The sequence below is a fragment of the Gossypium arboreum genome, chromosome 12 (assembly GCF_025698485.1).
Source record: "Gossypium arboreum isolate Shixiya-1 chromosome 12, ASM2569848v2, whole genome shotgun sequence".
Lineage (NCBI taxonomy): Eukaryota > Viridiplantae > Streptophyta > Magnoliopsida > Malvales > Malvaceae > Gossypium > Gossypium arboreum.
The window spans coordinates 112,952,040-113,023,209 of NC_069081.1; the positions used below are offsets into that span (position 1 = coordinate 112,952,040).

A 71,170-nucleotide genomic window follows, 5' to 3' on the forward strand; every position below is an offset into this window, starting at 1 on the left:
CTTGAAACTTCTTAATCAAAGCTTTTAGCTTTTAAAACATAGGCATTTCACATCTATTAATTGGCTTATTTATGGTTGAAATTATCCAATTCAAGTACATAAAATGGAAAAACCTTTAAAAAAAAAGCACTTTAGATTTACTCTTATTATTAATAGTATGATATTTTTCCTTCAAGGTACATAGAAATAGTCCTCAAAGTTGGTCCTTGAAATTGGAAACTAAATTCAAAGTTAAAAAATATGGCTTTGAAAAATACAATTGTTCAATCAATTATTATACAAGAAAAATTATAAAAATTGTGAAATAATTAATTGAATTTTATTTTGTTGCATTGATAATAATTTTTTAATTTTATAAATTGATTAAGAGATTATTATGTGTTTTATTTATTTTTAATTTTAAATCCATAATAAGCAATACTTATCAATAATAATATGATTTAGTATCATATCATTTACTAAATTAATTAAAAATTAAAATTATGCTAGTTAGAGTGAATTTATTTTATACAAATACTAAGCTATTTATACAATTTTATTATATATTATATTACATTTTTAAAATTTGTTTTTCTATTATTTTAAGAGATAAATCTCAAAATTATGCACGAAATTTTATTTAATGTGCAATTGTATACATGAACTTCAGTTTGGTGTAATTATACACGTGAAACTCTAATTGTGGTTTAAATGTATATTTGAAACTTTAATTTTGATTTAATTATACACGTTTAAAGAAATAAATACATCAGTTTATTTTTATATTGAATAAATATAATTTTTATGTATGCAATATATAAACATAAAATGATGTTATATCAATAATTGTGTTAATAATTTACAAGAATTGAATCAAATCAAAATTTCATGTATAAAATTGCACAAAATCAAAGTTCATGTATACAATTACACATCAAACTATAGTTTATGTACAGTTTTGGAATTTATCCCTATTTTTAATGGTGTTTAGTTAATTTCTAACCCTAACTTCTTAAAAATATAAACAAAAAGGGTTATGTACCGAATTGGATAATTTCAACCATAAATAAAATAATTAATAGATTTGGAATGCCTCTATTTTAAAAGCTGGAAGTTTTTGCTAGGAAGTTTGGGGATCAAATTGATAAAATTTGTAAATGTGAAGGGTTAAATTTATTGAATTATTTAGCAATAGGATCAAATTGATAGAATAAGTAAGTATAGATGACTAAATGTGTTATTATAACAGTTAGAAAAATACTTTCTATTATCAATTTAACAGCGGGTGACCAAAACAGGAACAAATTCAGATATTAGTGCCTAAATTTAAAATTTTTAAAATTGAGTGACCAAAACAGGAATGCATGCATAGTTGGGTGACCATTTTGCCTAGTTCACTAAAATTTTAATCAGACCCCCAATTGTTTTTAAAAATGTTCTCATTAAACTCCTAAAAAATTTGAAAATTTTACTAAACTCCCCACAATTTAGTCCCAAGATTTGCCATTGACTTTTAATAAATATAATTTGAAGGATTATATGTTAAAAAAGCCCTTAAGAAAATGCAAGAAAATCAATTAATCAATTAAGCCCTCTGATAACATTTTTCATCATTGACCACGTTGACCATTAAAATAATTGGACCAACCAAATGGTAACATATGGCAACTTCGGTTTAATCTAATATTTTCCCATAAAATGATTAAAAAATCAGAAAAATATTAAAATATTAAAATGCTAAAAATATTAAAATTGATATAAACTTATTAAAATTATAAAAACTAATAAGTATTATAAAAATAAAAATCTAATAAATTGTAAAAAATTATAAATTAATAAAACTTATTTAAAATTAAAGAATGTGTTGGACTTCTTAAAAATAATAAAATTGATATAAACTTATAAAAATTAAAAAAATTCATAAAAATTTAAATTGGATTGGATAGCCCAAAATAGGCAAGGGTACCAGTCTAAGGAAAGCCATTAGACCGGCTGACTTGGGAACCAGGTGGTTGAACTGATTTTTTAAAAATATTTTTTATCAAATCAAAATTTCATTATCCAACTATTAGCATATATTATAATGAAATATTTTGACTAAAGTTTTCAAAATCAGACTGATAGTCAAACCGGTCATGTCATTGATTTGCTACTTCAACTGATCCGCCCAGTTCAATTAAATAAAACATTAAAAAATAGAAAAACATTAAAAAAAATCAATTCAACCAGCCCGTTCTCATGTCAATCGGTCTAATAACTTCCTTCGAACCAACACGCTTGCTAATTTGGGTCTAGTCGGTCCAACCAACTGATCAAATGTAGTTCAGTTTTTATGATTTTTTTTATAATTTTTATAAGCTTATATCAATTCTAATACTTTTAATATTTTTTTATTATTTCATATATTTTTAATATGTCTTTATAAAATTTTAAATATTTTTATTAATTTTATAATCTTTTATAGTTTACTAGATTTTTAATATTTTTATAATATTTATAAGTTTTGATGGTTTTAATAAGTTTATATCAATTTTAGTATTTGTAATATTTTTAATATTTGATTTTTTATTTTTATAATTTTTAATCTTTTTAGGAAAAATATTAAATTAAACCAAAAGTTACTACATATCACAATTTGATTGGTCCAAGAATGTATTTTAACGGTCAACGCCTTTAATGACGAAAATCGTTAACGGATGAGATTAATTAATTATTGTAATTAACGACAATAGCCTAACTGAATGTAAATTTAATACAAAGACTTAATTATTTTTATTTATATTTTCTTAAAAGCTTTTTTCGCAAATAAATCTAATTTTAATTATGATTTTTATTCAATATATGGCAAAACGTATAATTTAATTGTTTTTCATGTTTTATGAATACAAAAATATACATGCAAGTGCTACATTAATAATATAAAACATCATAAGTCTCAAAGCTCAAACTAGCTCCCCTCGGCACCACACTTGAGTCGCCCAACTAGTTTAACGAATTGAATAAACACAAAATGAAATTTTAAATTATAACAAGAAAAAAAACTTAGTGAATAAATAAAGGGTGAAATCGAATAAAAGAAAACTAATGAAAATGAAGATTAGAGAAGAATTAAGCATAAAGAAATATGACAAAATATGAAGTAAATAAATTAAGGAAAATGAGAAAAGCATGCAGAAATAAGAATAAAAATTATTATTCGGTACATTAGTGTTTTATGAGTAAATTGAAATTTTGTCACATATCCTTATGTTGTATTAAAAATAAATAAATAGAATATACGGAAAAATTTTAATCTTACTTGTGTACCAAATATTTATTGTAAAAAGTTTAGGAAATAAAAAGAAATAATAAAGATCAAAGAGAAAAGAAAAAAAAAGGTTTAATATGTAATTTGTCCCTTGAATTTGTCCAAAAGTACCTAGTTGATGCCTAATTTTTTTTAGACCTAGTTGATACTTGAACTTGTACTCTCATATAGTTTGGTACCTTCAAATTTATACTGATGTGATACGGATAGCCAATCACACTGTGACATGTGATAGGGCTCTCTTTGTGACACTGTGACAGATAAAAAAACAATTTTAAAAAATATATATATAAATTGATTAAAAAAGAGTATAATATTTTTCACATTAAGATGTGTTTTTAATAATTTTTATATTTTAATTTTTAAGTTATTATTATTTTGAAAAAATATACAATTAAAATTTATAAAATATAAAATGCATACAATTTTTTCAGGTTCATTCTTGATGTTATTTTTTATTTTTGTTAATTTATATATAAAAATATAAATAATTTGATTTTTATTAAAATATATAAAATTACTAAAAAAACACATTTGAAATGGATCTGGGCAAGTGGTTGTCCAGATTCAAATGAACCTAGCCAATAATTTGTTTAGGTTCATTCTTGATGTGAAAAAGAATTATACTTTTTAATTGATTTATATATTTTTAAAGATTTTTTTTATATCTGCTATGTGTCATGATGAAAGGTTTTTGCGTGTCATAGTGTGATAAACTATTGTTAGAGTTGTGTGACCCGAATCCCATCACTTGTTAAAGAAATAAAATATAGTGGCAAAATAAAGGGATTTGTTGGGGGGTTTAACCTTTTAAATAGATGTAGTTGAAACTCCTATTATATTATTCATTTTTCAACATTAGTAAATTTCTTCTCCTCTGCCCATATTTTTTTTCTCGAAATGATTTCCACGTAAAATCTATGTTTTTATTTTTTCTTTTCTTATTGTTTTGATGTCGTTTTATTGTCATTATCAACGTTTATTACAACAACTATCTATGCCACGTTAGAACAACCTAAAGTTGTTAGTGCGGAGATATTACGGTGTGACAAAATACAAGTTTAATTACCAATTAAGTTTAAAATTTAAATGCCAACTAAATACGTTTAAATAAATTCAGGGAACAGACTATGTATTAATCTAAAACAAAATGTATTTGTGAAGATCAAGTAATTAAAAGGAAAAGAAAGAAAAAACAAATAAAGGAGTGGAAAAGAGAAAAGTGAGCAAATAAAAATGATTTAGGAAAACAAAACTAACCAATAAAAAAAAGAATGAAGGAAAAAGAGGAAAGGAAAAAAAGTAGGAATGCAAATTATATAAAATAAATAATTATAAAAGAAAGAAGGATGGAGACTTTATTTTTTTTTCAGAAATAGAAAAGAATAAGTGAATATCAAGTAAATAAAAGGAAAAGGAATAAAGGAAAAGAAAGACTAAACTATTATTATCAAAGTGCAACAATTTAAGTTGAAGACTCTATGTATAAGTGGTAAATAAACCATCTTATTATAGATTTGAATTATATTTTTCTTTTAAAATACAATATTTAGAATTACTTATAGCCTCTCTCAACCCATAAATAAGAGGATCATGCGCTTTAGCGTACTCAAACCCATGTCCTCTTACATTAATAACAAATGCTCATGTCAATTAAGATTATAAAACCATCGTTAAATCTTAAATTTCACTTTTTATCTTTATACAATGTTGAAGTTTGAAAAATATTCAACCTTGAATTTTAATTTTAGTTTTTGCACTTTAATTTTTTTACATAATTCAGTTTTTTTCTAATTTTATAATATTTTGGTTAATCTAAATATCTTATTCGATTAAAATCTTGACTTGAATTTCTTAAAATTGTTAATACCGTTAAAATTCTCCATTAAATTCAAATCTATTATAATATATTTTTTTTGTTACATAGCTACTAAGTGAATATTTATTTGTTAATTTCAATATGTTACACCAATGAATTTAATAGAAAAATTTTAACAATTTAATCACTGAACTTAAATATTTAAATCCAAAAAAGAAAATAAAAATAAAAATAAAAATATGGATGGAGATTAAAATTTTTCTTTTTGAATAATCTCATTATAGGTTCTAATCATAAACACACTACAAAGAACTACCCATGGCTTCCTCCCAACCCATAAATAGGAGGATAATGTATTTTAGTGCACTTGAATTCATATCCTTCTATATTAGTAACAATAATGTGCTAATCAAATTAAGACTAAATTAGTAAATGGAGATTAATCTTTAAATGTAGAAAAGAAATAAAAATACTAATTAGGTCTCAAGTAAGCTAATCCAATGCAAAGCTTGGACAGTATCCATACTAGTAATTAGGGGTGTGCAAAAGTTTTACAAACCCAAAATGAATGGAACCGAAAATTTTCATTTTTTTCATTTTTGGGTTTAGTCGATTTCAAGGTTTAGTTTAATTGATTTATTCACTCAGTGTTCAATTTTGATATTTTAAATTGAATAAATCAAATAAAAAATTAATTATTAGACCTAAAACCCATTTACATACCTAAATTCAAAATAAAATAAACACTCAATATATATACCCAATACTCAGTAAAACCCCAACCCAACTGATTTATCAAACACTAAATATACATTTCATCTTTGGTTTCAAGTTCGAGAAAGTATGGGAGAATTTTAATTGATAAAATAATTTTAGTTAGACAAATTTGTTAAACATACTTCCAGGACTTTAGATTTCAGTTGAATTGATTTTGACAAAAAAAAAAATTGAAAAATAAAAAATTTTCAATTCAATTTAAACTTTTAATTCGGTTTAATTTAATAATTTTTATGATTAATTTGGTTTATTTAATTTTAATATATAAAATCCAAACTATTTAGCCGATTAAATTTTAAATCGATTGATATGGACATTATTATTAATGTAAGAAGATATAGATTCGAATACTTTGAAATATATTATTTTTTACTTATAAGTTGAGTTGTAAGCATTATAAATCTAAATCTTCCGAACCGAAATGCATACCCATATTAGAAACATTTAAAATATTATTTTCCTCAAAAATAAATCCTCACACCTATTCTCTGCCAAAATATAATAACCGTACAATAAAGTAACATTTAAAAGACAATAAAGTGATGTGCCCGCTAGGCAATCCAGGCCCATGGCACAAGCGACAACTACAACGAAATCTGAAAAAGCTCATTAGGAACCAACCTCTCACCTCCCGCAACAACGCAGTCTGGGAGAATCAAATATGAAGCAAATTTCACTGATATCATTAAATTGATATATATATATATATATAATACAAAAGAGAATAAAAATTACAACAACTAATCCTTATTTAATTAAGTAACAAGGCAAGCACAACACTTATACAATCTTCTTTAAACCGGAAGAATACAAGTAAAATTCAGAATGCACCTCATTCTTGCCTCACAAATGGCGAGGAGCTAACATCTGTGCTGTAAAATGAATCTTCTCCCCCATAGTAGTTTTCATCTTTCTCCTCTTCCCACTTGAGAACCTCCCTTATATACTTAAATGCTTCATCGATACTCACCCGGTGGTCCCTTGCCTTTGCTTGCCAGACAAATAGTTTCCGTCCAGTAAGGGATGCATACAGATCCTTGAACTTCATTGCCACGTAAAAATAGGCCTGTTGAGCCAGGGAGTGATGGTTATGGAGAGGCCTAACTGGACTGAAATCCATGAACCACTCGCATGCACTTAACAGCACCCGATTGACTTTGTCCTCGAACAGATCATACTTGTTTAGTATCAACACGAATGGGGTATCCTTAAAGCAAGGATGCCTTATCATTGTTTCAAATAGCTCCTTTGTCTGCAACATCTTATTTTGAAGTAGCGTTCCACTGCCACTGCTCTCTGGTGATATCGATATCTGATCATAATCACTAAGGGCCACGCAGAAGACTACAGATCGCACATCTTCAAACATTTCCACCCACTTGCATCCCTCATTCATCCCCTTTGCATTTACCCTTATAAGTTGATACCTGTAAAAAGTAAAATTAAAAAAAAATATATGATAAATTAGCTCACGATGCAAGGATGACCTAACATGACAATCTGTAAGATGCAGCACCCCATTGACAGAGTAGGAGGTAATTACATGATTTAGAAACAAATCCATAAATCTTAAACATATGATAATAACAGAATGGTTGGAATAATTACTTGGTCAGGGGCAGGGATGGAGCTTCCAAATTGTCAGTGTAAGTTTCAGACATTGGACTACGATCATCAAGAGAAAACTCTATGAATGCCAAACCATTCCCTTGAGTGATCCCTTCAGCATAAAGGATATCTCGATGAGATGGTTCATATTCATTGCTTGAAACCTCAACGGCCTGAAGGAATCAAAAAGTATATCAGATAGGTCAAAAGATTGCTGTGAATTTGAGATGAGTTGTTCTTTTTTTTTTCTCTTGGGATCTTCCTCGAGTTGAATAACTTGAAAATCAAATGGCCAAGAAAAATTTGGCAACAATTAAGCCAACATACTAAACATAAAACGTAAAATACAGGCAACAAAGTCAACAGAAAATAAAATGACACACCCTGCTTAAGAAGTACTCAGCAACATCTGGAAGAAAGTGGAGCTCGTCTTTTCTTTTATACGTTTGCTGTATAGCAGGATCTTTCCACAACTCCTCAACCAATGGAGCATACTCACGTGTTGCTGCAGGGAAAAAAGCATCCAAATCTCCGGTGGCTATAATGTCCAGAAGCCAATCAGAAAAATGCTTTAGCCTTGGGTTTATAGAATAGATGCACTGGTTAGTTTCACTAGAGTCGACCTCCCCACCTGAAACAAGATTGAAGTATAGTTTAGATGCTGGAAAAGTTGCGACGCTGTTAAATGATTTTTCTTGCTTTTGGCCAAGAGACCTATAAGCATCATCATGTACCAAACCTCTATACAACACTAGCAGAAAAGTAATGTCAGAAACTATTTTTTCCCTCCTCTTTCAGCCAATTATAAAACAGAAAAAAGCAATATGCATATTAAAAAGACATATATGCAATAAAACATGTCAACCAGGAATAATAAGTTCTACCGTAAAAGCTCAAACTATGTTTAAATAAGAAAGGTTTTGATGTTGTCAAGTGTTACCTGCTTCACTATTCTGGTCATCGGGACCTAGTTCTCTTATACGAGACATTGCTTCCTCCTCAAATCGCTCCCGCCCATCCAGTAATATGCTAAGGTATCTGTACATATTACTCTGGATCATCAACTTGAGATCCTGCAGTTCCTCTGTAGAAAACCCATTCCCATACAAAAATTTTGCCTGTTCAATATGCATACTGAACATTAGAAAAATGACATGGACTGCAATGAAAGACTGAAACAATCAGTTTTCTATGCTAACTTTGCTTGATAAATGCAGCTGTAGCCAATGCTAATAACTTAATTTGATCACTTGAGCACAAAGGCAATTTGCCCACATCTTAATCATCCGTACACCATAAGACCAATTGTTCCTAAACCAGAAAGCATGAAATAAAACGAAATGCAGCCCGGAACATTAAAAGCATTGTTGAACTATATGCAAAGCTACAAATTCAATGCTTTCATAAACTGCATATCCTTAAATACTCCTCATCTACTAATGGATTGGAATGGCAGAGATTCATGATGTTCATGCAAGATAGCCTAGCTAACTTCCATCTGGGCAATAAATCCCTGAAGTGATTGACTTTCATTTTCAATGCAAATACACATTTGGCATTGCAATACACAACATTATAGTTAGAGCAAAATAGACTATTAGCAACAAAGAGAAGGCCACACCTGCTTGAAGATGGTGCTTGTTCCAGAGCCTTGAAGCCCAAGTAGAAGAAGTTTCTGGGTTCTTTTCTGCTCGAGATAATTTGGAACAGTAGTATAATTGCTAACCTCCTCTCTTGCTCCTTGAGGTTGACCATGGAGCACAGGCAAAGAGAACAAGGTACAGATAAAACGAGTTGTTGCCTGTATAGCAAAAATCAAATCCAGATCACATCAGAATACCCATGACACAACTGCGGCTGTTCATATTTTACGTACCTTCTCCCAGATGTTTCCTCTAATGTTATTTTGACCTTCTTCCTCATAACGTCCATCATCATAAACCCAAAAATGAGTGTCACGTGGACACTGCACATTTGCCAACTGAAAGCATCAAATGGATACACCAATGATTGGTTAAAGAAGTGAGGATATACATTTAATATATTACTTCATTCCCATTTGCATTTTAATCAGTTGCTGAGGCTAAAACATTTATTAACATGTCTAACAGAAAAGGCGTAATAACAAAAAAGTTAGTTGTTAAAGTGTTTATTAAGAGGAATCTGTTACTTATAAACTGTAATGACAAAGATTTGACAATGGAAGTTACATGCCTAACTTTATGATATTTGAATAGCTGTATACTAGTCGGGACAATTAAAATGGGAAAATTACAATATATATAAATAGAAGGAATGTGAAGCTAAAGCTCTAACAACTTTCTTAGAACCTTGACATGTTAATTCTAATCAACAATATATTTTAACTTCTAACAGTGTTTGGTACATAACAATAGTTATATTTGCCAGGTAATTACAAAAATGAATGTAACAGATAGGTTGCTCTTTTACGTGAGAGGTATTGCAAGCACACCAAATAAAACACATGCCTAAACTATTTGACCCAACTCTAATAAAAGCAACAACAAGCACCAAACACTGCTTGTTCCATATCATGGCTGTGAAGAGTAGGCACTAACACCAAGGGATAAACAGACAAAGTACTTTGCTGAAAGCATGCTTAAAACACAATGGACGTAAAAGTGAATATCCGCTGCTCCTGAAGTGCTGACTCAAAGACTATCTTACAAAGTATATAGCAACAACCGGTGTATAATCGCCCTGCTGAGCATCCGAATGTCACACAAGCCCAAACCAGTAATCCCACTAATTCTAAAGCAAATGTCTCTATGGGAAGTAAAAAACGGTGAGAATACTTGGTACCAAAAGGAGCCTGAGATTGAGAATCCTAAGATCAGGGAATAAAACCGAAAAGAAATACCATGATTAAGAAAAACAAATAACAGATCCTGTATTAACTATAAGCTACCTTTAGCACCCTCAATTCAAGTTTTGTAATTTGCCGGCCATTGATATAAACTTCAGTATTGCCATTGCTTGCATCAGGATTAAGCTTCCCTGTGAAATTCAAGTTTGAACTAATGATCCGATCAGGTTTTTCTCCCTCCTGCCAATTCAATAAGAAGTCATGAACAAATCAGATCCCCAAATTATAGATGTTTCCCCTTCCTACTTGTTCAATTAGAAAAGCCAAGTGAAACATAAAACAGCATACTGCAATAGAACTTACCTTTCCCCAGAGACCAGATTCCTTATCATACCAATATCTACCAGGCTTCAACTTCCTTGGAGGTAAAGGGCACCCAAGTAATTCTGCCATCTCTTCTGGCTTCAATGGATACCCATTCACAATTAGCTGCTCTGGTCGGAGCTGGTTAGCAGAGCATTCTTTCTCTGCTTTCATAATCTGCTTCACTTCCAGAGGACTAAGTAATCGAGACAAGAGCCTAGAATGTTTGCCTAGTCTTAATCGCTTTGATTCATCGATTGGCTGGCCAATGCATGTCACACATTTCCGTCCTTCAGGCATTGAGCCCATTGCCCTAAGTACACAATTGCTGCAATATTTAGCGTCACAAACAAGGCAAGATTCCTTTGTTTCCCATTTTCTCTTACCACAACGATAACAAATTCTTCTTTTCTTCTTCTTTTCCTTTGAAACCCCAACAAATTCAGGGAAAACGGGCTTATCCATATCCACATCTTTCCCCTCTGACCTTTCAACGGTATTAAATGTGACAACTGGCACTCTCCTCAATTCATTAACAGCTTGTTTCGGAGGATTACTTGGAGGATTGCGAACTGAACCAGGAGAAGCTGAAGGAGAAGCTGAAGAAAAATCAGGGTTTTGCAACACAGATACTACTGACTCAGAGCTTGCCGAAACCCTTGGACTCTGTGCAGGCGGACTTGCAACATCAGCAATATAAGATACTGGCAAGGGGATTGGTTCAATAACTGGAGGGCCAGTATTAGCAACTGACCTTTGGGACTCTGAGAGTGACTCTGCAGCAGGTATGGCATGTGGATTGACATCAAGAGGCTCAACTCTAGGCAGTTCATAAGTGACCGGAGGACCCTGATATTCCATAGCTATAGAGTAATCAAGCTGTGAAGAATCTTCAGGGAGAGATGCACCAGGTGGAAGCATTTTCTTCACCAATTCTTTCCAACTCTCACTTTCCTTTTGCTCCATTTTTTTTTTCTAAAATAATACCAAAGAGCTATGTGCCACACCAGAGTCTCAAACAACTTGTCAAGTATCACCCATATCTATCAAACTCTTTAAAGTCCAGTTATAAACTTCAACATCCTCCCGGCTTTTGTCAGAATAACATAAGAGATAACTTGCAAAACCAGAATCACCCAAAATTACCTGGAAAGCAATCACCAGAACAGTGAATTTCTCGCCCCTTTTCGTTTTTGTTGCTTTCTTGCAATGAAACCAGAAATAGTTACAAAGCAGCCAGAATTTACACACAAATTGTCATCCCATGGGCAAGCCTTCAAGTTGGGAAGGACATATAGGAAAGATCAATAATTTGACCCAAATTAAATGCAATCAAATCAAATCAAATTGTTCATAAGCCGAGAATGGTAAATATGATAGGCCCAAATATCGCTATAATAAAGTCGAAAATAAAATAACTTGAACAATTGGTGGCGAGACAAAAGAAAATAAAGTCGAAATAAAGGTAAACTCATATTTTAGCCCAAGAGAAGACTTTTACCCTATAATATCCTAAACCCCATATAAGATTATTATGCACGGAAGTCAAATATTTAGAGAGATCCATGTTAGAAAATATAAAACCTTTTTAACTAAAAAAAAGTAAGATTGAATTTGCTTCTAGTCAAAACATTAACAATGGACATTCCAAGCTGAAAAGGAATGATTCGATACTGGAGGCCTAGCAAGACTTTTCAGCTAAAATAGCAAAACAAAAAATGAATCAGTCAACAGTGAAAAACTTTAGCAGTCATGTGTTAGCTGATAAAGCTAAGAGACAATAAATTAAAAATAAAAATAAAAAGGCGTCACACCCATTCCAACATTGAAAAAACTGAGGGTCCATCGAACAAATATAGTATACAGGAAAAAAAATCCAACAAAGAAAACAAACCCTAAGAACAGAAAAACCCAGACACGAACTGATTGAAATAAAGATTATGCAACATATAAAAAGGGATCAAAACAAAAGGAATATGATAAAATTCCCTTTTTTGAGCTAATCTTGCCACTTTGTAAAGTGATGGGAGATAAAAGAAAAGATGAAAAGAAAATAGAGAAGTCAAAGAAAGAAAAGATACCTGAAAGAAAAAGACAAAAATGGAAGTAAATCTCAGAGGCTTAAGCCTGATTTCAAAAATCTATGAGAACCAAACTAAAGTAGAAGAAGAAGAAGAAGAAGAAGAAAATTAGAAAGAAAAAAATAAGTAACAATAAATAGCTTTTTTGCTTTCTGAACTGCTTCGAATTGCTTCGTTTCTGTGCTTTGAAGAACTCGAAAAAGAACAGAGAAATCCCAGATGGAAAAATCAAATATGTAGAGAGAGAATGATGATACTGATATGGTGAAAACTACAGATTGATAGAGAGAGAAACATATGTGGGCCCATTTTCTTTTCTTTATACATGGTAGACTAGTGATATGAAGTGAGTCTTTGTGTTTTTCTTTTTAAGTTAAATAAATTAATTTTTTTATTTCTAATATGGAATTTTTAATCTTATTTATTGAATTACATCTTTTATAAAGAGAGAAAACGGAAATGAGGTAACTTTAATCTATTGAATTGTAGTATGAGGCTAATTTAGCTAAAAATGTCCGAAAAAATATATTTTTAAAAATAGTTTTTTTTTTAAATTAGAGGAATAGATAAACTTTGGCTAGAGAGTGAAAATTGTGAGAATTTCTTGCCTTGAATTTAGTCTCGGGTTTTGGATGAGATGAAGATTAAGGTTATCGTCTTTGATAGAGAAAAATAATAAGTTAATTATACCGGGAAGCCCATCAGCTTTTTCCTATGATTATGCTTTCAAACTTATGTATGGTATTTATAAGGCATCATCTCTAAGTATCTAAAAAACTTGAACTTATGACTTTATAACAACTGTCAACTGGTCTCCGAGTAATACTTCAACTTGTGACCACATGATGGCCATCAATCGAGATCTCTACTTAAACTTCAACTCGTGACTGCATAAACTATCATCACCCCGAAATTGAACTTTCATAGGATGGCTTTCTAAGGTAATGGTCTCATCTAGGCACAACATATGAAATATGTGTCTTGGAACTGTATTGCATCACTGGTGACTCAAAAATACCTTAAAACTAGCACACTCTCTACTTCATACAGAAATAAATATTTCCGATGAAAAAAATTGAGAGAGAGAAATTTTTAAAGGGGAGAGATGATGATCGAGAGAGATGATGGAGTAGGGGGCACAGCCATCTTTTTATAGGTTGGGGGATGAGACTGAAAGGAAAAAAAAACAAAAAACAAAAGGAGGGAGGGATAAGTAAAAAAAGTGTCTTCTAACACATGTTTTCATCGACTAATAATGTAGATATTAATTGAAGACAAGATGTGCTTGAAAACTTATTCGGAATTCCCGATGCAGGGCATCTGCCCAGGCTATGTACAATTGGAGAAAAGAAAGTGCATCCAACTAGACGTATTTTCACACGCTCCCTTCAAAATCGATCTATTTCTCTAATTTAAAAAAAAATCTATTTAAAAAAAAACAATATTTTTTTTACTAAATTAACCTCCAAATAATTGTTGACTTTAATTTTAAAATAATTTTTACAGCTAAAAAACCTTTTAATTTCTAAACCAATCTATATGGCAACAAATTATGTTATGTAACAACTTTCACCTTTCCCCTTATGAGTTAAATCTCACCAATGTCTACTCTATATATTTTTAAAACACAAACTGAATATTTTGAATACAACTTACAACTCAGATGTTGGTAAGAAAAAAAAAAAAAGTTTGTATGCAAATATTGAGATTGTGATTCACTGCTTTTTTATTATTCTTTTTTATTTTTGAGAATATCCATTCAATTAAATTATTCTTTACAATTGGTTACAATTATTTATTCCTTGGTGCAATTTTTCTAAAAATTAGTTTTTTTTTTTTTTTTTTTATGGTGAAAAATTCCTAATGAAGATAGTGAGATACAGGACAGGAGCGAGTGAGAGCTCGCGTGTTAGGTGATGTTCACGCTAAGATAATTAGCGCGTGTGATGAAATGATGGTGGAACCGCACGACCAGGATATATTTGTTTCTAGACTAGAGGAGTGTGAGAGATACTCCTCTATGTGTTTTGTTGGGCTTGAAAATTGTGGATCAGACATGGGCCATTGTAGGCCTTTATTATTTTCTATTGGTATATAAACCGTAAATAAAAAAATATTTGATGGACAGCTTATGAATAGATCGATTTTTATTCGTTTATTAAGTTAAACAAACAAACATGATTAAAATTTTAGGCTTATTTATTAAACAAATCAAACGTAATCAAAAATTGTTCAGTTCATTTATATTCATGAATAAGCTTATTTAATAAATAATTTGAAACTTGTTTATTGGTCCATTAGTATATATTAATAAAATTATTTTAGTTTGCATGTTCTTTATTTATAATATAATTATTGATATTTATATTTAACTATTTTGTATCTAAAATAATATATTTATATACATGTTTGTTTGTTTATTGTTCACAGATATTATTTATGAATATGTTTATTTAAGTTAAGCGAATATGTCTATGAACAATATACAAACAACACAAATAAAAATTTAAAATTTTTAACTAATTAAACCGAACATGATCAAACTTAAAAATAAATTATTTATAACTGTTGTATATTTTAACGTGGAATGCACGCTAGGTCTAATAAATAGATATTAATTACATAAAATTTACCTAATAAATGAATTAAGCATAGAGCTTGACATTTTCAATAAATTTATTTTAAAATTAAGAGAAATATGTTGATAATGAAGATGAAGATAATAATAATAAATTATTGATGATGCATACAAGTGGAGGCCGCATTCCACTTTTGAGTTCACCCGTGACATGTCATTTTCCTTGACTTTGGTTTCAGTCACCAATTCCGCCTACCCCATTTCCTCAATGATATGTATTCATATCTTCTTCTTCTTCTTCTTTTATCTTTTTGTCATTTTCTTTTTCATTTTTGATAATCTGCAACCTTTTGTTTCACTTAAATGCATTATGGTCAATTTCATAATAATAAAAATGTATTATGGTCAAAACCTTTTTGATTTAGTGAAAGATATTTATGTTGTGTGATTTAAACGTGCCTTTAATTCCTATGATCCTAGTAGCTTTCTCTGATTATTAATATATGCATCTCATACCAAAGCAATTAAATCAAATAATTGGTGTTTTTATAGTATATTTATGCTTGGATGTAGATCATGAATGTTACAGTTGCAATTATAGGATTTGAATGAATGATGATGGCAGAGTTTTGAGAAGCTTGAACTAAGCCTTGGAAGCAATCACTACAAATTTTGCTCAAGATGTGTGCTAAATATGTGGATAGCAGCACGCCCACAGTAGTTGATTTCACGCTAAAATGTCCATGGTTGTTCGTTCAAGCAAAACATGCAAGGTGAACTCTTAACCAATTGTGCAAAAGGGATAACCTTTTTTCTTATTCTATGGCACTAAAGGAACTTAAATGTACAAGAGCTGATTCTTCCAACGGGGAGGCTTTCTGTTTTTATTTGAAATCATTTCCCAATTAAATTATATCTCCAGAACACAGTATAATTTCTCTGGTAAATCATGTTTTCCACCAAATCTTTAAATGACATCCCGAACTCATCAAACGCAAAACAATTAATCAAAGCTCACTTGATGTTGACTGAAGAAACTGCGGAAATGATTTCCCGGCATCGTGGATCGCCACTTTCTAAGCAAACACCTTGAGGGTCTTCCCTAACTAACAAGGCCAGAACATTGTGCGAACTCCATGCATTTGTCACGTTCCTGCTAGAATCACCCAAGGTAACAGAAAAGACTGCATCAAATCCACCTGCTCCAGGAACCCCGGCCAACAAAACTCCTTCCATATTCATAGTAGCATCCAAAAGTTTAGTCTGTGATTCGGGTTCTATCTGCAATAATGTTCAAGCGATTTATAAAGGATGTAAAATGTAAAGGAAATGCCCTATATTAAAATGAAATACAAAATTTGATCATTATCAGCCTTTGCCTGCTGCAAACAAGTTTATTGGAACAACTCAATATAAACACAAAGATGGTCCATTTAGGATCTAGCAAGGTCAAGCGATCAATTATGCCTTGCAAGTCAACAGTTTTAACGTCTTAATAGAATCAGATAAAAAAGAGGATAAAATTATTCCATCTTTCACTATTTTTTCTACATCTTTAGCAGACATGAGAATGAAAAATTGGACATTTATAAGCATCAAATCAAAGGGATAATAACATACCGGAACACCTGCTGCCTCTCCCATTGTTCGCATGTGATTTCTGATCTCAAGCATAACCTCCCTTGCCTTTAGCAATACTTTGACAACTTCTGCTTTGATCAGCTCAGTCACTCCCTCCATCCACTGTCCAAGCAATTGGTTTTGGAGACATCATAAAAATCAGCATTTGGAAGGAAAGATAGCACAAAATAGACCAACAAGACTCGGGAAATTAACCAAACAATCTCACCAACTTTCTTAACAATTATGATAAAGAGAGCCTTCTTTGATTATTGATCCAACCATCTACCAAATATACAAGCCAAGAAATTGAAACCAAAATTTGAGCCGTGCGATAAAACAAGTAAGCTATTCTTTTACAGCTTAATAGATCTTTGCAGACCATAGTGTTGCGTAGTATTGCCAACATTGACTATAGCTTGACATCCTTGGAAGGAGAATATCACTAATTTGAAAAGAAGCTGGCATGGAACTCAAGATATTGCATAGAAGGGTAGGAAGGAGAAATATCTGGCCAATGTACTCTTCCCACAGCTATTCACCCACCCACAAGACACAAGTAACCAAAAACGTACACATTAAAATTATGGATCAGACTGCATCTTATCTTTGAGTTTTCATAACAATTCACAGGCACATTTGAAATCTTGCCATAAAATCTCCACTTAGTCAATCTTTGAGGTAAGATACTTGGAACTAGCTGTTTGGCTATCAGTTACAAGGTTTATAATTAGCATTCCTATAGCAGAAAGATGCCCTTAAAAGTCTGTAGCTGTCTTTAAACTCTCAATTGTCCCAAGTACTAGAGAATCTTTCCGAGCAAGAGACTACCATTAATAATGGGTGTAAAATGATTCAACAGATTTCTAGCAATCAGTAAAGCACTATTTCTTCAGCACTAGAAAACCTTCCCGAGCAAGGGACCACTCTAAAAAAGTGAGGTATGACAAAATTAAATAATTTCTTTCTTTTTTTTGCTGAGTTCAGAAGTCTGAAAAAGAAATCAGAATCTAGAAAGACAAAAGTTTCATTTTTTCAATAAAAAATATCATGAGGAAATTCTATTTGTTGAATTATAGAATGATGGGGAGTAGTTTAAATCAATACCTTTGCTGGTTTAAGCCTACTACAGTTTTCAATCACGCATTTATAGGCATCCCAGTGTTCTTTGGCTAATTTTCTTAACATGTTGAGTTGTGTCTCAAGTTCTGAATTAGCATCGGCCAGCTTTCTCCATGTTTCTTGGGATTTTTCAGGATCAGCCTTCTGCCATTTTTTAACAGCACCTACCATTGATGGTGTTGATGATCCACCGGTTCCCGGTTCTCCCAGTAACTGTGTCAGCAAACAATCATTTTGACAATTTGACTATACTTGAATTTTAGTAATAAAATATTTTAATAAGATGGACAAGCCACCTTTCAGTTTCTTCACAAAAGAAGAAAAACACAGAGAAAGTACCATTTATGCTTACACAAAAGCATTATAGTCTAAGTGGGAAAATAATGAAGCTCATAATGCTTACAAGTGTCATTAATGGTGGCAAAGAGAATTCAGTCCTCTCATGGTCCCATTTTCCATTTAGAATGTTCCCAATTACTTCCTCTAGTGGCATCCCTTTCACTGCAGCCTGCAACATTGCTAGATATCTTATAAAGAATCCAAATAGAAGTCACTAAAACAGCCATGGTGGTGAACCACAAGCAGCAATGCAATAGCATTAAATGATAACTCATGCAGCTAGTATTATCTCACTCTATATCAACCTAAGGCTGTCACAAAAAATAAAAATACATTGAGCTAAGTTTATGTATTCAGAACTTTGCCATTGCAAAATATTCCAGTCACGCAACCAGGGAGGGAGGGAGAGACCTGAGCAGCAGAAAGCACTTCTGGTGAAAAACGAACATAACGCTGACTCCCATAGACAGCAGAACTGACATCAAAGCCACTGCCAACTTTACCTTGGGCAATACAGTGGGCACTTTGAGCTATCATATGCACAATATCAAGATCTGTGGAATTCTTATTTTCTTGGTGTTGATCTGCAGAAGAGGTGGAAAGGTTAACAACACCAAGATAATGAAGTAAAGCAGCAACTACGGCAGTTGTCATTGCTGCAGATGAACCCAATCCAGTTTTTGCAACTTCAGGTTTGCAATTTGCTCCATTTGATTCCTCAGAATTGAATGTAATTGATGTAAACGGTGGTAGAGTAGCCAATGCTTCAGGTGTCAACGGAAGACCAAGTGCTTCTATCTGCGAAGAATACAAGAACAGGCAGATACTAAAATTTACATGCCACAATAAATAAATAGTAAATATTTGTCTCAAGAAGATATATTCTATTTCTATAAAGAATATCAGAGAGAAAAACCAAGGGTTTTAAAACCAGACCGGTGGTCGAACCAGTCCGACTACTGGTTTTCAGTTCAACCAGCCGATCCGGTTTTAATTAAATAAATTATTTAAAAAAATCGTAAAACCAAGTCAACTAGTTTTTTAGCCCAGATCAACCAGTTCCGAGTGGTTTGCTCAAAAGCTGGTTCTACCCTTTGTCCAGACCAGTAAACTGGCCGATTCCTGGTCCAACGGGTCCGACCAGCCGCTCCAGTTCCAACAACCATTAGAAAAACTAAAATACCTGATTCCTGTATGAGTAAAAGTCATTGCAACCTAAGATCGTAATATCAAGACCTGCATGAATAATTCAGTTCCATTATTAGATCCCTGAAGGTATGGTTTCCGTAATAAGAAGAGAAAATAAATAAATAAATGCAAGGTTAAACATTACCTTGTAAGAGTAGTTTATCTAATGCCTCTTTCTTATTCTTGTCAAATGTTGCATGTGCAGCTGCTATAGTATATTGAACAGCATTTTCTACAAAAGGGTTCCTTGATTCACTGGAATTGTAAGCCAAAAAAATAATTAAACTTAACAATCATTTGCTTCTTTAATAGTTGGCTTATATTTTGTATAAATTGTTGGAATAAAAAAACACAGGGATAACTATTTAAACTTATTTAATGCTAGATACGCATCAATAATGGAAGAGATGCAGTCTATAGGCATCCATAATAAAAAGGATGCAACTATGACACTAGAATATACAAGGAAAAAAACTTCAATCATATGATGTAACTTGCCTTGAAGATACACACTGAAGTGTTAAATGTTTCCGAGACAATTTATACATGCTTTCTCTGGAAAGCTGAGGAGATGTTAGCTTGACATCGGTCCAAGACTGAAAGACAATACAGAGGACAAGAGTTTAGACCACGTGTTACTTCACCAGTAAAGCACGATATAATCCAGTGAAAGTTACCATAGCATTTAATAGTGAATTTGCTGATTACGGCAAGCAAGAAAACTAGTCCTAAATTACAGTTGCGGTTGTTATGTAACACATTGCGGTTGTTGCGGAAATGAATTATAATTTGAAAATCACATTTATTTTTCAAAATCAATTAACAACTATCAGAGGAGATTATTCTTGATCTGACTTGAATTTTAAGCCACACAAAGCTCAAGTTTAACATGAGCTATGACCCTCTAACTTTAGATGAATGAAAAGTCAACATAGAAACATTTATCTAGAAAACTAGGAAATGCTGCAATATCAATTAACATCTCCAAATGCTAATTTGATACTAACGAGTTTTTACATAAAAATAATATATATACACGAAACAAATAGAAACACAAAATCTGATAGTAAGGTTAGCATTTAGGTAATATGACAAACACATCTTGTGCATTGAAGAGCAAAACTTGATAAGATGACATATCAACAAAAACACAATTCATGTGCCTAAAATCTCAACAAATGTGAGCAGGAGACAAGAAATAGACAGTAAAAGAAGCACAATCATAACCCATGTAATACCGCTATGTTGCAGCCATTACATTGCATTTGATCGCCATTGCAGCCATTACATAACGGGTTGCAGTTGCAACAGTTGTGATTCAGGTACACAATAGCATTGCGCCAATATTACAGTTTAGTAGTGTTAATTTCCATTATGATGCATCCATAATGTGTTGCGACGGCAATTTAATATTACCAAACCTATTGTTTTTAGAGTGAGGAATAAACAGTTATAAAGCCTGACACTCTAACAATCACCTAGAAAGGGATCAAAGATCAATATCATACGCGCGAGAAGTGAAGTTTTAGAAACTCCACAAGCGACTTTGATTTTGATCATGTTCATTTAATTCAATGAGTTGACTTTATAATTCAGCGTCAGGTTTTCTTATTTACAATAAAATTGAAACATGATAATCATTCATACCAGCTCTCAGAGCTTTTAAAAGCAAGGAAATGATTGCAAGTATAGCAAAAAAGATAGAAGCATGGAAACTAAAGGAAAAAGTAACCTACCCATGCCCAGCTTTCAGGCTTGATAGCTTCATGAATTGGCTTAACAATAGCGTAAAAACGTGCACTTGTACTCAGAACAATCCCAGCATTTGGTCTCTCCAAAATTAAATATCCCCCAGTCATCAAAACCTTTCCCGGAGCAGAAGCAACGCTGTAAATTAACATTCATTAATCAAAACTAAGATTAAAATCATTGGAGTGATCGAAAATAAGATACCCTTTTCATAATTCATGCTAATCTACAACAATTTAAACAAAATTAACAAAAACTTGGGTTGAACGAACTTAAACTTACACTTCCATTGTCGTCAACGATTAGGATTTGGGAGATTGAAAGTGGGTATATAAAGTAATGAAAAGAAAGTGGAAGAAATTTTAGAGCTTTAGAAAGGAATAAGAGATTTTTTCTTTATAGGGGATGGGGATTAAACCTTGAATCAGAGATTCCCTAACTCAGTAATCAGCAAACCAAACAAGAAGAGTAAATTGGCAGTCAGCACTAAACGGTCAAAATGTTTGTGTTCATTTGACGTCGAGAACTATGTATGGTGGGGCCCGTTCACCAACCAATGCTTATTGCTTTTTCTCTCCAATTTAATAAAAAAAAATGGTTTTGTTGACAATGCTGAGCCTTATTTTGAAGTGAATTTTTTTAGATACATTATTGTTGTGATGTTACTGTTTTTTAATACAATATAATAATTAAATAATTAAATTGTCAAATATGGTAACTTAAAAAAATAGTATTCGGACATTAATTTAGTAAAACACTCAAAAAAAATATTGTATAATTGTTTTGACTAACTAAGACCGCTGAAATGGAGAAAAAAAGCATTCATTTCAAGATTGTGTTTTTACCTGCCTTTACACTTATTAGAAACAGCTAACCTTTAACCAAAGACCAACGTGCCTTTGAACAAGAAAATTTGACTTACAACTGAATCAACTCACTTGTAACAACAGACTAGTACAGTTGAAGATAATATCCCATTATAATAAATGGTGTGATTTTTGGGAACCCATTGGCACAATTTTCTCGATCTGTTCATCAGAAGCAATAGCGCCTTGTTGCAATTGAAGAAGTGAGCAGATCCCCATTGTGGCTGGAATTGCAATATTTCCTCTTCTTTGTTGCAAGGTCAATCCGACTCGAAGTCCTATTACTATGCTGATTGATCTCTTGATGACAAGTAAGCTAACCAAGAGTGCATTTAAGAATTAAATCAAAAAACAAGCTTGTCAACGATCGTATATCAGCTTCAATCTGTGTCCAAAAATTTGTTTCTGCCAATAATGCTCCAAGCATATCAATGGGGCTTAACTGTTGAGTCATTAGGGAAGCCTCCACAATTGTTCATAGGCAGATGGCAACGAATGCCTTTAAACAGTCTTGAGCTTGCACTGGTTGCCATTTCATACAAAACACACGTTGGAAGTTGAGTGGTTTCGATGTATTTTTTATCCCTGATAAAAATTGTTGCAAACAAAACAACCTCGTTTCTACCAAGGACTTATTAGCCGCATACATGGAGTACTTGAGAAGTGAGGCTAGTTCACTAATAAAGAGATGCATCCACCTCCTCTTCAACATCTTCCATAAGATTGTTTTCATTCGTGGCTCCATATGTTAGAGTCAAGACTATCCAGTAATATTTGTTTAGTAACTTGATCAGTTATGATGCGAGATAACCCAGATATATTTATATGTTATCTTTTTTACATGGGCCTTATTAGATATTGTTTTAATAAGTAAATAGATCTCTTGGACGTTGTTATAATAGTATTTAAAGTTAAAAATTAAAAAGGTTATATTTATATTAGAGTTTGAGAATATGGAAGAATTTTAGGGCTTTTGATGAAATTTTCTTAATCTCAAAAGTATATATCAAGATTATATATCCTGATTATTTTATTGAAAAAGAAGAGTTTATATTGAGCTGTAATAATCGAATAGACAACCAATTCACATGAAAGGGGCACCTCAGTGCTATGTTGATTTGATTAAGTTATCTTTATTATTTTTTTCTTATATTTTCGCACTCTATTATTAGGCTCTCTTTTTTTGTGAGAGGTTGAACCTTTGTACGTAAGGTTTTTATAAGTGGTTGTAAGAAATTAGAATTAACTATTAGAATTACAATTATTTCTCTAGTTACATTAATAAATAATTGTGTGCAAAATCTCTTTATTTCTCTATTTTTTATTTCTATTTTATTATCTAATCAATAATATAACTGAACATGATATTAGACGGACAAACTAAACTTCTAACAAATTAACATGTTTTTTCACCATATATCTCAATCTGATGAAGATCTATGTGGGAAATTTGATCGGACACTTGGTTATCATCAGACGCTCCATATAAATTTGGCCGTAAGAGTGTTATCACACCAGATTTGGATGCTTACCAACGTCATGACGAACAAAATCCAAAATGTTTTAGAGGCTGCATCAGCAATGCTCCGCCTCACTGGATTGTTGGAACCGAATTTATGGATGGATGATTAATCTTAATGTTCCTATTAGCTTTAATAAGCTAAATTAATTACCATTATAGTATTAATGAAATCAAATGTTTGCTAGATCACAATTGTTTATTTGAACTCTTAGTAAGAAGAGAAATATTTATTTCAACTCATAAAATATTATAAATTAAACTCTATCCCAAAATTTATTCAAAGCTTCAAATTTCATTTTCCTTATTCCTAAAGAAAATTTTACTTGTACATGCTTCAATAATATGATTGTAAGTTGAGCTTTTCAACTCAAATTGATGCATTTCAAAATATTTTGAATAGTTAAGAGATTGATTTTAAATTATAAGAATGTACCTGAATTACAAAATATTTAGATTTCATCTAAAAATCGGTTACAAGTTAACTCGTATTTTATATTTTAAAAAGTAACTTTAACAAATTTAATCTAATGAAATTCACCCCAATCATTAATGCATCATTTACCCAATGTTTTTGAAACTAGATTGATAGTTGAATCGATTAGACCATTAATTTGTCAGTTCGATCAATTTGAAAAATTTAATTAAATAAATTATTAAAAAATTTTATAAAATCTTAAAAATCAATTTAATCAGTCTGTACCAATTTATGACTCAACTAATTTAAAACCACCAATCGAAATAATCATACATTTACTCTTCCTTCAAAAAGATTGTTAAGCTCTCCATGGCAGAATAGGTAGTTAATAGTGTTGGATTAATTGATTTTCTTGGCGATGGAAAAGTTTTATGTTTGAAATATTTACCACATTTTGTTTCGAATGTGCTCATGAATTATTTAGTTTAATGAGTTTATGGATTTTGTGTTAAGTTGATATAAGATGAAAAGCGGTGGAGCTAGCAAATAGATGGTAATAGGTAAATGAAGAATTATAAAGAATTTTAGATATATAAAAAAACACATAAAAAGAAATCAAACCTACATCAATCTAAATTACCAAATCCGAAGTCTTCTAAAATGAAAAATATTTTACCCAAAGCCCACGTTTATGTTAAACTTGTGGCCGACCTTCGACACCGTAAGAGAAACACATCTCTGAACAAGCATGCAATGGAAAAGCCCTAAAAACAGGGTAGCCGAAACCCAATATTAGGATATCGAATTCTTATCCCCAAACTAACCCAACTGCTCTCCTTTGCTCTGCACTGTACCAATACAAACTACCTCCTTTTCTTCTACTCAATTTTTGGCGAAAACCCTAAACCCTTCCCTCTAGTATCTCCTTTTTTTTTTTTTTTTTAGTATTTTCTTTTCTTTTTCTCCATCTATATTTAGCCTGTTCCCTTTGCAGCCAAAAATAGGACTATACCCAGAAATTTGGAGTGAAGCCTAGCTTTTGCACTCCGGCTCTGATATTGAGGTATTATTTTTCTACTCTTTCTATCTTTTCTAGGATTGTTGATGGGAAAAATCCGATTTTGGTTGGAGTAAATATCACTAAGAAACTTGCTTATGATTCTTTTTTGGCTTCCAAGACTATTTTATTTCAAGTTTTTGGAATTGCGTTGTTAAGCTGCTTAAAATTTGATTGGTTAGTTTTTGCTGGGTTTTTTTTAAACGTATTTCATTCAATCTGCTGTTAGTTGAAGCGATTTTTTTCTTTTTCTTTTAAGGGCATTTTACCCTTTTTAATGAGAGAAATTAATTGGTTTATGTTTTAGTAGTCTGTGGTATGTGCTCAAATAATGAACATTGAAGTTCAATGGGTTGCTCTCTCTTTCTCGAATGATTGGTCTTTGTTTGGTTTTGGAATAGTTTGAGAGAAAAGAGAAGAACATGAATCCCCAAATAAAATTAATTATTATCATTTTGATATATTTAGCTTCATTCGATATATATTTTCATGTATTTGAGACAAGTCAAAATTTTGAAAGAAAAAAAAGGATCTCTAGCTTTTTCAATGTCTTATTCTAGCTTTATTAGTATTTTAGAATTGGTCGAGAAGTGATACTGACTGATATGGGTAGGGTTTGTTTTGCTTTAAGTTTTAAGACCTACTGAAGAAAACAAGTGCATATTATTGGACTTTAATGGTTGCGATCGGGACTTTCAATGATAAGAATTCTCATTGTTGACTAGATGATCGCTATGATCTTGTTTTGTGAAAAATTATCCTTTGTGAATTGTAAGTTTTATTTCTGGAAACGTAATTTACCAAAATGGTTGTTGTTTCATGTTTCATAGAAGCATTGTCATTTTGTTGATCACGGTATTCTGTGCATAATTTTTGCAGGTATGCTGCTGAATCTCATGTTGGCTCAATAGTAGATTTTACACGTTGATAGAAGTCCATAGATGGAGATAGTTGAGTCAATACTTGATATTCCGGTGCAAGATCCACCAGAGGAGGAGTTCTCTTCTGCTGATTTGATTTGGACAAAGTTTGGCACAGCGGAGCACCATGATGATGTAGCACTCATTCCTTATGCTCGAGTAGATGAATTTATAATTGGAGAATGCTCCAATGTAGAATGCCCAACACGATTTCATATTGAGAGGGGACGGAAACGATCAATGGGCAGTTTAAAGGAGTACAAGAGTGATGAATATTTGGAATATAGACTGTAAGTTTGAATCATGCTTGATAATGTTTCCCATTTTGTGCTCTTTTGATTTCCCTTTGCTCTGAACATAAGATTTTTTTCTTCTGGCTGATTCTATCTTCTATCTACAAAACCTGTTATGTTTCCTGAAGTGTTAGAAGATATGATATTCATTTTCTCATTAATATGAGTTCAACCTGAGAATAAACATCTGTTCTTATGTTTCCCATGTATATTTGAAGATATTGGTGTTCCTTTGGTCCTGAAAATTATGGGGAAGGTGGAGGTGTATTACCTAGTCGAAGATACCGTCTAAACACCCGAAATCGGGCTGCTAGACCTCAATCCATGCGAGGATGCACATGCCATTTTGTAGTGAAACGTCTTTATGCTCATCCAACGCTTGCACTTATTATATTCAATGAGAGACGCCATATAAACAAGTCTGGTTTTGTTTGCCATGGGCCACTTGATAAAGATGCCATTGGCCCTGGTGCTAAGAAAATTCCATATATTTCCAATGAGATTCAACAACAAACAATGTCCATGATCTATCTGGGTATTCCTGAAGAAAACGTGCTAGAGAAACACATCGAGTATGTTCAACGGTACGGTGGTTCAGATGCGACAGCTAGTACCCTTGCTTCTCAATATGTCCGCAAACTTGGCATGATCATTAAGAGGTCAACCCACGAGTTAGATCTAGATGATCAAGCTAGCATTCGGATGTGGGTTGAACGCAATAAGAAATCTATATTTTTCTATCAGGACACTTCTGAGACAGATCCTTTCATTCTTGGGATTCAAACAGAATGGCAGTTGCAACAGATGGTTCGTTTTGGCCATCGCAGTCTCATAGCAGCTGATTCAACATTCGGTATTAAAAGACTCAAGGTAATAAACTGGTTATTTTCTGTTTGTTCAGAGCTTTGAGAAGCTATTTTAGTTGGTATCACATGATGGTGTTTCTGAATGCAGTACCCTTTATGCACTCTTCTTGTATTTGATTCAAGACAACATGCATTACCTGTTGCATGGGTCATTACCCGCAGTGTTGCAAAGCCAGATGTGGCTAAATGGATGAAAGCACTGCTTGATCGAGCTCGGAGCGTAGATCCTGGATGGAAGATCAATGGTTTTGTGATTGATGATGCAGCCATGGAGATTGATCCCATAAGGCACGATATTTTTGCTTTAAAGTTTGGCTTGAATTGAGTGTTTCACTTTCTTACTCCTGTTTTGTCTGTTTTATCAGGGATGCTTTTTGTTGTCCTATCCTATTTTCAATTTGGCGTGTTCGTGGATCCTGGTTGAGGAATGTTGTTAAGAAATGTTCCAACATTGAAGTTCAGCGGGAAATTTTTAAGCGCCTGGGAGAAATAGTTTACAGCATTTGGGGTGGCTTAGACACTTCAGTTGCCTTGGAAGAATTAATTCTTGATTTTGTCGATCAATCTGCATTCATGGAGTATTTCAAATCCACTTGGGTGCCTAAAATTGGTTAGATCCCTCACTACACATCCACAAATATGGCAATGTGATGAAGATTCCCATGTCTGATACTGATGTTGTTTTTCTCTGTTTGACAGAAATGTGGCTTTCAACAATTAAAACTTTCCCACTTGCAAGCCAGGAGGCATCTGGTGCCATAGAAGCCTACCATGTGAAGCTTAAAACAAAATTGTTTGATGATTCACATCTTGGTGCACTTCAGAGGGTTGACTGGTTAGTACACAAGCTAACAACTGAGTTGCATTCAGCGTATTGGCTTGACCGGTATGCAGATGAAAGTGATTCTTTTCAACATGTCAAGGAAGAATACATTGCATCTACATCTTGGCACCGAGCGCTGCAAATTCCGGATTCTGCTGTTACATTAGATGATAAGGGCCACCTATTTGCAAAGGTAGCAAGTCAGAAAGACAACAGCAGAACACATTTGGTTTGGAACCCAGGATCAGACTTTGCTTTCTGCGACTGTGCATGGTCAATGCAAGGAAACTTTTGCAAGCACGTCATCAAGGTCAATATGATCTGTGAAAATGCCAAAGGCTGCAGACCTTCCATGTCTTTTTGGTCATTCAGGGAGATATTGATCGATCTTTGCAAGAAACCAATGGATGACTCAATTGGATTAGATGAGTCAGTGGCCTGGACCCACCAGATGCTTGATCAAATCAAACAACTTGTTGAATTAAATAGTTCAAATGATATTGGCATTGTGGTAAATAATATGCCATTGAAATGGATCTCTAAGAAGGGAAGAACATTTGTTGGTATACCAGCTTCACTTCCAGCTCTTCCATCTGATTCCAAGACCATCACAAAGAATGTGCAGAAGAGTCGGAAAAGGAAGAGGTTATCAAGATTAAGATGATCATTGAAGTTGGTTTAGACTGGCCAGCATTTAGCTAACTTCAAACCCTATGGGTGGGGTGCGCTTTGTTTGAAACTATTGTCCATTTCCATGTTGGATAACATCAACTTCATTGCTTGAAGCATGAGAAGCAAAGCTATTCTTTAAATAGTACTATACTTTGCTGCCTCCAAAAATGGATTTGATGGAAACAATTTGTCCATCATTTTGCGCTTGCCGATGTATTCATTTCAGAGGAAGATTCCACATATTCATGTTCGTTCCAGCGCTCATATTGGGGGATGTTTAAGGCCAACATCTTGAAAAGGGAGGTATGCATCTATAACCAATCTATCTATCCATGTTATTGAGAATGCGTCAGAATTTGGGACTCGAGTGTCTGTCTTTTCATTCTCAGGAGGTCCTTCACGTTCATTTTTTCAGGGAAAACAGGGCAAAGCATAAGGCATCATGCCAATGGATGCATGTCTCGCTATTTTTATTGATGGACAATTATAACATATCATGTATAGACTGTTTGGGTTGAGATTTGAATTTGAGTTGCATAGAAAGATTATATTACGTGATAGCATATATGTATACCTTTATTAAATATAGTAAAGATTATACAAGATCTCTTTTTCCTGCAAGCACAACTCAATTATGATTGAAACGTTTTTTTGGTACATTTCCAAAAACCAAGAACTTAAGGCCAAGAGAAACTAATGAAAGCCTTAGAAGCACACCTAGCCTACAGTCTAGTTTCCTTCCTGAGTCACAGATTTTCTATGGTCTCTTGGGAGGGGGCTATAGAGTGGAGGAGACAGATGTCATCAAAAGCCGAAAAAAGCTTCCATCCTCCAATGGTACAGCCAATGAGGTCCCTTTTTGAGGAATTTGCAAGAATAGATTGTAGCAGTAAAATTTTGGCCTACAGTTTGCTTAATGATCTGTAGCTTTTAACATAGAGCAATTGTGAGCCATTAGATCCCTGTGCAATCGCAAGTTGCAGAAACGATGTGCAAACAAAGAGTCCAGTAGGGGTTTTGGACTCTTGGATTTGGTGATCCAAGGAGTCTAGTTCCAGAGACGATGTGCAGGGAAAGAGTCCAGTTGGGGGTTTGGATTCTTGGATTTGGTGATCTAACGTGTCTTCATCCATAGGACCCCAAGTGCCTGGATCAATCAAAAGTTCGATTCTATCTGAGCTCCTCATTTTCAAATGATATGCACATTGTTCACAAATATTCATTTTCGAAATAAGTGATTTCTTATAATTTACTCCATAACAATTTTCGCATTTGCATTGAACCCACAAATTCTTGTATAGATCGAGATCATTAGAACAATTCGCATTTGCATTGAACCCACAAATTCTTGTATAGATCGAGATCATTAGAACCGGAGGAGTATTTGGTTCAAAGGATTTAAGAATAGAAATGTGCAAATCATTGATTCTCTTGAGTGCACTCAAAGCGTTGGGGTCAATTTTCCTAAATGTGAGTACATTTCTAATTTTTCAGATGATCTAGAGGGTCCACCCGACTAAAGAATAGCAGAATTTAGAGTAGTTGGTCTTGATGTCATTTGATTAAATCCACTGAAGTAGCCAAGCAGATACAGAGATGGGTTTAAGGGATTCAAAGCCGAATGAAAGGGAGGATCCAAACCAGACTACTCGTGCAAAGTGACATTCAAGAAGAAAATGTTTTGGTGTTTCCATACAGGTCATACATAAGGGACGAAAGTCATCAGATATAAAAAAGCGCTTTGAGAAAAAATCCTTAATAGGAAGGCAATTATTGCAGTTTTAATCCATGCTTTATGGAAACTCGGGTCTGATAAGAGTGAAGTTCCGATTGCCATAGCAGCAAGTAAACATTCTTATCAAAGAACATGCCATGATCGTATTTCCAAACAATTTTGTCTCTACCATAATAAATTGAGAGAGTATTTCAAAACAATCTTGTCCTTACCACATTGAATTAAGAGAGGTCCGAGACGCGACTAAGCCCAAGAATTTCTAAGGTCTTTCTATAGTCTTAAACATTCGAACGGAGATTGACACTTTTGAGCATGAAAGGTCGAATCATTTGTTATAGGTAAATGAAGTGACTGTTGAAAACTTTCAGAGACATTACATTAACAAATTTATTTTCACCTAACGCTATCTCTCCAAGTCAAAATATCAAAATAAGTTGAAGATGTTAAAGGGGGCAGCTGCCCGTGTGGTGAACCCCTCTTCAATAATTATTCCAGCTGAATGTAATGCACAAACATCTGCATCAAGACACTTCTTATACTGGCCTTTGCATCTCTGATAACGGCAAAGTAAGCTCCACACCATAGCCAATTTGGGCATCTAGGGTATCATTTACAGGTACTTCAGCATACCACGGCCCTCAACACTAAGTTTAGTCGCCTGCAAATTCTTCTTTTTTGGTGCTTTCAACTGTTGCAACTTCTTATTCATCTGCCATGAAAAGGTCAAAACGATCGGTTTCAGGGAAAAATAAACTGAATATAGAACAATCAGAATGCTTGTTTCCAGATAATTATGTATAACCAAGACGTAAATTTAAGGAGGCATTCTTAGTAGTGCAATGTTTGGGGATCAGACAGTTGTATGAACATTATAGATGCATCCCCTTTTGTTTCATTAACCAAAAAAACCCAAAAAACCGTTTCCAAATATTTGAAACCAACACATTTAATTCCAGGGAGATAAAACCAAACCTTTAAACGGCGCTGATCTTGAAAAACTTGTTTCGCACGGGCCCTAATTTCATCTGGATCAATCTTAGACTGGGGGCGCACAACAAAGTCCATTGGTGTTGCATCAGGCCTTGAAGCATGCAGCCTTGAAGAAGATTCCGACCTTGAAGCATCCTGAGCTGATGTTGATCGTCTAGACTTTTGGTCACTGTAATTTTATAACCAACAGTTGCATTAACGAGCACATAGAATCCGAATAATCATATCAAAGCAAGCATTAGGTTACATCTTACCGAGAAATGTCCAAATCAAAATCACCATCTCTAGATTCCATTGCTGCAGCTCTATTTGCAGGCCTACAAAAGAATATAAAGAAAATAAAAATAAGAAACGCAATATGAAAATGCACGTATAAATAAAAAAATTTTAAGCAAACATGATATAATTAGCATAAAACTGACTAAAAGAAGAACCTTTTGACAGGTGGTCTTCGCAAGGGAACCCTATCATCATCAACATTTCTCATGTCCTCAAACCTTGTGCTCTTATTAAAGATTGGTCTACTCTGCATTATGTTCAACATTATTTTAAAGAGTTAATGCAACTCGATAGAAAAGAACTCTTTGAATATATATATAAAGAAACCTTTTAAGACAACCTAGGAAATGTAAATTTGACAAACAGTATTTGATTAAAATAAGGTAAAGGTTTTACAGAAATCACAAGCGCCGAAAATTCAGCAATCAAATTTGTACTCTATAAGCAACATACTAATGAATTAAAAATTAAAACATAAAAGCCACAAGGCGTGAGTATTGCTAATATGGTTCCAACCAAGAAAAGAAGGAAATCGGGACAAAATTAGAATATAAAGAACAGGAGCTTCAACCAGAACATTACCCATTTATCAACCAAATCCTTAGCAAGTTTCCTGTTGGAAGTGGTTTCCTCATCTGATTTTGATAAAAACATAATGACCTGCAATAATATTTGAGAGGAAAAAGAATCAAAAGGCAATAAGCTAAAAACTAGAAAGCTGGATGTTATTATCGCAGAAAGAGGTTCCTAACCTTTCCAAGTCCACTTTTTTTTAGTTGCTCCCTTCTATCATGCTGCTCTAGATCAATTGGAAACTGCGTGAAAAAAGAACATTTCAGTTTTTCGTGTAACAGAATGTTGGGGCAGTGACCATTATTGCACAGGCCAAAATTGAAAGAAGGCCAGTTTGTACATCAGACAAAATCTGCAAAATAGCTGCACGGATATTTATATTTGGCAAGCTTCCATCAGGAAGAGGTTCAAGCCAATTTTTCAACAAGGTTAAAACTCCATGATCTAAGAATTCAGGTTGAAGCTGCTTCCTGCATAGAGAGTAATTTTAAAGATGAGAATAATCCTTTCTAGATAAAGACAAGCAAGCCTTATTTACTTGGCAAGCAGCTTACTTTGAGAGAACCTCAGTAAGAAGTGGCAATTTCTTGAGTTTACTAATAGCAGGCTTCCCTTGTCTATTAAGCTCTGCATCTTCTTCAGCAGTTACCTCAAGCTCAGCCATTACACTCTCAACTAGCAATGCAATTTCTGCAGGACTTTTCTCATTCTTCTTCCTTTTTTTAGCCATCTTAAATAAGTCCTTAATCTCCGGATCCTCGTCATCTTCCTCTGCCTAAAAGATTGTAAAAGTGATCCAAAAGCATCGTAAAATTAGACCTCTTCATATCATCAAATTTTAAGAAACCAGTAAATTTGTATTTCTAAGTACATAAATCTATGAATATAATAGCAAACCAGCTTCCTAAAACTCTATTAAAATAAAGACAAAAGCGCATTAAATACATAAAAAAAAAAAGAAAAAAGAAAAAGATGATTGATAACCTGAGGAGCTGCACCAGGCGACCTTGCTTCATTGTCACTTCCATATCTGTCTGCAGGGTCGACTCCACTGTCATCTATGAAGTCATCATCATCCATAGTCCTAGCACCCTCTTGATCATTCTATGCCAGTAGAGATGGTCAATGAGAAACTTAGCTAGCCTTTCACCATCTTTTATTAAATTCCAGAGCAGAAATTTGATTGTGCAAACAAGCTTATCTTAGTAAACCAAGCATACTCAATCAAATAGAACATTGAGAAGTACAACAGTATCATAAACAGATTAAGAACACATTGAAATTGATATATAACTATCCATTGGAAGAACAACAAGAAGTCAATTTATACTAGTAGCAATAATAATGGTGAGTCTTGAAGCCAATATTTCCAAAGGTGATTCTTAACCTTGTGAGCTATTATGATTAAAACTGGAGATCCTAATGCCTTTTAACTGTAAACTGAAGGGTTGAAAACGATCATAGGAGGCTCACAAATGTTTTTTCTTTCCAACAATAAATTTTATTCTCAACTTTAGGTGAAAAGACAAACTAGTATTTTTTACCGAGAACTAAATTATCTTAACATAAAATAGACAAAAGAGAAAAATGGCAACCAAACATGTTTTCTCTTTTTCTGCTTTACTTTATAACCAAGTTTTAAAGTAAATTAATGCAAACAGATAAAAATTTTACTAAATCCAAATTCCAATAAATAATATAAGAATCTAGCTTCAAGCAATAAACAACATAGTCTATAATTTTTTATGCAACTGAAACCATTGAGAATCCATAAAACTAAAACCCAATTTTCCGAATTCAACCATCAATAATCCAATTACCATAAAAAGAAAATACCTCAGGATTAACCCACTCCCACATCTCATTCACTTCTTCTGACTTCCCCAACTTTTTAACAGTTCCTTTTTCACTAACACCCCCAGAAAATTTCTCCTTGTGCCTCTTCTCCTTCTTCTTGCTCCTCTTCGCATCAGATTCCGATCCTTCCCTCCCAAAATTGGACTCTTCGTCTTCATCTAACAACTCAGGGGCAACCATACTCTCTTTTCCCGTAGAACCTCCTTTCTTAACCAGCCTTTTTCTAGGTTTCCCAACCTTATCGGTATCGTAAACCGGTGTCTGCGATCGTTCTTGTTGGCCCCAATCTTCCAAGTCATCGAGAAGGTCTTGCGGCGGCTCCGGCGATCCGGGGTCCGATTGAAAGTCGTCAAAGTCCATAATCGCCTCTCCTTCCTCATCGCGATAACTATAAGAGACATAAAAGAGACAATCACCGTAAACAAACCCTAGGGCTTTTTTAGAAATATCTTTATATATCTATGAAAGAGTTAAAAACCCAAAATTCAAGAAGAGAAAAGCTTACGAATCCATGGCGTCGGCGATCAATCACGGGCACAGAATTAATTTTGATTTTTCTAGTTAGATGATAAATGAGAAAACATAAACCAAGTTATAAGCTACGCAGGAATGTTTCGTTTCACCCGCCAAGTCGGATCGGTCCACTCGGGTTTTTACTCTTTTCAGGTTGGATTGTTAAAAGTTGGTTTAAATTTTTGGTAAACTGCACTGTTAGTCACTAAACTATGTTTAAGTTTTTGTTTTGGTCACTGAACTTTTCAAAAGTTTTTATTTAAGTCATTGAGATGTTTAATTTTTTCTCTTAAAAAAAAATTCGTTAGTGAGTTCTAAGAGACGATTCGATGATTTGAATGGTGGATCAATACCTATTGACGATTAAAAGAATATACCTTAGATCCAAGTCAATATGTGATCAATGTTGAAGATTAGAGAAAAAAGTTATTTGAATTTTGATTCACATTCGTGATGCCTAAAAATGTTTTATAAAAAAAATTGAATTGTAGAAGAGAAAGCGTAAGAGAGTTTCGATTGGAGCAAACAATGTGACTAGATATAACATAGTCAGTGGTTTAAAAAAATTTTTGAATTGTTCAGTGACCAAATTTTTAGTTAAGTGACCAAAATGAAAGTTTACCCTTAATTTATTGACTAATAGTGTAATTAACTCTTGAACTTTAAATAGGTTGGAAGTTTGTAATTTATACCGTGTATTTAAATTTAGGTTTAAACATGGGGAAAAAAATTGAATTTTTCCCCCGAAGAGATTATTATCTTTAAATATATGCGACCTGTTTCGATTTAAAAGAATTTAATATCTTTATTTTTGAATTCAAAATATTTATTCATTTATTAATATACTTAAATTTTTTTATAAGACTAGAAACATATTTTAACTTTAAATTTAATATAATGGATTTACATTTTAAAAGTAAATTTTAAATAAATATTTATATTTTTATAATTAAATTTAAATAAATATTTTATATATTGTCAATTTGAATTACAAATTTGACTTCATTTACTTTTATTTAAATATATCTTAAATATTTCATACTTATTTTAAATTTAGTTGTATATTTTTGTGATAATTCCATTAAATTATTTTCATTTAAAACAAATAAATTAGCATTATTTTAAGATAATTAGCTTAAATTGCATTTTTAATTATAAATCAAAATTTTAAGATTAATAAATATAGGAACTTTTCAAAATTTTAATTAATACTAATATCGTTTTCAACAATTACATACATTTTTAGAAATTACGATATCTTAAATCACATTTCATTAAAATTTTAAGTGTTAATTCATTAGTTGGTTTTGGTACATCAATCTAACTTCAATATTAAATTTAGTATTAAAATATTTTTATTCTAATTTAATATTTAAATTTATTTTAATATTCAATTTGATATATATATATATATATTTAAAGTTTTCGCTAAATATATATATATATATATATATATATATTATAGTTTTTTTATTCGAACACTTTTCATTTCAAGCATTTATCTTTAATTTGGGTAAAATTTTCTCTTAATCCTTATCATTTAATTTTTAATTTTATACGTTATTCCATTCATTTTTAAAAATATATTTTCTTAAGATTTTTATATTATTAAATATAAAGTTGGTTTTAAATAAATTATATCTTTAAAATATTTTACTTAATTAAGTTAAAATTTAAGATTATAATATTAAAATTATTAAAATTTAATTTGTTAAGCTTAAAATATAGTTTTAGAAAAGAAAAATATTAATAATATTTATGAAATTAAATTTATTGTTAATAAGAGTTAATTACATTAATTGATTAAAATGGAGCAAAGATAAATATAAAATTATAAAAATTGAATATTATTTAAATTATAATAAATTAATATTCAAAGATTTTTTGATATTAAATATTTTTAAAATCAAATAACATTAATATAACTAAATCTGAATTAGTTAAATGTTTTAAAAATATTTTATAATTACATTACTTTTCAATTCATTAATAACAAAAATTAATATTACAAAATATTATAATAATATACAAAATCAATATGTGCAAGACGTAGAAATACAAATTAATTGCCAACTATTCCAATTAAACGATATGGAATAGGAGTTAGAATTTGGAAACATTACCCTTTTTTTAGGTTAAATTCTATTACTTCTCTCTATGTTTTATAAAAGTTGTAGATTTAATCCTTTATATTTTTATTTTTTTCATTTTTAGTCCTCAGCAAACAATGATTGATAAATTTATTAAGTCTATTGTTTCCAAAATTTGATGCACCAAACAAGGGTGGAGCTAAAAAAATTTTTGAGGGGGGGTCAGAATAAAGTTGTATATTTTTATGATAGCAAAAGTAAAATTTCACCATTTTAATAACTTATATCTTTATAATTTTTAAAGGGTTAAATTAAATTTTTCTCATTCTTGGGGACAAAGTGTAATTTTATCATATACTAATTTAAATTTTTTAAAATTATAAAAGGACTAAAGGTGAAATTTTCTATTTTAGGGTGGTCTAGGCCCTTACTAGCCCCCTTTAGCTCCACCTCTGGCACCAAACATATTATCATATGTGTAATGTCATGTCACTTTATTGTTTCCAAATATTACTCACTAAAAATTCAATTAATGGATTAACGAATGTCATTTACGTCAACACTAAAATTGCAAAATTTAAAAAGTATAGAGATTTAAAATGATCTAATTGAAGAATATGAATTAAATCTACAACTATATGCATAGTACATGATTAATAATTAAATTTATTTAACTAAATAAATTTCAATTTTTTATAAAATTCTTGTTACCCCAAAAGAATGATGTTAAAACTTTCTTGAGGTTAAATATATTTTGCTATTGCATATATATGTGGGTGAAAAATATATGTAATTTTTAAAAAATTTAATATAAAAATATCTTATTAGTTGTACATATTTTTTATATTTTATTTAAAAATTAAAATAAAATTTATTACTTTATAAAAAATATTTTGAGTGATACCAACCCATTTAACTCTTAAATAATAATATAAATAGATAAATATATATTTAAAAAATATTAGATGAAAAGGGTATTTATTATCATATTAATTTAAAATTTTGCATGGATGAGATATTTTTTCTTACATAACGAAATCAAGGGCCTTCGTAGGATTAACAGGCAATTAGACCGTTCAGAATCCAGAAGCAACTCCCAGCCCTTCTTTTATTGTGTATAAAATACAAATAAAATGGAAAGAAATAATACAGGAAGAACCCTAAAAGAATAAATAATAAATAAAAGATCCCGAAATAAGTAAAGAATAAATAATGGGTCATTTTCATTGCTGCTCATATTCAGAGATGTCGTCAACTCCCCTGTCCTTCATATTTTTCTTCTACTTGTTAATCTCATCCTCCTCTTCGTTGTTGTCCTTCAGTAGTGGTGCAAGTTTCAACCTCACCACCATTGCTTTTGATGATGGATACAACCCTCTCTTCGGTGATTTCAACCTCGTTCGCTCCCCCGATGGCCGCAGCGTTCGCCTCCTCCTTGATGTTTCTTCAGGTAATTCATTTATTTAATACCCATGCAAACCCCCTTTTTTCTTTTTAAATTCCGTTTGGGTATTTGATTGAAATTCAGGGTCTGGTTTTATTTCGTCAAGTATGTATGAACATGGATTTTTCAGTGCCAAAATCAAGTTGCCATCTGATTATACTGCCGGAGTTGTGGTTGCCCTCTATGTAAGTTTCTTGGTTTTTAATCTTTTAATCTGGAAATTTGATTTCATTCCCTTAATTAATTTAAAATCGTGAATTATTTTTTGTTTTGTTTTAATGGTGAATGATGCAGGCATCAAACGGTGACGTATTTGAGAAAAACCATGATGAATTAGACATCGAGTTTTTAGGGAACGTAGAAGGTAAGCCATGGAGATTTCAGACTAATCTGTATGGGAATGGCAGCACAAGCCGAGGCCGAGAAGAACGTTACAGACTTTGGTTCGATCCATCAAAGGAATTCCATAGATACAGTATTTTGTGGACGGCCAAGAACATCATGTGCGTTGTCTTAAACGCCTTTTTTTTCTCCGTTTTGTCCTTAATTAATTTCCCCGTTTTTAATGCCTTTCCTACACGGTTTTTTATATGTTTTGCCTTGGTTCACGCATAAATTAAAGCAACTAACAAGAGAATGTTTTTTTTTTTTTTTTAATCTTCAGTTTTTACGTCGATGAAGTTCCAATTCGTGAAGTGGTACGCAGTGACGAAATGGGCGGTGATTACCCAACAAAGCCGATGTCTATATATGCCACCATTTGGGATGCCTCCAGCTGGGCCACTAATGGTGGCAAAATTAAAGTTAACTACGACTATGCCCCTTTCACTGCCGATTTTAAAGAGCTGGTCCTCGAGGGTTGCCCTATGGATCCCATCCAGGAATACCCCGATTTCACTACCTGTAAAGAAAAAGATGCCTGGCTCGAGACTCGAAACTTCGCCGTCTTAACGCCGAAACGGCGATCCGCTATGCGTAAGTTCAGACAGCATTACATGTACTACTCATGCTGTTACGACGTATGGCGGTACCCCGTTAAACTTCCTGATTGTGTAATCGATCCGATCGAAAAGGCAAGGTTCAATGACACGGGAAGGTTAAGATTTAGCGGAAGCCATAAAAAGCAAGCCAAGATCGCAAAAGCACGACGGAAGAAAAAGCAACGGGCTGCTTCCGATGAACGCACCGATGTATAGTGTTAGATTTGTGTTGGTTAATTAAAAACGTTATCTGTTAATCTGGACCTTCGGTGTTATTTCTTTTCAATCTTATAATTATAGTATAGGATAGAAATCTGTAGGGTCGAATGATTGATTTTTGCACTTACCATTTCTCTCGTGAAAATCAGCCTTGTGTAATTTATGAGGTAAGCTTATCTTATTCATGTATAATAACAAATTAATCATTTAATATTGTGAGATATTTTTCTCAGTTATCCTCAAAAAGAATGGCATTCACCTATTTATATATATATATATATATATATATATATGATATAAATATTGTTTACAAACATGACATATTAGGTAAGTGGGTTCAATACATGTATATACATATCTTATCTTAAATTTAACACGTGTTTATAAGGTCTTATGCGCAATCCCACGCGCGACCTCGCAATGGATTGCAGTCCACATCTTGTGATCACACATCATCACACGAACTCAACTAAACCCATTCGGATTTGGACCAAAGATAATCACTACTGTAACAAATATATTAGTAAGATACAATAATTTAAGTGATATTAAGTCTCAAATAATTGGAGGAATATGTAAAAGAAATTTGTCTTATGCAGTAGTAGGGCAGATAAATAACTGGAGAAATCCACATTTGAAATTTACAACTTACGTCACTTCTTAAGTAAACTATTTGTATCCTTTGAAAAAATTTGTTTACATTTATACAAACTATCAAATACTAAATTCAACCTATATATGAATTCGGTGTTGGTACTCTACATGTCTGTTATATTTGTACCAAATTTCATTTTATTCGTCAATAACGTATGATATTTTAATTTTATTGTATGTATAATAGATTATTTTAATAAAGATAATTTTCCAAAATTTTTATAAATTTTGAAATACATACAAATAAATATTAATTATTAATTCAATTTAAAATATTATTTTGATTAAAATTAAAGTATTTATAGACTAATTTGTTAATGCTCTTCAAAAACGTAAATAGTTGACCATAAAATTGTTGTATTCCTATTAATATAGAATATTAAGATAAGTAATAACTTGCTCTTTGTTAGCAAAATCTGAAAATATACCGTAGAAAATTGTACTACTAACTACCACTTTTTGGTTTCAAAAAATCCTTAGTAGAAAAGGTCCTACCGGGAGTCGAACCCAGGTCGCTGGATTCAAAGTCCAGAGTGCTAACCACTACACCATAGAACCTGTTTGTTAAAATTTTGATACCTAAAGTTCTCCAACGTAAATATCACGTACTCCTAGACCGCCGAATCACTTGGATACGGAATAGTAAAGTTGGAAAAGGTTAAGAGTGGATATATTTTTGCTAGTTGCACAAACCTCGTCAAAATTCTTTGGACGACTTTCAATGGCTTCAGTCTTAAGAGTGGATATATTCTTCATTAGCTTAACACTACTTCAATTAAGATGAGTCTGTCTTTGAGGCAAAAGAAAAGTTGACTTTTGTTTGCAAGGGCATTAATTACCAAGGAATTTATTAAATCTGACCCAAGACAGACACTCGTAAAAAACCGCCATTCGTTTGTGACCAAAAAGTAAATTACTAATGGGGCCGCATATGGGTTTTCATTGCTTCCAAACCAACCCACCTGGATATGCAAACGAAGTTAAAACTGCTTCAACTAAAAGCATAAGGATGGAAGGAATTTAATTGAATCTAATTTCAGAATAATCAACCAATCGCATATATATATTATATAACTTTCAAAGAATGAGTATACAAATGTGCAACCTTCCCCTGCGTAAAACAATACAATGGGAAGTCATGTGAATCAAGGGAACTGGAATGACCCTCCAATATCAGAATTCTGTGATGGGGGATTGATGGCCACCCACAGTAGAGAAATAGAGATTGCAATCAGACCTGACCATACATATACGATCGTAGGTGTTTTTCCTCGTCTTCCCATTAGACCCTTTGCGAAGGGGTACAGATGAGCCAATACCCAGAAGCTGAAGAACACACCTCCTAGCAGATGGCTCCATTCAGGTACATCACTGTATACCGTACGCAGGACTCCGTACGCAATGGCAATCAAATTAACAAATATGATGGTGAGTGGAGGTATCATGAGAGATGTCCATTTGAAGATGTAGAGATCAGCAAAATCATCATCCACATCATCACCAGCGGATTTTGATGTCAGGGTAAATGATATTTCGATACCCGCAATCACCTTTAATAGCCCCTGGAGCACTGCAGCAAGATGAGCACTGGTGCCTCCAATCAACCAGAACTGTTCATTCCTCCACCACTCTTCCAGTTCAATGCCGGACCACTTGATTTCTAGCACCGCAAGAGCACAAAGGGTCAGGGTGATGGCCAAGAGGTAGACGAGGAATGTTACATTGAGTGTCTGAACTATGAATTGATCCGAAAAGAGGGACAGTGCGGGAAGGAAGCAGTAAACAATGAGGAATATGGAAGTGAAAGGGTATATCCCAACATTAAGATAAGCAATCCTCTGTAGAAACTTAAGCCTCGGGCTGCCTAGCAGGGCATTGTTGCGTGAGAAGAATATCTCGACCGAGCCAGTGGCCCAGCGTAGAACCTGGTGAAGTCTATCAGTGAGATTTATTGGAGCAGTGCCACGGAAAGCATCTCTTTTGGTTACGCAATAAACAGATCTCCACCCACGATTATGCATCCTATACCCTGTGACAACATCTTCAGTTACTGATCCGTAGATCCATCCTACACTTTGCCCCCATTCAGTCTTATCTTCATACCAGCATGAGATGACATTGATTGCCTCTGCAATTGTGGATGCATCAAGAGGCTCCCGAGGCATTGTGAGAGCACCAGGTGCTCGTCCGTATTTGATAGAAGGATGATCAGCAAGGGGCTGGCCTTGAATTGCTGCAACCCGGACAGACTCAACAAGTAAAGTCGAGTTCCCAAACTTCTTAGGAATAAGAGCAATATTCATTTCATCATCTTCCCTTAACTGAACATCTTCAGGGTCAACGTCAGGAGCAGAAGCAACAGTTGCAGGTTTCTTAGTACGGGGAAAGCAGCAGCTACAGCAATCAGGGTTATCTTGTAACCGAGGTGGCTCAAAACCATAAAGGGCAGTGCGGCGAAAGAGGCATCCTGTTCCAACATAGACAGGACCCTGAAGTCCATCAAGAGCTCTCATGTTAACATCAAAGAAGACCGTGTTGTGATTGGCATAGCGGTCAGATGGATCAATTCCTTCAAACCTCTGAGGAAATTGGACATAACAAATACGTTCCCCATCTCGGTCCATCATAAAGCATATTCCTTCTCTCAATGCTAGGGAATTATAAACGTAGTGGTCACAATCAAGATTAAGTATGAAGGGGCCATTGGACATGATGGCAGAAGCTCGAACAAGTGCATTCATGGCCCCTGCCTTCTTGTTGTGATCATAACCAGGTCGCTTTTCACGAGTAACATAAACCAGCATAGGAAGACGAATGTCAACCTCACTCAGATCCATAGAATTTCCATCGCTTTCGGTACCATTTTGAGGCACAGCACTAGGAGGGTCCAACATCACCTACAATTAATAGAGTTCAGGATCTTAGTTCACATAATCATATTATCATTACAAATGATTAACAAACTTATTTAACAACAGCTTTTGTAATATAGCAACAAATGAGGTCAAAGAACACCCCAAGCAGTGGGAACACAAATGCGACCTAAGATTATATTAAAAATGATAAAAAAGAAATAATAATGAGCAGTTGATAATGGCATGATCGCCCCTAGAATGCTCTGGCATATGCATGCCAACTGAAGAGAAGCTATTCTTGAATTCTTACCTGTATGATACTGGCATGATCGCCCCTAGAATGCTCTGGAGCAGGAACTGTCCAAGTGCCAGGCCAGTGGGTGCTATCAGCCATCCAAGTAGCTTTTGGTATCTTCAAAGTTTCCATTGGTTCGTCACTATTGTCCTCTCTCCATCGCTTCAAAATCTTTACCTCCTCCCTTGTATTGAAGGCATCAGAACGTCGTCGAATTGAATCAGAAAGACCATTTATCCTGACCTTAAATTCATCATACTCACGTTTTACCCGCCTGCGGTCTCGTACAAAATCCCGTCGCACCTTATTCTTGTAAGGATCTCTCTTTAGATTGAAATAGGATTCAGGGTTTCTAGGCTGAATTTCATGTTTCCTGCAAAAAGGAACCCAAATCCTGGCAAAACTGGCAGCTTCCGCCATGGCCTCAAAGGTTAGTAGTGCACCTCCATCATCAGAAACATAACACGCAAGCTTCTCAACAGGGTACTCGGCTGCCAGAATGGAAAGAATGGTATTTGCGGTGACAAGAGGTGGTTCTTTCTCGGGATCGGCAGTAGAAACAAAGACATCTATGCCTGGTAGATCAGATCTTCCCAAAGGATTATTCGGACTAGGTTTTTCAAATTTCTCTTGTAAAGCATTGAGATCAACATCACGATTAACCGGACAAAGCTTAGGAAGCTGATCAAGCAGCCAAGAAAAGGCAAACCATATCTCGCAAACCACGGACATAAGCCACAACCAGATTGCCTCTTCATTTGGGTGGCTGATTCTCCACTCCAAAAATAATCCAAGAACCACAACTCGAATAAGGATTAGGAGCCTGCAAGCGTATGAACAGAGAAACGAATAGAAAATTATTATCATGTCACAGTTATTAAACAAAGCTGTAAAAAACAATCCAATCTCCAAGTTACTTCACGTGTTATGAAACCAGTTGTAGCTTAAAGCTGACCACTAAGCAATTATAACCAAAGCTGGGAGTAGTTATGAAATGTTGTTATCACTTATCACAGAAAAGAATTGAAGAATCATACCGATATGGACTAAGGAGTGCAGCACGTATGCTTGATTTCTGTGTTAGAGGCTTCCACTGCTTGTCATGAAAAAACTTGGTGTCACCACCGATGTCATGCCTGCTCCCATTCGCACCATCCATCGGCCACACCGCATTCCCATATCCGTAACTCTTATTCGTTTCGTACAAATATTGAGTATAATCAAACTCATTACTATGATTCCTCATCAAGAGCTCAGTTGATTCCGCCACTGGAAAACTCCTGTCGGATTTAGACGACCGTGTTCGGCTAGCCGGAGCCATCTCAGACAAATCCAACCCCCTATAATGCTCTCTACAACCGGGACAAAACCCATCACCAGTTGCCAGAGCATCTCTATAACATTCATTACAAATCCTGAAACCACATTCGCATGGGAACACATCTATGCCTTGTCTATTAGTCAACATCTTGGCACCGCATCCAGGTAGTTCACAAAACGACCCTTCTGCAACCACCGTTGCCGGATCGGAGTCAACGATCTTCTTGGAATGAGCACGAGTAACGCGATTGTAACCCCCAGTAAACATGGAACTCGAAACGTACTGTTCCCCGCTTCCTACCGCTTGCATAGCAATTTCCATCGGCATTGGCTGGTTATCAGGTGTGGGGGGAAGATGAACTGTGTATCTAGAGAAATCTTCACCTCCAATTTCACTATCGAGATCGCCAGCCGAGTTCGTTATATGGTGAATTGTGGGCGTTCTTCTAGTAGCGCGCGATTCACTTGCCATTGTTTGGTCTTTCTCCTAACCAAAAACTCTTTTCCCAGAACCTGTAATGCAGAAAAACACCTTAAAAGCACTGCATAAAGCCTAAAAAACTTAAAACTTTCTCAAAATTCTATATTTTCTTAGTGGAAGATATACCCTTTTTCATTTCCTCCAAACATAAAGATTGAAGAGAAAAAAAAAAGAAAAAGGAAAAGAGTTAGATCAAGTAGTGATCAAAGTCTCTGAATTTAAGGATTGAACTCTGTAATTGCTTACATATAGACAAGAGTATAATATATATTATTAAAAAAGAAGCGATAATAAGATGAAGTAAATATTCAAAAGCGTACCAGTTTGAACAAAGCAAACAAAGGGCTAAAAACCAAGAAACGACTCAGTCTAAAACATCAATATCAAGCCACCATCATCTTCTTTTCTCCCAAAGACAAAACTGAGGTCGTTCTTTCTTTCAAAAAATAAACACTGAAACCAAAGAGAAGAAAAAAAACAAGGAATTTGCAAAGGTTTAACTTAATAAATTAATTAAGGGATATTTGAATATTTCCTTTTGCAGGGAAAAAAAAGTTGGTCACTACATTATAGTTTGGAAAGTAAGTTGTGGAGATATTCGGACATGGCTTGGCAAGGTACTGCGGAGAACCCGGTTTTTCTTTTTTTCTTTTTTATTAAGGTGAGAGGAGGCGAAAATTTGAGTATTCATGGAGGCTATTTTGGGTATTGAATTTATAACCCGACTTCAACGGTAGAGCGCTGTCTACGCGGTGTAAGGGTTTAGCTTCGGTGCAAGTGAGTTATTTTGGAGCCTGTCAAAGTCAAATTTTTTGATTTTAACTTCCCATGTTGTACACACTTCATATCGCTCCATTTCTTTTCAAGTGTATAGCTATCCGATAAATAATTAATTATTTAACTAAAATCTATAAAATTCAAAAAATAAATTAACATTAGTTTAATTCTGAGTTTCTTGTATCGATTTTTACTTTTGACCTAATTACAACATTGTTTTTCAATATATATAAATAATTTATAATTTTTTCATGTTACATTTTTTTATTTTATAATAACTATTTTTTAAAATTAGTTAATTATCTAATTAAAATAAAATGTTGGTAAGATTTAAAGCTCGAAAAATAAGATGAAATTCATTGCCTGCAAAAATAGAAGTAAAGATATTAATGGAAATTATTGCATAGAGATAGAAAAGGAAATAAATTATTTCCAAAGATTGCTGCACGGCTACACCCTCTTTTGGAATATGTTTTCCCATGGGATCGGCTGCAGGTGATCCTAGCCTCAACTGGTGGACTCCACGTGCTGACGCGGAGCATATGAGTTGTAAATTGCGTCTAATAAAGAAAGAAATCAAGCACCTAATCTTATTTTAATTTCATGCAAGGAAAAATAATAATATCAAAAGAAAATTATTTGAAAAAGGGAAATACTTGAATTAAAATAGGAAAACCCTTTTTTTTTGTTGAGAAAACTAAATTATTTCTTCTTCTTTTTTTAATCTAAAACTTTATTTCTCTTTTGGTGGATAAAATGGGACATTCCATGAGGATAAGGAAAATTGATAATCACGAGGAGTCAGAGGATACATTCATTCACCAAAATTAATCTCTAATAATTACTTAGTACTTATCTTTCGGGAATTTAATTACAATTATTGAGATGCTTTTTTTTTTTTTTACTTACGACCAATTAACCCTAACTAATTTCATTCACTTAAGTGAAAAGCAATATCAAATTTTGTTCACAATATATGTCATACATCAACTAAGAAATTTGGGTAAAAAAACCTGCTAATTAACATAACTTGAATCTAAATTATATTTGAAACGGTGAATATTTTTATTATTAAATTGATATATTAATTTATTTATATTAATAGTTTTAATATCAAAGTAATAAATTAATTTTTCCTTCTCATATAGATAAGGAAATGGAATTTTATTATTATTATTAATTCATCAGTATGGTATTATGTACGTATATAAACGATGACATGAAACTCCGTTTATTTTGTTATTGAGGTTTTTGTCTGTCCGTTACGGTAGTTTGTGATTTTATAATAGAATATGCTTTAAAGGATTGTGGAAAGTGCACGCAGACAGACATGTTGTGAAGATTGGATGAAATACTAGCTGTCCGGTTGTCTTTTTATGTGTTTTTGACCTCCAATTAAATATAAAAACAGGAGGCAAATGTTGAAGTGGCTGGAAATAGTCTTGTAATGAATGCAAGCGGAATGGACAACAGTAGGATCTGCGGTTTCGCCGCTTTGTCTAATATTCTATTCCCAAACGTGTCAACAATGAATACTATAACAATGCGACTTGAGGATTGGACCGGTTTAGAAGAATAATCATGACTCATCCAAACAATAATGCCTGCCTGCAGATTTTGGGATGTTTGAAATGTATGGAGATGTGCCAGGTGGAATTATTTTTGGGATGTCCGGCTTATTACTCCCACAAAATAAAATAACTCAATTAGTTTAATTCTGATTTTCATTCCTTCTGTTTTTTCTTTTTATTTGTTTGAATATTGAAATACCATATGTATCTTCAAATTTAATAAAAATATTTTTTAAAATCAAATAAATAGAGAGATTGAATTATTAGAATTAGGAACATAGAGATTAAATTGCAAAAGCTGAATTATTAGAACTAGGAACATAGAGATTAAATTGCAAAAGCTAAAAGAGTAGATGCACTGAAAGCAAAAATAGAGCTAATGAAATTTAGAATTATGAGAGTAGTGGGACATCTATGCTTGTGACTAATTGGCTTTACATTTGGAATTAAGTCTGAATGGTGGGTGAAATACAAAAGAGAAGATTTGGTGAAAGTGGGAACATTTCAGACTCGTCAATTTCGCATTGAAAGAGATCATAAGAAACGTTTTTAAACTCCGTCCTTTTTTCATTTTGATTGCATCAATAATTATTAGAGGTTGGAATCGCAGTGTGAACTTAGGTTGGGTCATAATAAATTTTTGCTCACCTTTCATTTAATTTTAGTTTTTTATTCTTTAAATTTATATATATTTTAAATTACCTCGAAATAAATAAAAATAATATTTTTTTTTATTAACATTACATATATATGAATGACATATCAATATTTAAGTAATTTTTAAAATTTAAAATTCAAAAAAATTATAAAATATATATAATTTTTAAAATTAATTTAATACCAACATATTGTCTATATGACAATCAACTTATATGTCACATTAAAAATGTTAAAGTAAGTTAACTTTTATCCAAGATTTGATAAAAGAATAAATTTTAACATTAAAAAATTTAAATTAATTTTAAAATTTTCCTTTTTAAAGTTAAATTGCAAAAAAAAAAGTTATTATGTAAAAATAGTAAGGTAATTTTAATGGGAAAGGGAAAGACAATGATAGCATAACATAGGAATTAGGAATATTGGGGCAGCGTGCGCCCGTTAAACAGGAAAACCCAGACGAAATAGGGGTGGGCGGTCCCGTGTGCACCGCGTGGGTCCACCCATTTCCGCTATCAGCTTTTTTTCCATCTTCTTTTCTTGTAGGCTATGGCGTGAATTATGGCAACCAAAGCAAATCCACTTTTTTTTATATAAAATTCTGAACCTGAATTAACGGAAAGTCGTTGGTGAGCTCAATCATCTCTCCTTTCCCCACATGATCTCAACTCAATTCCAAAAGTAGTGCTTTATAGCTTCATAACGTTTCACAAGCTTTCTTTTTCTTTTTTCTTTTTTGTAAAGGAACTTATTAACTTAATTCATAGTTCGGTAGGGTCATTGGCACCAGACAAGCTAGTTCATATGCAACTTTATTCCAAATACATAGTACATTCGAAATAAAATTCGAGGAAGATAGCAAATGAAATTTGCTTCCCTTACATGCTATTGCATCCACTCCACGATTTGCTTCTCTATATATGTGTCAATTTCCAAAGTAGAGTCTTGCAATCATCAATTAGAGTTTGTAACACAGAGGTTCATAACTAAACTAATGACCGCAAAAGAATCTATTTCCACTTTCACTTTCAGCATATTCAGAGCATGGTTGAGTCCATCAAGAAGTGTCCATAGCTCCACTTTGGCACTCGTGGCTTTTGGAATGCATCTAAAGGATCCAACAAGCCAAACTCCTTTATGATCTCTGATAACAATACCATCTCCAGCATGCCCAGGATTATCCAAAGCGGAGCCATCAATGTTGATTTAACAAAGTCCAACTTTGGTTTCTGCCAACTAACAGGATTCCCATAGTAGATAAGAGAAGATCCGACCTTGGATTATTATTGAAGAGGATAACATTTCGCAACAGCCAAATCTCCCATAAGGAGAACGCGAAGACGGTTGCCCATGGGATTTTTGGTTTAGACAGCCAACTATTTGCATTGAGATCCCAATCTAGCCAGTTGCTATTCCAATTCAATCCTAGTGAGGATCCGTTTTTTATGGTTGCCCACCAGCAGTTTGTAACCAGGCACTCTCGGAGAATATGTTCAACTGTTTCAGGGAAACTCTTACAAAAGGGGCAATCCCCTGGTTCATTGACTTAATCCCCGGTGTGTGAGGAGGTCATTTGTTGGGATAATTTTCCTAAAACATTTCTAAAGGGAAATCTGTATTTTAGGAGGGAGTTTAGATTTCCAGAGTCTCTCCCAATATTTTTTATATTTTTAGAATTTTTTAAGATTTTTTTGAAGTCATTTTGTCAACTAGTACAAAGTTAATGAACATCAAGATTAGACCGAAAACCTAATTTCAAGGTGTAATTGATTCTTAATTTTCAATTAAGATATTGATTAAGTATAATTTTGAATAAGAACTTAATTAATTATTTATCTATTTTATAAGGATACCTAAATTCATTTTAGATGAACTGTTTTTTTCTTTAAAAAAACCATTATAAAGCATATCCATTATCTCATTTTTTTATAATCATGTGTATTTTCATTTACTTTATCATTTGAGTATAATTCTATTCAAGTCGGAAATGATATTCAAATAAAATATTATTAACAATATCAACTTCAGAATTTAAATTTAATCCAAATATTTGATAGTTACATTTTGAAGAACCGAAGCATTAAACATTTCATTAAAATAGCATTTCTTACTTGTTAAAACTAAATTCATTTGGAGCTGCCCTAATATGTAAATATATACTTATCCAAAAAAAGAAAAAAGAAAAAGTAATGATGGTCTGAAAGCAAATTATTGATTAAAATGTGGGGCTTGAGATGTGATCTGCCCGTCTATTTCTCTAGTTTGAACATGGATGCAATTTATATAACTGTTTGCCCATCTTATCTAGAAGCCTATGAATTTCTACGCTCATTTCCACTGCAACATTGACAAAACACAAATATAATGTTTTTCCCATGAATCAAAGCTATTCATCTAAATCCAGACATTAATCCGACATTAAAAAAAAATCTAAAATATGTATATATGAAAAAAAAAAATTAAGCTTATTTTAGTAATACAAATATTTAAAAATCAAAATTTAGAGTTGCTTTTAAGATAAATTAATTAATTTAAATGAATATGTGCAAATTTGAATAATATTTTTATGTAAATGGAAATAAAAATAAATAAACCTACTCCACCACACAAATAGTCCATGACTTAATCATTGAATACAAGATGAGTCGCTGCACAAATCAAATTGTTGGTAGTGAATTGTGGCAGAAGATTGTGGCATTTTACTAATTCCTTTGGATCACTTCTTAACTTCAATTATTCACTTATTAATAACACTTTAGTTTGTGGCAGAGAGGTTGACTAAATCTTAATCACGACCAAATCAATTCAATTATTTTCATCAATCTTCCACTTAATTGAATTTTAGTTCGATTAATATGAGTATTATTATTAATCTAGGAGGACATAGGTTCGAGTGCAATAAAAAGTAATACACTCCTATTTATAGGTGAGGTAGGAATTATGGGCAATTTTAGTCATTATGTAAAAAAATATATATATAATCAGAACTTATAAAACTTATAACGAGATTATTCAAAAATTTCTATTATTTATAGAAAACATGATTAAAAAATCAATTATATATTTTTTTCACACACTATGAGGGATATAGTGATAGAGTTTAAACTTGTATTTTAATCACCAATTACATTAAATCTTAGATTTCCTTTTATATATATATATTACCTCAATTAAAAATAAAAATTAAAAATCTTAACTTTCATTATTTTTTAATAAAAAACAATTATAACATAAAATCAAACTAGCAAAAAATTTAATCAACGAATAACCAAAAGAATTACTCATGACAGATGGTACATTTTAAAATTATAAACTCACATATTATAAGCCCTCAAATATGGAGGACTTCTTTCTTGATCAACAATGTCAAAGTCTCGTTGACAATTAAATTTTATTATTTTTTAGAATTTATAAATATAAATATAATATAATATAATTATAATATAATCATAAATATAAGTACATTAAATTTTATTTTATTTTTAAAAGAAATAACTTTTACTATTAAATAAGTGTAATAGTGCTAAAATTGAAGACTTGGAATTTTTGAAAATTTTTGAAAATTGAAGACTTAGAATTAGTTGTATTATCATTTGTATTTTCTATAATCTATAATTATAGTAAGTGTTACTAAACGAAATAATGCTAGTCACAATTTCCTCAAACATTATAATACGATCATAAACACATATATCATTAACTTTTATTATTTTTAAATCACTTTAATTTTATTATTAAATGAGTGTAATACTGCTAGTCGTGGTTTCCTCAACATATTTTTCATAGTTTGATTTTATTTTTAATTTCACTCCGCATTATTATGATTTTGTTTACAGTTTTGTGATTTTATTTTGTTTATAATTTGTAGTTTTTATTTTGGTCACTCAATATTATTTGAAAGCATATGTAATTTTATTTTAATTTCACTTTTTTTTATATATATGAGATTTGTCAATATAAATATGACGCTAGAAGGATAGACCATTTCTGACTTGGCTTTTTGTGCATAAGTGATGTAATAGGTCTTTTGGGGCTTTTGATAGTTCTTTTTGGTTGATCGATATTCATTATCAGGTTGATTTGATGATGGGAAGGTTAGGTAACAAATTTAGCAATTTCATCATGTTAATGCATCTTTAGTTTATTTCTAATTTGTTCCAGTTTTATAGTTATTGTCACTTTGTCCTTCTCTTCTTTTTTTTTTTGAAACTATTCTACTTACATGACATTTGTACATTAGTTTATATTGACTTATTTATTGTTTGTATTATATATCATGTCTTTGTATAACTATTACTAAAATTAATATTTTCTTTAAGAAAAGTGTTAATAGAATTCTCCGTGAGCGAAGTTAACAATTAGATCTAAGTTAATTTTGGTAATTGAACTTGATAATTATTTTTATTTGTCCTTAAATTTTAGAAATGTAAAAATTAAATGATGTAATACTTTAAAACTGTAATACCCCTTATCCGTATTCGTCGCTGAAATAGGGTACGAGGCATTACCGGAGTTTACCGAATTAATTTTTTTCGTTAATACGAGTTAAATACTATTCATTTACTAAAACATGTCATGACGTCCTTTAGATGGGCTTCCAAAGCCCAAAACATACTTCGAGACCAAACCAGAATTAAATCGAAACCATAGGGAATTTTTCACAAAATCCCAAAGTTTTTTTTTTTTTGCTTAATATAATCCCTTTATAAATGTATAACCTTCCCTGCAAATTTTAAAACCGAGACCAATCCAACCAACCAATTCATTTCAATCAATTTGATACCAAATTATGCTTCTATTATAACTACACTATTTAACATATTCATCATTCTTTACTTTAATGTATATTCATTAAACAAGTCTTAGTATTTATATAATCATCAAACCTTATACATGCCATATAAATCAAAAAGGAAATTTACAAAAGCTACCGGAGATAATCTGGATAGTGTGATCCTCTGTGTTGATCCGATCCTCCGTATATTTCCATGTCAATCTACAAGAGACATTGAATACACTCAAGTAAGCTTATAAAAGCTTAGTAAGTTCATAGGCATAAAACATAAATCTTACCAAATATTTATACACTTATACAATATACACAATTATTAAGTTCACCTGTCAACCACAATCATTGGTGAGTTCCCTTGTATAAACTTACTACCACTTATCCATTTCCTTTAATTCTTTTGGGCCCATTTGTCACATATCATTGTTTAACCAAATTAGGGAACGGTTATGGAAAATTGAGTACTTCACTTTCACTTTGCCATAGTATAACTATGGTATTGCGTATGATCACTTATCACTTTTTGAAGTCATAGTCCTGTCACGGTCTTACACTGATCACATTTATCACTTGTCACTGATCAGATAAGTGTAGCTAAAACTACCACTTATCACTTATCACTTGTCATTGATCAGATAAATGTAGCTAAAGCTACACTTATCATTTATCACTTGTCACTGATCAGATAAGTGTAGCTAAAACTACCACTTATCACTTATCACTTGTCATTAATCAGATAAGTGTAGCTAAAGCTACCCCTTATCATTTATCACTTGTCACTGATCAGATAAGTGTAGCTAAAGCTACCACTTATCACTTGTCACTGATCAGAAGTACTCAAATCCGACGTTCCACTCAATTTGATCATTTATTCGATTTCCGGGTTGTTATTTTATTCTCTATTCATCAATAAATATATTTCATCTTACATTATATAATTCATAAAATTAACATATAATCATTAAACTTCAACCATATGAACTTACCTGGGTCGATTTGCAAAATTTGTGAAAGTTCAGGGACAAATCAGCTACTTTTTATTTTCCTCGACTTGCTTCGGGTTCTCGATCTATCATTATAAAATCATTCACTTATCAGTATTGACTTCATCTTCAACCCGCTTATAAGTAATATTATCTATAATTTCATTATTTACTTATGTATATTCCAATGCTGTCCATCCGTGTCATAGTCACTAAATTATTTTTATCTTTTACTAAAGAACTCAAAATTAAGATCCGCTAATTTTTCCTGAAACTAGACTCACATATCTTCTTACCATAAAAATTTCATAATTTTTGGTTGGGCCAATTAATACAGTTTATTCATTGAAGTCTCCCCTGTTCTGCTGTCTGACAGTTCCGACCCTTCTTCACTAAAAATTAATTATCTCCTCGTACAGGATTCAAATGATTTTTCCGTTTTTTTCTATTGAAAATAGACTCATTCAGAATTCTAAACATATAAATTTAAGCCCCTAATTATTTTTATTCAATTTTTTTATGATTTTTCAAAGTCAGAACAGGGGAACCCGAATTCATTCTGACATTGTCTTACAAAATATATTATATCTCATGATTTACAATTCCGTTGCTTACACCGTTTCTTCTATAAGAAACTAGAATCGATAAGATTTAATTTCATATTTTATTCATTCTATAATTCGATTTATACAATTTTTGGTGATTTTTAAAAGTTAAACTACTGCTGCTATCCAAAACTGTTTTAGTGCAAATGTTAATTTCGATTTTTTCTCCAAATTTCACAGTTCATACAATTCTGTCCTTGATCAATTAACCCCTCAATGAAGCTAATTTTTCCCAATTAATGCTTTACCTATACATTATAAGTTATTTCACAATTATTTAAATTCAGAATTTCCACATAAAACCCTAACTTCAAACTCTTTCACCATTAAGTCCCAAACATTCACTTTCTATTCAATTCTTTCAATAAAATCAGCATATAAACAATTTAAAGCTCTAATTCCATGCTAAATCATCATATACTTCCGGCACATATTCATAGAAACTTCCAATTTCTTTCATAAAATCAAAAACTAATTAATGAATTCAACAAGTGGACCTAGTTGTAAAAGTCATAAAAACACAAAAATTTCAAGAAATAATCAAGAATTGAACTTACATGCAGTAAAAATATGAAAACCCAGCTTAATAAAACCTTTCTATGGTGTTTTTGCTGATGAGAATGTAGAAAAATAATGAGAAATCTAGATAATTCCACTTTAGTCCTAGCTTTATTAAGTAAATTTTGCAATATTCTAATTTTACTCTTAATTCATCAATTTTCCTGCTGATTTCATGCCCCTTGCCGTCCAGCCCAAATAGACCTTGGGTCTATTTGCTTTTTAAACCCTCTTTCTTTTATCATTTAAGCTATTTAATCATTTCTCATAATTTTACATTTGCTACAATTTAGTTCTTTTTATTCAATTAACTATCGAAACTTTAAAATTTCTTGACGAAACTTTAATACTAACTTATTAACACTCCATAAATATTTATAAAAATATTTATGGCTCGTTTTAAAATTTTCAAACTCTCGATATCTAGTTTCCAATTCTAATTTTATTAAATATTTATTTTTAGTATACTATTCGCTATTTAAAAAAAAATTTCTAGTATACTATTCGCTATTTCAAAAAAATTTAACTTCACATTTAACTTATATTCACTAAATTATCAACGTTCGATACCAATTGAAAATTTAGTCTATTACAAAAACTGTGATATATTATCATACTTTTACATTTTTAAATTCGAAATTAATTGTTAAATTTAAGTAGCAAAATAAATAAATAAAATCAGATATAAAAGGAGACCTAATTAATAATTTCAATGGTCAAACCCTTGTGAGATTTCTAAACGTCAAATTTGTAAATGATCGGAGGTTGTGTAAATTGTAAGTTTGGGGAGCCTTTTCTTTGGGCTTATTTCGGGGAAAGAGGACTCCTTCAAACGAATCCCACAATTCAATTTTGTGTGTTTGACCAATTGTATCATTTTGTGTAAATTGTGTTGATTTGTAATTTTGAATTTGCAGCAAAAATGGTTTACAGGATTCATCAACTCCGCATCGATATCAAAATTCGTATGGAAAAACGAAAACACCCACCTGACTGAAATGGGTTGTTTGGGGTGGAGGGTGGAGCAGAGACAGCACCACTCATTTTTTCTGACACTGACAAAAATCAGTTGATCAAAAAAAATATTATATTAATGGAGGATTACTAATATGCAGCACCAAAATAACCCGTATAACCTAATACAACTAAAAAATTGGTGGTGTCTACCTGACAGGCAGTACCAAAGGAAGCAGTCTCACAAACAATAATATTTTTTATTTAAAAAAAAAAAAGAACAGATTCCTTTAGTGCCGCCTCTGCACCACCCTCCACCCCTAAATAACCCATTCCCGTAATTAATCGAGGTGGGATACCATTTTTGAATTTTTTATTTTATTTTATAATATTTGGGTAAAAAAGCCTCTCTTTCGATATTAAGGTGAAGTATGAAATTTTTTCTTGGAGTGGAATTAAGTTGTATATTCTTATGGGAGCTAAAATATAATTTCACAAATTTAATAGCTTATATCTTTATAATTTTAAAAGATTAAATCAAATTTTATCATCTTGAGGAGTGCCAAAGTATAATTTTACTATTTACTCAATTAAAATTTTATTAAAACTAACGGACCAAAGTAAAAATTTTCATTTTTAGGGAGACCGAACCCTGCCAGTGCCCCAACTTTTCCCCTATTTGACATCGTTTAGAACGCAAAAAATAACAACCTTTTTAAGTCAGGGAAAAAACTAAATTATTAATTTTAAGAGGGATCAAAAATGAAAATGCACCATTTAAACAAAAAAAACCTAAAACGAAATAATTGTAGGGAGGGACTACAAGTACAAGTTTTTTTTTTTTTTTCATTTAACCTAGAGAGATTAAGCCCCTACTTGCCCTGAAAGGAAACAAAGAAGAAAGAGTAGCTGGCCTTGCATTGAGGAAGAAATGGTTCATGTCTTCCAATTCCAAAATCACGAAAGTTTCTTTATTGGTTCATTATTTATATACCAAGTCTCCGAATTTCGAGTTGCTTTATAGTGTAAATCATATATTGTTTGTTGAAAATCTTTACCTTTTTCAATTCATAACAGAGCCAAGTTGTTGGACAACTCAAGCTTATCTTATTACTATGACCAAGTTGATTCCCCAATTCTAAATCAATGTTTCGTTTCCCATGAAAATGTCAATATTCTACCCACTCCGTTTCTTTTAATCCTAGATTGATGATATATTATAATCTCTCTCTAGAACATTGCATTGTTCATGCCTACTCCCTTTCTGACTTTCACCTTAACTTTTTTAAATATGGGCCATGAGGCCCATAACCAGACATTTCGATACAACAATCCAGTCTGCTGATAAATTTATATGGAATATATCAAAGCAACAGTAGAAAAAGAGATTATATTATTTGAACCACCAAACTAAAATCACTAACTTCAAGAATCCCCAATATGATGAAAATATTCAATCAAATTTCTTTCCCCTAAAAATTATCAGAAAAGGTAGTTCCTCTTTGTTTTGTGTACTACTGCCAATGATTAGAAGGGGGGGGGGGGATGTTAGCAAGTTGAGCAAATCTATACAGAGCACAATATCACCATTAGCCCTCTTGTTTACCATTTATCCCTTTATGTATACCCACACAACATCTCCATTCTGAGCATTTGAAGCAGAAGCAGCAGCAGCAGCAACTCAACCGGCATTCCGGCTTCCAGCAACAGTTGCAGGGCTTCCAACAACAAAGGCTTTTCGGCAACCGGAAACATTTACCGCATCTTGGTTTTGGACATTTGAGGCATTTAGGTTGGCATATTTTAATCTTACAGCACCCGTCACCCTGAGCTGAAGAGTTGGTATTTGACCTTGTTGGTAGACTGAGACTTTGCCGAATCCTTTTAAGCCGAATCGCTGTTGTCGTGTTCTCCATTTCATAAATGAACTTGCAAAGATGGAGTATGTAATCAGGGTATAGCTCCAAGTTGCAGTGACCACCTCCTTTGATCCACAAAGGCTCGTAAGGTTCCCTTGCCATTTTCCACAGTCCATTTCCATGCAGCCAATTGACAACATCATCTTCCGTACCCTGATTAATATTCGATCCAACCAACTTAAACTTTGACACTAACAGAAAACTTCTAATGAAAATAATTGACATTTAAGAACTCTTATGAAAGGGCACAAGGTAGATGTAGCTCGGACCATATAACTGAAATCAGCGCAGGAGCTAACTTAAAACAGAAGTTTATCAAAGCAAGTTACAATTCAAGCAACAGAACAAAACAAGTGCTTATTGATTGACTGTAATTAGGAAACTACTATATCCCAGAATTCCCTAAACACTTGTAGAGAATTTTATGTTGAGCTCGTAATTTCAAATGAGCATAGCGTGGGGGGATCCTTGAAAAGTGAAATGAGATCTATAATGTTCAGACGATTTTAAAGGTACTTACGTGTATTACAAGCACGGGGCACTTCACCTTCTGAATCTTTTTGATGTTCTGCATTTATGAAGATCATAATTAGCTCAAGCATAGAGCAGATATAGATAGCACAAAAACATCAATGCTGCTCAAATTTAGTTCACAAGCAAGTAACATTCCCACTAGTGTCAACCAACAAGCTGACATTCTTATATCATAAAATAGTACACCAATTATCAGACTGCTAATTATAATAATAATGTTAGATATCTTCCTCACAATGCAGACATGCATATGTCATTACCTGATAAATGTCAAAGCAGAAATTAAACTTAACATGGCAGAGTACACGAAGGCCGGAAAGAATGCCGCTATGCAAAACGACACCTCTTAGCCTCGGAAGTTTAGCTGCCAAATGTAACGTTGGCCCACTTCCAACTGACTGTCCATATAAAATCAAATCTTCCTGACTTATTCCATACTCAGTCTGAAGACACTGATACACTGCCTCTATATCAGCATAAGTGTTGGATTCACTTGGCTGGAAACCATAAAACAGAAACATTAGCAAAGACACCACATACTTCCGAATAAGATAGCTTACTGTAGCCAAAAAACTTAGAATCCAGGTCCATTTCAACAGCAAAGGAACAAGGAGTCTATTGTTTCTAAAGTATCAATAAACAGATAATGGAAGTCAACTGTAGTTTGATGTAATGCTTAGGTTTATTTTCAAGCAATCAAATAGCGGATGAAAATCCCTAGATTGCATGAGCAAATCAGCTATAATTGGAGCAATGAAGCATTATATAGATGATGACCTACCTTCCCAGTAGATGCTCCATAGCCAGAATAGTCATACCTGCATTATAGCATTCACATGGAAGATAACAGAAATCAAACAATTAATAACATAGTAGGACACGGAACTAAATAGCAGATTAAAACAACAGCTCAATTCCATGTCATTACACCAAAATAAAGCCAGGTGTGATCAATGTGTCTGTGTGTGTGTCTTTGTCCACCATATTCAACACCATCAAATGCAAGATGCAGAAAGGGAAAGACTGATATGAGCCATGTTTTCTTAGGCATAGATTATCTTTTGCACATTTACTGAATCCTTAAACCCGTTGAAGGTTGGAAATAGGCACCTGAATAAGCTGTATTTTGTTTGTTTTGTTTACTTATTGAAGGTGGATTCTAATCATTGTCAATGCTGTTACATATTGTAGCAGAATTTTGCTTTAATTTTACGTATCCAAAAAAAAAAAAATCTTAAATGGATGTAATATCAACAAAATGAGTAGGATTAGAAACAGATAAAGTAACATTTCTTCAAGATCTGATTTGTATATACATTGAAGCTAAAGTTATAAAGAATTGTAGATCTGTCCAAAGAAAAAATGAACAGCTCATAAGGCGCAGAAGTATAAGAGTGAAAATCAATTACTTTACGTAGGGAAAAATAAAAAGTGACTACAAGCCATCAATGAATTAACCCAGTTTTACTTTTTCAACTTTAAAAAAATAAAAAATTAGTGACTACAAAGTGGGGGGTGGGGAGGGGGGAGAGAGTTAATTAGCAAGAACTACTACTAATTACAGATCTAAGCAAAATAAGACCATTCAGAACCAAAGCATGAAAACAAAAGAACCCATGAGAAGATAATATTTACATGCTGGAAAAGTAAAGCCAAAAGATTTTTTTTTTTTTTAAAAGGTGAAATTTGTGAAGGCATCAAGTTAGACAAAAAGACTAGAAAAATCCATCAAAAAGGAAACACACACACACACAGAGTAAGGCTCAAAAGAGGCATGAAACACATAATATTTACAAAAGGCAAACAACAATGACAAAAACCACCAACATAGACAAGCAAAATATAAATGAGTTATAAGTGCAGGTGACCATGAGTTTCAGCCAGAAAATAAGTGAAAATGTAAAAGAGCAACTTTTATAAGGAAAGAAAATAAAATTTACTGACCCCATAAGATTGACTCTGAGGTTGACCTTGAGCTGGACAAAGAGGTCATAGAGTTGGCCAAGGTCAGCAGCATTGCCATGAGAATATAGCACAGTAAGGCGTGCATATGGGTTTTTCAAATAAAAAGCAACAATCTTGTTCCCACGTTTGGTGTCAATCAAAAGCACATCCAAAGAAGGATCATCGGCAACAGGAGCAGGCATCGAAGAAGATGAAACCACCGTAAGTTTCCCATTATCACCCTTCTTAACCTGATACGTTGGTGGAGATGGTGGAAAGAAAGCAAACTTTGCAGCCAACTGAGATAACATACACCCCATTCACCCCCCAAGAAGATGAGCTAAGACAACTCCAACTCATTGAAAAAGGAACAAGCTTGAGTGCATGACAGAAAAGGGGAGGAAAAAAAAAATTGGGGTCTTTCAGTACTACTGTTTAGGTAAGGAAACACTGAAGGAAAAACACTGGTAACAGTAAGGTGGATTTTAATGGGGTGTCTTTATTTGTGGTGCCGAAGCTGAAGCAGTGGTGGAGAGAACGCAAGGTAAAAAAGATGAGATATTTAGGATAAAGCTCCTGTCTTGCCTAGCTAGATTTGTGTAAAATCATTCAGTTTCTCTCTGTTTTAGCTTCTAACGGGATTAGATTCTGCAAGATGCGTTAGATTAGAGAGATTCAAATGGAGAGGAAGAGAGAGATTTTGCAGGCTAGCTGTTTTTAAGTATATGAGTTGGCAACTGAAGCGACAGAGTACTAGAGAGTTTGGAGAGCTTAGATTAGCAACTTGTTAATGAAACTAGACATTTGCTATGAAAAAAATTTAGTTGATGGGTTCGTAGAGAGAGAAATTGGTTTGGTTTTGCTTAACTTAAAAGATGAAAAATGATATATATTTTTTCCAACCCAAATAAAAAGAAAGGGAAGTGAAAAACTTGAAAAAGAAACAGAGTCTGAAACTGATATGTGTAAGTGACTTCATTGCGTGGCAGTTGAACAGTACAGGGGAGCGAAGGGGTCAATACTCAAATCTCTATCTTTGCGACCATTTCAGCTACATGACAAATTCCTGTGTTTGTCTTCTTTTTTCTTTCTTTTTTTATTTATTTATTTATGATTTTTCATTTTTTGCAAACTCAGTTTTCTGCGAGTATCAAAACTTAGATACTCGCTTCCCCTTACTTATCCATAAACATAATTTACTTACTTGCATGTTGATTCTTTCCCCTCAAACCTGCTTAATATGTAGTTTCTCAAGCATTTAATTGATATTAAAAGATATTTTTGATCTAGTTAATACTTCCATTTATATCTCTTCAAACATTTTTGTATTTTCACATTAATACAATACAATTAATTTATATTGACGCAGACGTCTAACTACTCACACAATAACACATAACAACCTCTTATTACGGTACATAATAGATATAAATTATTCATATCAAGAATAAAAGTTGACAAATAGTTGTCTAGGTTTATTTAAATCTAGACAATCATTTATCCTGATTTATTTAAGTTATATTTTTATTAATTTTATATGTTTTTAGATTTTTTTATAAAATATCATGTCTTTTATATTATTATTTTAAGGGTAAATATTTGATACATTGATAAGGTATTTTTTTATTTCATAAACAATCTTAAAACTTCGCATGCCTCTGTTTTAAAAATATTTATTTTTAATATTTTACTATATCTCAGAGTACATTTGTCAACCTTGGAATTTAAAACTCCTTAATTACAGATAGTGTACCAAATAATTTTTATTATTTTAAAATAAAAATTAAAAATAAAACCATTTATTCAAATTAGTTTTAGTAATTTTATCTGTTTTATTTTTATAAAATATGAATTTTATATTATTATTTTGAAAAATATATAAAATATAAAACTAAAAAATCATATATAAAATGTACACAATTAAAAATATAATGAAAAATAAATTTAAAAATTGAAAAATTATAAATTATAAATTTATAAAAATATATATAAATATATAATTACGAAAAAGCCACACAGCTATTTCTCTAAGTTCATTATGGAAACTTTTTTTACTTTTTTATTGTTATATATTTTAATTTCAAATAATAATATGATATTTTATTGAATATAAAATTACTAAAACACATATGCAATAACCTGAAAAGTTGGCTGTTCTCCCGTTTCATTTTTATATGAAAAAATTATTAATTTATATTTTCGTATTTTTATGTCTGATAAGTATCATAAATTCATAATGAAATAGTATCGTGTGTTGTTGTATAATTGATTATTATTGTTCAAAAGTGTTTTTTCAAATACAAAAGCTAAAAACTTTAACTTTCACGTTTGGGTTCAAAAGCACATTTAACTTCAAAAACAATTTGTTTTTTATTGCTTACATTTTTGAAAAATTCACCCTTAATGTCGATGCCAGAGTGCGACTTCAAAATTTAATTTTACATTAAATGAAAATTTAAACAGTTCTTTTTATCTTACAGAAATTAAATTAGACCGGTTGATCTAATGAATTGAATTGAGAGTAAACAAATGTATTATTCCAAATAAAATATTTCAAATTACTCAAGACCACTATTAAACTGAAAATAAAAACCTATTAAAAAAAAAAAGAATCGATAGACAATAACCAAACATAAAATATATATATATATATATGATATATATTTATAACTAACGCTATCAAGAAACTTGAAGATGGGAAATCGTGATTGAAAGACTAAAACAAAAACATTGAAGTTGTCATTTGCTAAACGCTCAAGAAGAAAGAATTGCCATTTGCTTGAAACTATGGAGTGCAGCTACCAACTATCATTTGCTGCTCACTGAACCCATCTCCTACTACCAATTTTGAAGGCTTGAAGCAGTAGATACTTTGGTTTAAGGTGATAAAAATCAATTTGCTATGTTAAATATGGGTTTTTTTTTTTTTCAAGACACAAGGTCTTTACAATGTTCTCATTTTCACTTGTTTTTAGTTCATGACTTTTGCAAATTGCAAATTTACATCATGTTCAAAAAACAAAAGCCATTTTCCTTAGGTGTAGACAAAAGACTTTGTGTGGTACCAATTTTGCTAAGGAAATATTAAAATAATTGGCTATTTACTACGTTATTCATATTTTTAACTTTATGTACTATTGTTGAAGCCATCCAAAATAAAATCTATTTGGAAAAAAAAATTAGTAAAAGCGATAAGTAAGATCGAATTAACAGAAACCAGTAATAATCTTATTCTTTCAACTAAAACAAATAAATAATGAATGAGGTTTTAAGAAAACTTTAAAATTAAAATTAAGACAAAGCAATAATTAAACTTTTGGGAAAAATTAATGAGATGAAATTCTAGTCAAAGTAAAGTATTTGTTTGATTCAAGGGTTTGATCATTTAATGTAAAGATAAATTTCAATGCTATTCAATAAATTGATTATAGTTACCGATAATCTCCAAATAACTTAATCTCTTTTTACCTTCTCGATAATTAAGACAGTTGCCAGTAATTAATTTCGTTATTGACAAATAACTATATAACGATCCTAGAGAATTTAATTTATCAGCAATCTTAAGAACTAAAGAGACCTAATTCTAACCAAGAAACACACAATTAGGGTTTGTTTAAGTTAGATCGCATACCCACATTACATAAATAATCATACAGTTGTCACAAATATTAAAAATCAATCAATTAACTAATTAACTAATTGACAAAATAATCATTCTAAGCTATCAAATATTGGCTGAATATTTAACAAACCTAAACAATTTTAATTAAACCAAAAGAAATGCAAATACTAAAGAGCAAAGAAAGACTAGAAGCAATTTGATCTCATAAACTTACTTATAGAATCAAATTTCAAATATTAATTCAATTACAAAAGAGGTTTAGAAACTCATAAAGAAAACAAAACAAAAGTAAACTAAAAATGGCTAGCTCTATGTCCCCTAATCTTAACGTCTATTTATAGGGCAAAAATAATATAATAAAAAATACAAAATTTCCCTTAATTAAATTGAATAGAATTTTCTAAGTTTTTTGATTTTTTTCTCGTCAAACTTCTAAGCTGTTTTTGGATGTCTTTATGATGTTTTTGGGTTTTAGCTGTGAAACAACTTTAGATAGATTTTTCAATTTCATTTGAATTGATATATTATAGGACCAAAATGAAAGTCTGTAACTCAAGTTATGGCTAAAATAGTGAAATTGTATTGTGTTATAAGCTCATTTTTCTTCAATTATTCTCTAAATAAATAATAAATAAAATAATTATTCTCTAAATCAATAATAAATTAAATATAGATATAATTAACATAATTCAAAGAAAAAATATTACAAATAATTAAAAATCAATCACTTATCACCTTAATCTAGGTTAATTAGTTTGATAAAACATCCCATTTTTATTGACAATTCCAATGTTTTCTTTTTTCAAATCAATTTTAGTAAATCCACTTAATGTTTTTTTTTTTCTGTGAATTATAATAATAAGGTAAAATTCGAATAATCAATGTGACTAGCTCGATTCAAACCCAAGCCATACTTAGGATCGTGAACACCATTGACCATCAGGCCATCAGATAGGGTTCACTTAATAATTTGTTATTAACCATAGATTTTGGATCTAAATAATGTGTCTCACTTCATGTAGTTTTACTTACATGATAAAATAAATCTTACAAAAAATAGGAATAATTCAACATTGAAATAAACGTTTGATGAATTCAATTTAAAATTTTATCCAGCATAATTAAACCTATAATGTTATATGCATAATTTTATTGAAATTGATATTCGGATAAATCCACCTTGCCATATTTATTGTTTAATTTTTAGTATTAACTATGTACCATGGCATATGTGTGAATGTGTATTAATGTACGTAAGTGTGTCACAGACTGCGCAAGAGAGCCTACAATCAAGGCAAACTTGGATGATCCATCTTATTCACAAGGGGTTACATGGCCCAACAGGATTGGTCGTTGCTTGAAAAGATTGAAGTCTCATCTACATAGCATGACAAATATGGGAAGTAATCTTAAGAGGATTTGCAATCTTAGAAGATTTGCAATTTTAGAAAATTTGATTCTGTAAATTTTAGGAGATTCGATTCGTAGATTACTTTTAATCTAGGCCATTGATGTACTTTAATTTGTACTGTTGGATTTGGGGGAACTCAACTATAAATAGAGACCTCCCACCTCATTTGTACTCACTTCATAATAATAGAATTCTTTAAAAACATTTACTTAGACTTGGTGTGCTTTTGCTTTTCTGTAGCTTTTTTGTTCGTTCAAGTTCTTTTGTCTTTGAATTGCTTATGTTTTATAATTTGGTGCCATAGAGAAATTCTATGAGAATTCTCACTTTATGATAGTTAGGTTGACTTAAGTGTATTTGAATCGAAAAAAATGCCTAAGGCCACATGGATTGCGGGACAAAAATTCTACTTTCGTGACACGTGAATTTAGATAAAAATACTTTTAGTTGTTGTCATTTAATATTAATTTGAATTGATATGTTTTGCTTGTTGTCAAATACTATTGTATCTTACAAATTGGAAATTTGAACTGAAAAAAAAAAAGTTGCATACTTTGTGTGTTTGAGACTTTTACTTACCGCCAATAATTGTAAAATTGTGTTTTGCTTGTTTCCAATTTACTTATAATTTTGTATCCATACTTCCATCTTGTTTATTTTAATTAATAAATTGTATGTCTATATTTGTGATAATAGCATAGACAATGTTCATAGCTTCAATCCATCGAGGCAATCATCATCAAAACAATGTTATCGATCTGCTCAGTCTAAACCCAATCCTATTTGGGCATATGTTGTGGAAGGGAGGGGTAATGGTGGAAGAAAGGCATATACATGTACATTTTGTTCTAAATTTGGTAAATGATGAAATATGTGTAGAATGAATAAATACGCACCTTATTAGCAAAAAGGGGTCATGTTGGGTCGTGCAAGAAAGTGCCTTCAAATGTTCGATTTTTAATGCAATAAAACTTAGCTAAATTTGAAAATCATAAAATAAAATGTAATGATGAGAGAAGTAACAAATCCATTTGGTTGTAGTGTGCATAAATTTAAAGGTAACACGCTGGAATAGCAAGATCATAGAAATATCAATGAAGGCAATAGCTCATCAGGCAAAATGAAAAATTAAAGAGTTTTATTGCTTCTTGTTATAGGCATGGAAGCTAGGGTTCAATCCTAAATAACCCTATCTCCTACCCCTAATTAACAAATAAAAATATTGCTTCTTATTTTCCTGGTGGAACAAATGTTAGATCACAACCCACTATTAAAGTTGCATCATAAGTCAAAGATATGTGGCATCAAATCGACTTGGTTATTGCTTGATTTTGCTATAATTTTTGTATCCTAATGAATGATGCAGATTCATTTTATTTTTAACTTGACGTCATATCATCTATGAGAATGGGATACAAACGTCCGACATATCATGCCTTACAAAACAATCTACTAGAGGACTCAAAAAATATTACAAATGCTTGTTGATTCTTACAAAAGCATTTGGGCGAAATCTAAACGTAAAGTAATGGGACATGGTTGGAAAGATATTAGATAGCTATCACTAATCAATTTCCTCTTGTATTTTTTAAAGAAATATGCTTTATAAAATTCGTTAGTGAATTTGAACATATTTCAAATGTTAAAACTATTTGCAAAGATTGTGAATTGTTGGTTCAAGCAATGTGGTGCAACTAAATACAAACAATTCTGCAAAGTTTAAAGTTGTTGGGAGATTGCATAACAAGAAGAATCTTGAGGTGTAATATATTATTTGAATTTGATTTTAAAGGATATTGTTAAAACACCTCATGTGGAGAGTTAAGCTTAACATGCTTCTTCTATTACATTTTTGTATATAATCAAATATGGACTTGAAGTTGGTTAAAAAGAAGAAGAGAAGGGTGAATAATGTTTTTTATCTCGATGAAAAATGTTTTCCTACTACTTTTATTGCTTTGAAGAGTTTGCATAATCATAAGTATGATTTGTACATCATGGTCATTTCTAAGGAGCTTTATTGCTTTATTGCTTTATTTCTCACCCTCTAGAGGTACTACTAGTGGCGGTTCTGGTTTTCCCTTAAAAGAGAATGATTATGATTCTATGATCTTCCTTAATACTGATGGGGCAGTACGTTCGGACACTGGAAACGCTTCTGCTAGGGCGTTACAAGAGACATGAATGGACAGTGGCTCTTTGGCTTTAATCGTTATCTTGGAAAATGTTCGATATTTGATGCTAAACTATGAGGCATTTTTGAAAGGCTTAAACTTGTTCAAAGAAGAGGTCATGATCGAGTGATAATCCTTTCAAAAAATCTGGACGTTGTTTGGCCCATTCAAGGAAGTAACCTAGCTGTTCCGAACTTTGCTTTAATCAGGCGTATTTAGAGTATTCTTTCTCAGGAGAACTCTTGGGCTTTGCATTATATTCCCAGAGAACAGAATGAAGTTGCTGATTACGTGGCAAAAGAAGCATTATCTTCTAGAATTGAGCTGCAATTTTTTGATTTCCACCCTCTTAGGGTTCGGAATTTTTTAGATTTGGATCAATCTAGGGGTTTTTCTCAAGTCTTGGATGTAACTAATTAGCTTTTTTATATCTTTCACCAAAAAAAAAACATGTTTATAAGATTATTTTGGATAATAAGTTTTGGAATGATTACTTGGTGATCATGAAAACTGTTTCTCCATTTGTATGACCATTGATGATAAATGATTCAAACGAAAGACCTGTTTTGGGATATGTTTATAATGGAATGCTCTAGGAACGTAAGGCCATCAAAGAAAATTTTCAATCTAAAAGGTGATTGTACAAGCATTACACTTTAATTTTGAAAGATAAGTTAGAGCATAAATTGCACCAAGATCTCCATGCAGCTACACATTTTTTGAATCCAACATCCAAGTACAAGACCATGAACCATTGTCAAGACGTTACTATTATGAAAAGATTTTTATCCATTATTGTGAACAAATATATTTCAAGTAGTAAAAGAAGGCTCATCCAACCATTCCCATCTAAACAATTGTCACCAAAATCCCACCAAGATCTACCAAAGCCTTCCTATCACGTCCCAACAAACATCATAAAAGACCTTACCACCAGCTACCTACAACTTAAGTAATCTTATTATAGGTTAAGTCATATCCTATCATGGGATTCTATAACTCTACAACCAACCCTACTTAATAGAACTATTGCTCATAAAGATTCGAGGACAACTTGAAACCAAACTCACCACCTACATAACCCTCCTATTTTCCTTCAAAATAGGTATTCAAGAGATTTCCACCATTAAAGACTTCACTATCCTCTAACTTTTTCTATGTGGCTATTGTCGCCATCATGTGAACATCCCTGTGTCACCCAACTCAAAACCTTGTATCGATAATTGGTGTCATTTGTGGGAAAAAGACAAAAAGGCATGTATATGCTAAGTTAAACTCTTAACTTTCAACTGTAACGGCCCAAATTTCAGTGGTGTCGGAATAGTGATTCGAGATCACTAAATCCGACATGTGAGTTTAGATATTAGTAAGTAAAAGTTAAATGTGGTTTTAGAAAATATTTTTGAATTAGTAAAATTATGAATTAAAGGAAATTTATAGATTAAATGAGATAAAAATAAGGTATCGAGACCTCGAACTTATAAACCGAGCTATAAATATTTCTAAAAATATTTATGGAGTGTTAATAAGTTAGTATTAAATTTTCGTTAATAAATTTTACCATTTTGATAGTTAATTGAAGAAAAATGACTGAATTGAATAAAGTACAAAACTATAAAATATGATTAAATAGCTTAAGAGATTATAATAGAAGGAGTTAAAATGTAAATAGACCCAAATTAGATGGGTTGACAGCATGAGTGTGCGGGAAAAATAAAAATCAAGTGTGAACAAGGGGCAAAATTGGAAATAGGGTTAAAATTTAATTGTGAAATATGATATATTAGGTAAATCTAGATTTTTCTTCATTTTTCTTCATCCTCTCCGGAAAAAACACCATTGAACGGTTCTTTTAAGTTGGTCTCTCATATTTTTATTACATGTAAGCTCAATTCTTGATTATTTCTTGTAATTTTTGTGTTTTTGAGACTTTTACAACTAGGTCCATTTGTTTAATTCATTATTTTTTGATTTCATGGGTAATTTTGAAAGTTTCTATGAATAAGTGTTGAAATTTTATGATGATTTATCATGGAATTTAGGTTTTAATTTTATTATATGATGATTTTATGAAGAGATTTTTATAGAAATCAATTTTTAGGATCTAATTGTGAAAGTTGTTGAAATTAGGGTTGTGATGAAATTTTGAGTGTTAAAGGATTTGAAGTAGTTTATAATGTCTTGATTGAGAAGAATTAGCTCAATTGATGAATAATTTGAGTAGGGACTAAATTGTAAAAATTGAAAATTTTGGGGTAATAGTGTAATTTTGAAAATTAAAAGGCATAAATTGTGAAGTAGAATAGAATTGAAATAGATGCTAATGAAGGAATGATTTTATAATTATAGATCAAGAAAACAAAGTGAATCGTGAAAAGGAGAAATTGCAAGAATAGTCCTTGAATTTCTACGACTTTTGCAAATTAGCGCAGGTAAGCTCATATGGCAAAGTTCAATATTTTATTATGAAAATCTTATGATTGCTAAGGTATCTTATTGTAGACGAATACTATCAAATTGTATTAATTACTAAATAATGTTTAACTAAAAGTACAAATTAGTTGGAATTTAGCTAAAAGTACAAATTAGTTAGAACAATGGTTTTTAGTGCTTTCATTTTATCACCATGATGAATTGACGGAAAAGATGTGATATGTGCGCCCGTATAAAACCATAGCTGGGTGGCATCAGTGCAATGTGATACGTGTTCCCGTATAAGACCATAGCTAGGCTATGGCATCGGTGCAATGTGATAATGTGATTCCGTATAAGACCATATCTGGGATATGGCATCGGTATTATATGTGATCCGTGTAAGACCATGGCAGAGCTATGGCTTCGGTGTGTGATATGTGACTATTTGCAAGTCCATGGTTTTACCATGGCAATGTGATTGTGAAGCACTCAATTCCATTATTGTTCCCTAATTTGTCAATGGAAGTGAATGATAAATGGGCCCAAATGAGTTAAATTGTGAATAGAAACATGGAAATTATTCAAATGAGCTTATTAATGAATTTGTGATTTACAGGATGAATTAGTTAACTTCAAAGATATATGTTTTTGTACTATGTTCGGTAAGATTTATATTTTATGCTTATGAGCTTACTAAGCTTTTGTAAGCTTACTTGTGTATGTTATTTGTTTTGTTGATTGATTTATATACAAACGGAGGATCAGATCTACATCAAAGATTACACTATCTAGATAATCCAGTAGATTTTGTTAAACAACCTTTTGATTTATATGGCATGTATAGGGGTTGATTTGATAATGTAATTGTAGGAACGATTAAGTATGCAAAGTAAGTTGAATGTGATGTTTTGTGTTTGGGAATGAAATATACATGTTTTAGCTTGAAATGATTGATTGGTTGAATTCTATTAGTGTGTAATTGTGTTTAAGTGCAGGAAATGGATGAAAGGGTGAGAAAAGTGGCCTAAACCAGCCTATTTTCGTCCACACGGGTAGACACACGGGAGTGTGTTTAGGCCGTGTGTGACACACAGTAAGCCACGGGCGTGTGATATGACCGTGTGTCCCCTGCATCCTTAAATGTGAAGTCAGGATGTACACGGGACAAAGACACGGCTGTG

The 71,170-nt window shown here is 32.2% G+C and overlaps 7 protein-coding genes and 1 non-coding gene across 12 annotated transcripts; 2 read left to right on the forward strand and 6 right to left on the reverse strand.

The window, feature by feature from the left end:
• Positions 1–6,544: 6,544 nt before the first annotated feature.
• On the reverse strand, positions 6,545–13,104 carry LOC108479447 (extra-large guanine nucleotide-binding protein 3-like). 3 transcript variants are annotated; one of them, XM_017782051.2, is made up of 9 exons: positions 12,762–13,104; positions 10,681–11,826; positions 10,420–10,557; positions 9,367–9,471; positions 9,112–9,291; positions 8,431–8,608; positions 7,874–8,121; positions 7,491–7,663; positions 6,545–7,309 (listed from the first exon to the last, which is right to left on the reverse strand). In XM_017782051.2, the coding sequence occupies exons 2-9, from the start codon at positions 11,644–11,646 to the stop codon at positions 6,715–6,717; spliced, it is 2,583 nt and encodes an 860-aa protein (XP_017637540.1). In that variant the 5' UTR covers positions 11,647–11,826; positions 12,762–13,104; the 3' UTR covers positions 6,545–6,714. The 3 variants fall into 3 exon arrangements, with proteins under 3 accessions (XP_017637540.1, XP_052878790.1, XP_017637538.1); XM_053022830.1 differs by having other exon boundaries at positions 10,681–11,883; positions 12,762–13,085; XM_017782049.2 differs by having other exon boundaries at positions 10,681–11,954; positions 12,762–13,085.
• A 3,092-nt stretch (positions 13,105–16,196) lies between these two features.
• On the reverse strand, positions 16,197–21,870 carry LOC108479789 (phosphomevalonate kinase, peroxisomal). The gene is made up of 10 exons (XM_017782577.2): positions 21,640–21,870; positions 21,345–21,495; positions 20,107–20,204; positions 19,754–19,863; positions 19,604–19,656; positions 18,832–19,218; positions 18,485–18,589; positions 18,067–18,294; positions 16,960–17,082; positions 16,197–16,620 (listed from the first exon to the last, which is right to left on the reverse strand). Exons 1-10 carry the CDS (start codon positions 21,645–21,647, stop codon positions 16,354–16,356), a joined length of 1,530 nt encoding a protein of 509 aa, XP_017638066.1. The 5' UTR covers positions 21,648–21,870; the 3' UTR covers positions 16,197–16,353.
• A 2,839-nt stretch (positions 21,871–24,709) lies between these two features.
• Positions 24,710–29,412, forward strand: LOC108476630 (uncharacterized). Of its 2 annotated transcripts, XR_001870118.2 has the most exons (7): positions 24,710–25,223; positions 26,097–26,427; positions 26,649–27,300; positions 27,385–27,584; positions 27,662–27,906; positions 27,996–29,094; positions 29,207–29,412. XR_001870118.2 is itself a non-coding variant. In XM_017778898.2 (6 exons), exons 2-6 carry the CDS (start codon positions 26,159–26,161, stop codon positions 28,781–28,783), a joined length of 2,154 nt encoding a protein of 717 aa, XP_017634387.1. In that variant the 5' UTR covers positions 24,716–25,223; positions 26,097–26,158; the 3' UTR covers positions 28,784–29,412. The 2 variants fall into 2 exon arrangements, 1 of the variants encoding a protein (XP_017634387.1); XM_017778898.2 differs by having other exon boundaries at positions 24,716–25,223; positions 27,996–29,412.
• Positions 29,413–30,670: 1,258 nt separating this feature from the next.
• Positions 30,671–34,895, reverse strand: LOC108479186 (protein IWS1 homolog 1). Its single transcript, XM_017781636.2, has 11 exons — positions 34,731–34,895; positions 34,205–34,613; positions 33,353–33,472; positions 32,923–33,143; positions 32,709–32,838; positions 32,548–32,610; positions 32,378–32,455; positions 31,951–32,042; positions 31,771–31,833; positions 31,499–31,685; positions 30,671–31,235 (listed from the first exon to the last, which is right to left on the reverse strand). The coding sequence occupies exons 1-11, from the start codon at positions 34,736–34,738 to the stop codon at positions 31,137–31,139; spliced, it is 1,470 nt and encodes a 489-aa protein (XP_017637125.1). The 5' UTR covers positions 34,739–34,895; the 3' UTR covers positions 30,671–31,136.
• Positions 34,896–38,073: 3,178 nt separating this feature from the next.
• Positions 38,074–39,720, forward strand: LOC108477718 (probable xyloglucan endotransglucosylase/hydrolase protein 30). The gene is made up of 4 exons (XM_017780225.2): positions 38,074–38,278; positions 38,357–38,457; positions 38,567–38,775; positions 38,937–39,720. The coding sequence occupies exons 1-4, from the start codon at positions 38,074–38,076 to the stop codon at positions 39,466–39,468; spliced, it is 1,047 nt and encodes a 348-aa protein (XP_017635714.1). The 3' UTR covers positions 39,469–39,720.
• Positions 39,721–40,611: 891 nt separating this feature from the next.
• Positions 40,612–40,683, reverse strand: TRNAQ-UUG (transfer RNA glutamine (anticodon UUG)). Its single transcript has one exon. It is a non-coding gene; the product is annotated as a tRNA-Gln (tRNA).
• A 476-nt stretch (positions 40,684–41,159) lies between these two features.
• LOC108479185 (cellulose synthase-like protein D2) lies at positions 41,160–45,924 on the reverse strand. Of its 2 annotated transcripts, none has more exons than XM_017781635.2 (4): positions 45,397–45,924; positions 44,313–45,108; positions 43,291–44,098; positions 41,160–43,022 (listed from the first exon to the last, which is right to left on the reverse strand). In XM_017781635.2, the coding sequence occupies exons 2-4, from the start codon at positions 45,065–45,067 to the stop codon at positions 41,271–41,273; spliced, it is 3,315 nt and encodes a 1,104-aa protein (XP_017637124.1). In that variant the 5' UTR covers positions 45,068–45,108; positions 45,397–45,924; the 3' UTR covers positions 41,160–41,270. The 2 variants fall into 2 exon arrangements, with proteins under 2 accessions (XP_017637124.1, XP_052879001.1); XM_053023041.1 differs by having other exon boundaries at positions 45,203–45,924.
• An 11,434-nt stretch (positions 45,925–57,358) lies between these two features.
• On the reverse strand, positions 57,359–61,366 carry LOC108477006 (uncharacterized). Its single transcript, XM_017779411.2, has 5 exons — positions 60,368–61,366; positions 59,205–59,241; positions 58,684–58,920; positions 58,410–58,457; positions 57,359–58,042 (listed from the first exon to the last, which is right to left on the reverse strand). Exons 1-5 carry the CDS (start codon positions 60,685–60,687, stop codon positions 57,560–57,562), a joined length of 1,125 nt encoding a protein of 374 aa, XP_017634900.1. The 5' UTR covers positions 60,688–61,366; the 3' UTR covers positions 57,359–57,559.
• Between the last annotated feature and the right edge of the window lie 9,804 nt (positions 61,367–71,170).

Coding starts and splice junctions, on each gene's coding strand:
- LOC108479185 (XM_017781635.2), bottom strand. CDS start 45,067: ATGGCAAGTGAATCGCGCGCTACTAGAAGAACGCCCACAATTCACCAT. Junction 44,099..44,312: donor GCACTCCTTAGTCCATATCG/GTATGATTCTTC, acceptor ATACGCTTGCAG/GCTCCTAATCCTTATTCGAG. Junction 43,023..43,290: donor ATCATGCCAGTATCATACAG/GTAAGAATTCAA, acceptor TATTAATTGTAG/GTGATGTTGGACCCTCCTAG.
- LOC108479447 (XM_017782051.2), bottom strand. CDS start 11,646: ATGGAGCAAAAGGAAAGTGAGAGTTGGAAAGAATTGGTGAAGAAAATG. Junction 8,122..8,430: donor TGACCAGAATAGTGAAGCAG/GTAACACTTGAC, acceptor ATCTTGTTTCAG/GTGGGGAGGTCGACTCTAGT. Junction 7,664..7,873: donor CTGAGTACTTCTTAAGCAGG/GTGTGTCATTTT, acceptor TGATTCCTTCAG/GCCGTTGAGGTTTCAAGCAA.
- LOC108479186 (XM_017781636.2), bottom strand. Junction 32,611..32,708: donor TTTTGCAGATTTTGTCTGAT/GTACAAACTGGC, acceptor TTTTTCACGCAG/TTTCCAATTGATCTAGAGCA. Junction 32,043..32,377: donor AGGATTTGGTTGATAAATGG/GTAATGTTCTGG, acceptor AACATAATGCAG/AGTAGACCAATCTTTAATAA.
- LOC108479789 (XM_017782577.2), bottom strand. Junction 20,205..21,344: donor AGCCTGAAAGCTGGGCATGG/GTAGGTTACTTT, acceptor ATTGTCTTTCAG/TCTTGGACCGATGTCAAGCT. Junction 19,657..19,753: donor AGATAAACTACTCTTACAAG/GTAATGTTTAAC, acceptor TTATTCATGCAG/GTCTTGATATTACGATCTTA.
- LOC108477006 (XM_017779411.2), bottom strand. CDS start 60,687: ATGGGGTGTATGTTATCTCAGTTGGCTGCAAAGTTTGCTTTCTTTCCA. Junction 58,921..59,204: donor ATGGAGCATCTACTGGGAAG/GTAGGTCATCAT, acceptor TATGGTTTCCAG/CCAAGTGAATCCAACACTTA. Junction 58,043..58,409: donor GCCCCGTGCTTGTAATACAC/GTAAGTACCTTT, acceptor AATATTAATCAG/GGTACGGAAGATGATGTTGT.
- LOC108476630 (XM_017778898.2), top strand. CDS start 26,159: ATGGAGATAGTTGAGTCAATACTTGATATTCCGGTGCAAGATCCACCA. Junction 27,301..27,384: donor TCGGTATTAAAAGACTCAAG/GTAATAAACTGG, acceptor TTCTGAATGCAG/TACCCTTTATGCACTCTTCT. Junction 27,585..27,661: donor ATGGAGATTGATCCCATAAG/GCACGATATTTT, acceptor CTGTTTTATCAG/GGATGCTTTTTGTTGTCCTA.
- LOC108477718 (XM_017780225.2), top strand. CDS start 38,074: ATGTCGTCAACTCCCCTGTCCTTCATATTTTTCTTCTACTTGTTAATC. Junction 38,279..38,356: donor CCTCCTTGATGTTTCTTCAG/GTAATTCATTTA, acceptor ATTGAAATTCAG/GGTCTGGTTTTATTTCGTCA. Junction 38,458..38,566: donor GAGTTGTGGTTGCCCTCTAT/GTAAGTTTCTTG, acceptor TGAATGATGCAG/GCATCAAACGGTGACGTATT.